This window comes from Hordeum vulgare, chromosome 6H (assembly GCF_904849725.1).
Source record: "Hordeum vulgare subsp. vulgare chromosome 6H, MorexV3_pseudomolecules_assembly, whole genome shotgun sequence".
In the NCBI taxonomy this organism is placed as follows: Eukaryota; Viridiplantae; Streptophyta; class Magnoliopsida; order Poales; family Poaceae; genus Hordeum; species Hordeum vulgare.
Window position 1 is genome coordinate 289,932,869 of NC_058523.1, and position 72,089 is coordinate 290,004,957.

The following is a 72,089-nucleotide window of genomic DNA, read 5'->3' on the forward strand; positions in this document are numbered from 1 at the left end:
CGGTGTTTTGTCTATGTATCCACACATGTAAATGAGTCTTCATTCAATACAATTATAGCATGGATAATAAACTATTATCTTGATACTGGAATTATAATAATAACCATATTTATTATTGCCTCTACGGCATAATTCGAACAGCCTTGGAGACCTGTGTGTGTCCTCGCCCCCTTTGCACTAAAGGGGGAATTGCACCATCCTGCCATCTGCTGCTCGCCTTTCCTTCCCCCGCTTCATCCTCGACTCCTGAGGCCGGGTCTCGCCTCAGAATATCCGCCGCACCGGAGGGGTCCTGAGGAGGCCCCCTGTGGGTCTTGATGCTCTTCCTCCTCGCGAGGCTTGGCCCCTTGCGAGGGCCTTCCCTTGAGTGGCGTCGGGCCTGTTGGTTTTTGGTCGATGAAGTGGGCCACCCTTGACCGCAGGCAGGCAGGTCTGGGTACCCCCATTACCAGAATGCCAACAATAGCCCCCGGGCCCAAGGCGCGCCAGGGCTGGCTTCTTGCCGAAGCCTTGAGGGTGGTCTGAAGCGTCAGAGACCCTAAAAATCTGCGAACAAGGCTTCACATGCGCCACGCAACCAAGTGGCACCACTCCCAATTCCCGAGGTGTTCGGAGACGCGCCTGGTCAAACTGACGCGACGCCCGGGCGCTGTGCCAGCCATCATCGCTCCTTGGGGACATCACCTCTACGCACGCCACGCGGGCGCGCTTCCTCATGAACCGCGTGGTCCCAGTAAAGTGGAGGGACATCAGTCTGCGTGGGCGATAAGGTCCACATTGCCCGCGTCTGCCCTCGACCATGTATTTGACCTAGTGAGGGCGATAAGGTCCACATTGCCTGCGTCTTCTTCATCTTCCACCTCGAGCCCTCAACCCCCTCGGCATGGTGCCGGTGAGGAAGTATTCTGCTGCCGAGAAGGGGAAGGATTCCGAGGAAGGTTTCGCCGCCCTGCCACCCAAGAGGGGCCGTGGTCGCCCTTAGAAGTACGCGGCGGTGTCGACAACGGTCTCCAGCGGTCGCGGCCCTTGTTCCGCCCTCCCTGGAATCACCATCAGCGGCGCTGGTGGGGCATCGATTGGCGCGAGTGTCCGCAGTGGCCGAGGTGGGAGGTCGGCGGTGTCCACCCGGCTGACACGCACGCGGCTTCATTCAGCTGACACGGCGATGGTGTTCGTGATGTGGGTGGATAGGCCGTAAATCGCATGGTTCCAGATACCAAACTTCTTCGCGACGGTGCTGCAAATTAGCTGTCTCCCAGGCCTCTGGTTGTAGGCCGACGACTATTGTGGTGGGGTGTCCTGGGTGGAGGTCGAGGTCACCCCCCAGCTACGTGTACCTGAACCGCAGGTTGCAGACGTTCGCCCGCGCTTGTGGCCTGAGGGGAGGCGCTACCTCAACTTCAAGTATGATGGGGAGGCGACGCTCTTCGTCAAGATCTTTGGGGACGAGGGCGAGCGTATAGGTTGCTGCCCGGAGGACGCCGGCCATGGTGATCTTGTAGATGAGCCCGCCTCCGGCTATGTGCGCCTCGCCTCCGGCTGTGGGTGCCTCCCCTGTGACAGTAGCGACACCCCCTCTGGAGGGAGCCAGAGCGATGACAGCTATCATGAGCCGCCACGCCGGGACCATGGCGGAGGCCCCCAAGCACTGTGACGCTCGTCTACTCCTTTGGCAACCCTCAAGGAGGAGGAGGGCACGGACTATCTGCCGGCACGCAGGTGTCGGACGCCTGCGGCGGCAGCCACCTTGGGACCTCCGTCACTAGATGTCTCCTCCTTAGTTCTGAGTCTGTGTCCATGAAAACAAGGAAGGGCCCTTCGGGCATGTAATGGATTTGGGCGACCGCCCCTTTTGTTAGTACTGTTGCGTTTGGTCGGTTTGGATACTTAGCTCGGTGTGCTTGTAGTGAACCTCTTTGGTTGAGAGGCGTGGTGATGGCATTTGAGGGGCTTGTTGGTCGGTTGGCTTCTCCTCGTCGCGGGTGAAGTTGGTCGATGATCTATGTCAGCATGCCCCAGACCCGTTACCAAGGCCGTTCCTCATAGGGCAGGGCCCTGACAACCCTGATACCGACAGAATGTGCCTGGACGGCACCAGGGTGGCCAAGTGGCTTTGCGACTGGTAAGGCTCCTAAGGCGTGATGCATAGGAGCCCCCTTAGACACTCAAGCAGCTCTACGTCAATAGGTCCCAGTCCTGCACATTTCCCTGCCATCGTGAGGCGCGACCCGTTACGAAGGTCGTTCCTCATGGGGCAAGGCCCTGACTCCCCTGATACCGACCGAATGTGCCTGCAGGGCACCAGGGCGATGCTCAGAAGCCCCCTTAGACGTTCAAGAGTCCCTCGGGATTATGCTTTCTCCTTTTGAAGGGTCTGGTTTCTGGAGATCGCTAGTCTGCATCTAGGAAGCTCTACGCCGGCAGGTCCCGGTCCCCCACATCTCCCTGCCGTCGTGAGGTGCGACCCGTTACCAAGGTCGTTCCTCACGGGGCAAGGCCCTAACACCCCCGACGCCGACGAATCTGCGTGGATGACACCAGGGTGGCCAGGTGGCGTTGTGACCGGTGAGGCTCCTGAGGCGCGATGCTCAGGAGCCCCCTTAGACGCTCAAGCTGTCCCAAGATAAACAGCTGTTGTAAGAGAAGACCAATTTTTGTTCCCTCTTGAGGATGACGCGCTGAGCAGTAAATGGGACTCTTGAGCGAGTATCAGATGGCATGAGTCTGCCATCTCGTCCGTGAGTGCCACGCAAGGGTCCAGGCGCCAAGTTCTTGGCGAGGTGTCGTCACCGTGCCCCCAGCCCCCGCTCGCGGGGTCCGAGCTGGGGTGTGCAGGAGAATGCTCGACTCAAAGGAAGAGAGTGCGCTACGAAGAACAGTCAAGAAAACAAGTTTTCATAAACACTTCATTTGGAAAAGGAAATAAAAGCCACGTCCGGAGCCTAATCTATTATTCGCCTCCGTCTCCCAAGCATGGAGCATAGGGGTTCCACTATGCGTAGGAGGGACCCTTGCGCGTCCTCACGGGGCCCCGAGCATATATAGTTGCAGCTCGTTATTATGTGAGAGTGTAACAGGGGGTGTATTTGGGAGGTCGCAAGGACGCTTTGGCCTCGCAAGTGTCCCTACCCCCGAGGCATAGGCGCTTGATTCCTTTTGGGTCATTGGTAAACCCTACTGACTTCTTCTTCTTCGGGGGTGAGGCAGAGTGTCACGATATTCCCCCCAGCACGGAGTGTAGGTATTCCACTAGGCGTGGGAAGGGACCCTCCGTGTCCTCGGGGGACCTCGGGCGTATAAAGCCGCAACTCGTTGTTACGTGAGAGTGTCACGGGATGAAGTAGGTTCTAGAAGAAATTAACGACGATGCAGAGGTGGTGTAGAGGCGTTATGGGTTGAACTTCCAGAGATGTTGGATGTTCCATGGGTTCTGTATGGGCACTCCGTCTTGAGTCTGCAGGCGCCCGGCGCCAGGCCTGGAGACATGGAAGACCTTGAACGGGCCCTCCCACATGGGCGAGAGAGTATGCAAACCGTCCCTGGATTGAACCCACCTCAGGACGAGGTCATCGACTTCAAGGGTCCGGGAGCAAATGTTGTGGCAGTGCTAGTGTCGTAAGGCCTGCCAGTACCTTGCGGCTCGGAGTGAGGCCCGGCGGCGCGCCTCCTTTCCAAGCACGAGGTTCGTCCCCCGCACAGCTTCTTGACACTCCTCATCAAACTCCTTGACCCGCAGGTATCGGCTTTCTGGGAATGGGGGTACCCAGACCTGCCTGCCTGGGGCCCAGGGCTGGCCCACTTCATCAACCCAACATCCACAGGCTCGGCGTCACTCAAGGCAAGGCCCTCGCGAGGAGGAACATTATCAATACCCACAGGGTGCCTCCTCAGGACCCCTCCGGAGCGGCGGATATTCCGAAGCAAGGCTCGGCCTCAGGAGTCAAGGACCACGTATGGGAAGGACACGCGAGCAGCAGACAACAGGGTGATGCAGTTTCCACTTTAGTGCAAAGGGGGGCAAGGACGCACCAAGGTCCCCAAGGCATCTTCCAAAGGTTTCATTTCTTATGCAACAAAGCGGTCGCCACCCGCGAGTAGGGCAGATGTCACCCCCGGGCCCGTACCTGCAGCGCGGGCAGCTACTTTGAAGTCAGAGACCACCTTTGGGTAGGGGAGCATCTTCCTTTGTCCCCCTTCGAAATTGGCCGTTGTGGGATCCCTTCCCGCCGAAACTATAAGGGGAGAGGACCGGGGCCGCCACTATAAATAGAGTATAGGTTGCTTCGTAGAGGGGGAGAACCATTTTCATCCTCCCACCGGCAGCACGCAAAGCCATCCAGCCTTCGGACGCTCCCAAGCATTGTACTAGTTCATCCACTAACCTCCCCGTGAGGCAATCCATCAAAGGAGGAGTAGGGTATTACGCTTCCCAGCGGACCGAACCTGGGTAAACTGTCATGCCCTTTGTCTTCCTCACCTTCGAGTGAGTTATTTGCGTTGTTCATCGAGTAGCGAGTCAGGTGAACCGAATCTGCTAAGTGGTCTCCGCGCGCTCCCCTAAGTTCGAATCCTCAGGGTTTTGCGGAGCCCGAAATTTGACATTTGGCATGCCAGGTAGGGGGCGTGTGTCGGAACCTCCATGCCGACAGCAAGAGCCAAATCTCGACTCGGTGACTCCATGGCAAGTGCAAGCATCAGCGGCCGCTGGACCATGGCGGTGGACGGCGTTCGAGCGAGCAGGGCCACCCCTGCGGTTGCCTGCATTCTCCGTGGATCACTAGCGTCACCTTCCGGTTGTCACGTCAAGCGTTTCCTGCAGCACGGAGGGCAGCTTACCGAAGGCCCGAGCCCCCGGAACACCGCGTGTGGCCAGAGGTCAACATTACCTTCGGCCCCGACGATCTCCCCAAGGCCACGACGGCCGCCCGGACGCTTCCCATGATCTGCACGCCGACCATATCCGGCGCGGCCGTCTCCAAAACCCTGATCAACGGAGGCGCGGGCCTCAACGTCATCTCAGTGGAGGCATTCGACACATTGCGGTTAACCCGAGAGCGGCTTGCACCTTCAAAGCCCTTCACTGGGTTGGTGGCAGGATCCGTCACCCCCGTGGGGCGGATTCGCCTCCCTGTCTCGTTCGGCACCCGCTCCAACTTCTGTACCGAGCAGATCCACTTCGACATCGCCCACATCCACCTACCGTACAACACAATACTCGGATACCCCGCCCTCGCGGAGTTCATGGAGGAGACGCACTCGGGCTACAACGTCGTCAAGATGCCCGGGAAGCGGCGGTGTGCTCACCATCGTGGGGGACATCAAGGATGCCTCACGGGTGCTCAAGCTCTCCCACAAGGCCTCGGAGGACCTAGGGAACATCCACGACATTGCGCCCGTGAAGAAGAAGCGGTTGTTCTCCCAGGACCGGTGAAACCCGCCCGGGAAGCGACGGTGTGCTCACCATCGTGGGGTCCCGAGGGACGTAATCGAGCACCATCTGATGGTGTACCCAAACGCACATCTGGTGAACTAGAAGGCAAGGAGGCAACCCCCGAAAAAGCAGGCATTCATCGCTCATGAAGTGCGCAAGATGAAGGAGACAGGGGTCATTCGAGAGGTGCGCTACCCAGAATGGTTGTCCAAGCCGCTGGTTGTCCCGAAGAAGTGCAGGAAGGAGCACGTATGCATCGACTTTGCGAACCTCAATAAGGCCTGCCCTCAGGACCCGTTCCCGCTACCACGCATCGACCAGATCATGGACTTCACTATGGAGTGCCATCTCTTGTGCTTTCTGGATGCATTCTCGGGTTACCACCACATCAAGATGGCGGTGGAGGACGTCGAGAAGACAACTTTCTTTTCTCGGTGTGGGGTATCCTGCTACGAGTGCATGTCTTTTGGGCTGCGGAACGCCGGGGCAACCATCCAGTGGTTGATGCATATCGCCCTGGGACCGCAGCTCTGGAGGAACGCAGAGGCCTACGTCGATGATACCATGGTCAATTCAAGAGAGGAAAAAACCCTGGTGGAGGACTTGGACGAGACCTTCGCCAGGCTTCGAGTTGCACCTGAAGCTCAACCCCGAGAAGTGTTTCTTTGGGGTCGCATCGGGTAAGCTGTTTGGTTTCCTGGTATCACACCGGGAGATCGAGGCAAACCCAATGAAGGTCAATGCCATAAACAAGATGAGCGCGCCCACAACCCTCAAGGAGATGCAGAAGTTGGCGAGGTGTGTTACCTCCTTGGGTCGTTTCATCTCCAAGCTTGGCGATCGGGCCCTGCCCTTCTTCAAGATCATGAAAAGAAAGGGCCCCTTCGAGTGGACCCCGAAGTCCGACGCCGCCTTCGATGAGCTCAAGCGTTACCTCACGAGCCCGCCGGTCATGGTGGCGCCTCGCCCTCGGGAACCTCTGCTTCTATACCTCGCTGCCACCCCCACTCTGCCAGCGCTGCATTGGTCGAAGTAAGGGAGTAGCGAACCAGCAAGGGCGCTACTTTGGGGATCCCTGTCGGGCCCCCACCCGCAACGCCTGGGGATTTGCACGACTCACGAGCTCTAATTCCCCCACAAGGAGAGGGACATGAGGCCCAAACTGCAGGATCGTGTCATGAGGAGCCCAACCCTCCTGAGGCCCATGTTCCTCCTTTGGACGATGAAGCACCCCAACCTCGTGAAGTCACCGAGGAGCATAACGCCCCGGGCAGGCGCACCCTCGTCGAGCACCCATTGTACTCCGTCAGCACGGTACTGCGATACACGCGCTCGCCCTACCCCATGCACCAGAAGCTCCTGCTAGCGCTCCTCGTCGCTTGCGCAAGTTGCATCACTACTTTCAGGGACACCCGATCAAGGTCGTCTCCGCCTACCCCTTAGAGAAGATCCTGCACAACCCAAACGCAGCGCGAAGGGTCGCCGAATGGAACATCGAGCTTCACGCCTTCAACATCGAATTCAGCATGAACAGGGTCATCAAGGGAGCATCCCTGGCTGACTTCGTGGTAGAGTGGACGGACGTACCGGACCGGGGGCTCGAAGGAAGCTAGTCCCTTGCCCCCAGTGTGGATGCACCCGAGGGATGGACCATGCACTTCGACGGAGCCTTAACACGAAAAGGAGTAGGGGCTGGTGTCGTGCTCACTTCCCCGATGGGAGACAAGCTTCGCTACTCCGTACAACTCTGCTTCCAGCATGGGGAGAAGGTCTCCAACAACATAGCGGAGTACGAGGGCCTCATCTCCGGCCTCAAGGCGGCGGCGGCCTTGGGGGTCCGGTGCCTCACCATGATGGGCGACTCTCACCTTCTCGTCAACTTCTCCAACAAAGAGTACACGCCGAAGGATGAACACATGGAGGCACATCTGCAGGTGGTACGTAAGATTGAGAAACATTTTCAGGGCCTGGAGCTGCAGCACTTCCCGCGAGGAGAAAACTAAGAGGCGGACGACATCGCTAAAAGAGCTTCGCATCGCGACGCTCAAGAGCCACGTGTGTTTGAGAAGCCACTCTTCAAGCCTTCCGCGACACAGTCACCTGAGGACTCGGCGCCACACGGAGAGGAACTCCCCCTAGCACCGTCCTCAGGGGCTACGAACTGCGGCCAGGCCTCGGGGGCTCGACAGCTCCTGGCCTTGGAGGCACAGGCCGACGATTGGATGCGGGAACTTGGTGCGTGCCTACTCCACGGCACATAACCGGAGTAGGAGGAAGACGCGAAGCGCATGGCACGACAAGCCTCGACCTATTGCCTATGGGACGGCGCTCTGTACGACAGGCCCCCGAACAACATCACGCTATGGTGCATGTCCAGGGAGCAGGGGTGCGAGCTACTGGCCGACATCCACGGAGGGGACTATGGGCATCACTCCTCTTCAGCACACTCGCAGGTAAGTCGTTTAGGTGAGGTTTCTACTAGCCTACATTGTTAGATGACGCCACCAAGCTGGTCCGGTCTTGCGAGGCCTGCCAGTTCCATGCCAAGCAGATCTACCAGCCTGCACAAGGCCTCTAGACCATCGAGCTCTCCTGGCCATTTGAGGTCTCGGGGATGGACATAGTGGGGCCCTTCCCGCGGGCGGTGGGGGGCTTCCGCTACCTCTACACCGCCATCGACAAATTCACCAAGTTGGCGGAAGTGGAGCCCATGCGCACCATCCCAGCCGGGTCAGCCGTCAAGTTCATCAAGGGCCTCGTGAGCCGCTTCGGCGTCCCCAACCGCATCACCACCAATAACGGTTCGCAGTTCACCAGTCAGCTCTTCAAGATATACTATGCTAACATTGGTAAGTAGATATGCTATGCATCGGTGGCCCATCCGCGGAGCAATGGCGAGGTGGAGCGCGCCAACGCGGAGGTCCTGCGGGGTCTCAAAGTGAGGAGATTCAAGAAGAAGCGCGAGGCTTGCGACCGGGGTTGGGTTGACGAGCTCCCGTCCTTGCTATGGTCCATCCGCACCACTGCGACTAAACCCACCGTTGAAACCCCGTTCTTCCTTGTCTATGGAGTCGAGGCGGTCCTTACCCACGAAATCAAGCAGCGGGTCATGGCATTCAGTGACGAGCGTCAGGTGGCTGCGTGGGGGATGAACCTTATGCTCAGAGAGGAGGCGCGCTACAGGACCTCCCTCTGAGCCGCGAGGTACCAGTAGGCCTTACGGTGCTACGAGTGCCGCGACATCCGCTCCAGTACCCTCGATGTCGGTGATCTCGTCCTAAGGCGGGTCTAATCCATGGAGGGGTTGCATAAGCTCTCACCCATGTGGGAGGGCCATTCAAGGTTGTCCACGTCTCCAGGCCAGGCTTCGTGCGTCTGGAGACTCAAGACGGAGTTCCCATCCACAACGGCTGGAACATCCAACACCTCCACAAGTTCTACCTGTAACGACTTTGCACCACCTCTGTGCCGCCCATGCATCGCCTCTGCATCGACCCTGCATCTTCCTTCAATTCTTCCGTAACCTACTTCATACCGTGATACTCTCACGTAATAAGGGGTCCACACCACACCTAGCGGAGAAGTCAAAGGAAATCAACACAGTCCACCAATGACTTCGGAAATCAGAAACCTAATGCCTCGGGGGTTGGGACACTCGCGAGGCCAAACTATCCTCGCGACCTCTTAGATACACCCCGACCGATACACTCTGACGTAATAACGAGCCGGGATTGTATACGCCCAGGCCCCTCCGAGGACGCGGAAGGGGTCCACCCCACGCCTAGTGGAAGCCCTATGTTCAGCGCGGGGGGGGGGGGAGTTGGAGGCGGTGAATAGATTAGGTGCCGGACGTGGCTTGTATTTGCTTTTTATTGCTTCGATTGCTTATATTTATGAAATCAAAACTAGGGGCTTTTCCAAATAAAGCCTTTGCAAAAAATTGTTTTCTTTGCCACTCTTTGTAGCACGCTATCTTCTTGTCGCTGGAGCATTCACCTATCCCCACCAGCTCGTACTCCGCAAGCGGGGGCTGGGGTGCACGATGCCGGCACCTTGCCAAGTCCATGGCGCCCGGACCCTCGCATGGTACTCATGGACGAGTCAGCACACTCATGCCATCTGATACTCGCTAAAGAGTCCCATTCACGGCTCGGCGCACCATCCTGGAGAGGGAACTAATTTGGTCTTTTTTTATAATAGTTGTTTCTCTTGGGACAACTTGAGCGCCTAAGGGAGCTCCTGAGCATCACGCCTGAGGAGGCTTACCCGTCAGAAATCCACTTCGCAGCCCGGTGCCAGGGCCTTGCCCCGTGAGGAACGACCTTGGTAACGGGTCGCGCCTCCCGACGGCAGGGAAATGTGCGGGACTGGGACCTGCTGATGCAGAGCTTCCTGAATGCAGACTAAGGATCTCTAGAAAGAAGAATCCACGAAGGCCTCTTAGGCATCTAAGGGGGCTCCTAGGCATTGCTCCTCAGGAGCCTTACCCGGGTGCTAGGGCCTTGTCCCGTGACAGGCGACCTTGATGGGTCGTGCCTCCAGACAGGGAAATCTGCGGGACTGGGACGTGTCAACGTAGAGCCGCATGAATGTCTAAGGGGCTCCTGAGCATCGCACCTCAGGAGCCTTACCGGTCACAAAGCCACTTGGCACCTTGGTGCCAGGGCCTTGCCCTCTGAGGAACGACCTTGGTAACGGGTCGCACCCCAAGGCGGCAGGGAATTGTGCGGGACTGGGGCCTGTTGACATAGAGCCTCGACCCACTTCACCCATGACGAGGAGAAACCAACAAGCCCCTCGAGCGCCATAGTCATGCGTCACAACAGAGAGGTCCACTTCAAGCATAACAAGCTAAGAATCTGAACAAGCCAAGAAGAAACAAGACTAATAAAAGGGGCGGCCGCCCAAGTCCATTACATGCGCGAAGGGCCTACGCTTGTTTTCTTGAACGCAAGATGAAAAGCAAGGAGAAGACATCTAGTGGTGGAGATCCTGGAGGAGGGCTGTCGCCGCAGGTGCCCTACACCCGTACGTCGATGCTCAGTCCGTGTCCTCCTACTCCTTCACAGGCGCCGTAGGAGCAAGCGGGCGGCGCCGTGCTTGGGGGCTTCTGCCCAAGGCTCGGGCACGGCGGTTGGGCGGCTCGTCGTAGCTACTGTTGCTGCTCTCGCTCGGGCTCCTTCCGGACGGGGTGTTGCTGTAGCTGGAGGCGCGACGCCCACAGCCGGAGACGGGGTCACTTATGGGATTGCCGCGACCGGCGTCCTTGGGGGCGCAACCCAGACACTCGCCGTCGACCTCGAAGATCTTGACGAAAAGCGTCGCCTCCCCGTCTTACTTGAAGTGGAGGTAGCGCCTCCCCTTGAGGCCCTGAGCGCGGGCGAACACCCCGGACGCCCCGTCGCAGCAGCCGTCAGCCTGCAACTAGTGGCCCGGGGGCCCGCCGGACGGCAGTACCTTCACGAAGAAGTTCGGAAGCTGGAACCAAGAAGTTTCCATCCTCTCCGTGCATGTCATGAACTTCATCGCAGAGTCAACCGAGTGAAGCCGCGGGCGTGGTGGCCGGATGGCCATTGTCGTTGATACGTCTCCAACGTATCTATAATTTTTGATGGTTTCACGATGTTATCTTGTCAACTTTGGATGTTTTGTTTACCTTTTATATCTTTTTTGGGACTAACTTATTAATTCAGTGCCAAGCGCGAGTTCCTGTTTTTTCTATGTTTTTGACTCTTTTCAGATCTGATTATGGAACGAAGTCCAAACGGAATAAAATTCCCGAAATATTTTTTTCCAGAACAGAAGAAGATCGGGAGGCTTGAGGGCCAGGCAAGTGGGCCCACAGGGAGCCCACATGCCCTGTTTCCATCGCTAGGTGGGGAGGCCGTGGCAACCAAGCTTGTGTCCCCCCTGGCGCTCCCCTTCCCTAGGTCTTTGGCCTATAAATTCCCTAAAAATCCAGAAAAAATCAAGGCATCCACGAAAACACTTTTCCGCCGCCGCAAGCTTCCGTTTCCGCGAGATCTCATCTGGAGACCCTTCCCGGTGCCCTGCCGGAGGGGACTTTGGAGTTGGAGGGCTTCTTCATCAACATCATCGCCCCTCCAATGACACGTGAGTAGTTCACTTCAGACCTACGGGTCCGTAGTTAGTAGCTAGATGGCTTATTCTCTCTCTTAGATCTTCAATACAAAGTTCTCCATGATCTTCATGGAGATCTATCCGATGTAATCCTCTTTGGCAGTGTGTTTGTCGAGATCCGATGAATTGTGGATTTGTGATCAGATTATCTATGATATATATTTGAGTCTTTGCTGATTTCTTACATGCATGATTTGGTATACTTCTAAGTCTCTCCGAGTCTTGGGTTTTGTTTGGCCAACTAGATCTATGATTCTCGCAATGGGAGAAGTGCTTGGTTTTGGGTTCATACCGTGTGGTGACCTTTCCCAGTGACAGAAGGAGCAGCAAAGCACGCATCATGTTGTTGCCATCAAGGGTAACAAGATGGGATTTTATCGTAGATATGAGATAGTCCATCTACATCATGTCATCTTGCTTAAGGCGTTACTCTGTTCTCATGAACTTAATACACTAGATGCATGCTGGATAGCGGTCGACGTGTGGAGTAATAGTAGTAGATGCAGAAAGTATCGGTCTACTTGTTTTGGACGTGATGCCTATAGATATAATCATTGTCGTAGATAAAGTCACGACTTTGCGCGGTTCTATCAATTGCTCGACAGTAATTAGTTCACCCACCGTCTACTTGCTTTCATGAGAGAAGCCACTAGTGAATACTGCGGCCCCCGAGACTATTCACACCTATCGTTTCCACTTTCGCTTTTTTACTTTGCTTTGTTTCTTTGTTGCTTTCAGTTCTCACTTGGCAAAGAATCTATGAGGGATTGACAACCCCTTCATAGCGTTGGGTGCATGGTCTTTGTGTTTGTGTAGGTACTTGTGACATTCCTTCACTGGATCGATACATTGGTTCTCAAAACTGAGGGAAATACTTACCACCGCTGTGCTACACCACCCTTTCTGCTTCGAGGGAACACCAACGCAAGGCTCCAAGGCCATGGGGGAATCCTTTGCATATTTGCCAAGGAAGTCCCTAAAGGTGTAGCCGTAGTAGAAGGATTCCTCGTGCCGTTGCTGAGGAGTACCAGGACAAGAATAGTCTCCCATCAACACACTTGTTTCTGGAGCCATTGGAAGGTCTTTTGTTGCAGTAGCAGAAGTATTTCTGGCGCCGTTGCCGGGGATGGAGAGATCTATCCAAGTAGGTCTCACAAACTCGTCTCTTGCATTTACTTTTTTTTGCCAGTTGCCTCTCGTTTTCCTCTCCCCCACTTCACATTTGACGTTTTCATTTGCCTTTCTCCTTTCCCATTTTCATTTGCCTTTTTGCCATTTTCCTCTACCTTTTTCGTTCGCCCTTTTCTCTCGTTTGCCTTTCCGTTGCTTGTGTGCTATGTGCCTTCGATATGCTTGCATCTTCGCTTGCTAAAAATCTAGTGATATGGATCCTCATCCACTTGCTAATCTCTTTAAGAGATCCACTTATGTGGAACCAAATGCTAGTGAACTGAATGCACTTGACTATCTTTATGCAGTTTTTCTCGGGATGCGTGAATCTGAAAATCGTGATGAAGAAATTCATGAAGTGATTCACGAGGGCTCCTTGAATGAAAAGCATGATTCAATGGTTTCACTATAAATTCTATTAGTCACAATCATGCTAAAAATATGCAAAATCCTAAGCTTGGGGATGCTAGTTTTGATTTGTCCACTACTTGTTGCAATAATCATGATTCGGGTGATGATCTTTCTTGTGATCTTGAAAATTTGTTCAAGCCTCAAGATGACTATGATATTTGCAATATTATTGAAAGTGGGTTTCGAGAAGTCATTACTTTAGTTAATGATAATCCCACTATTTTTGAAGAACGTCAACTTTGCATGCATGTGGATCATGAAAAGAATATCCTTTGTGATAGCTATTTTATTGAATTTGATTATGATCCCACATGTAATTGCTATAAGAGGGGAAAATATTGTGGTAGAAACTTTGATGTTACCAAATTACCTCTCGTTATGTGGAGATTGCTATTTTCCCTTTCTTCTTCCTTGCATATGGCAACTATTGGTTGTCTTGACAATCTGTTTTCCTATGAAATGCCTATGCATAGGAAGTATGTTAGACTTAGATGTGATTTTCACTTGCATTCCTAGCTAAGGGCGTTAAACAATAGCGCTTGTTGGGAGGCAACCCAACAAAAATCTATCCTTTTTCTTTAAGTTTTATGTTTTCCGCACTTTCATAATTCTGTTATCATTGTTTTTTTGTTTCTTTTGCATTTGCGCCAAGTCAAACCGTTATGTTTAGTCTTGGGGATGATCGTTTGGTCATGCTGGAAAAGACACAAACTTTCTGCTCACGAAAAGAATTCTATTTTTTTTATGTAAGACATTTTGAGTTGATTCTTTTTGTTGCTGATTGCTACGCAAATTCTTCAGACTGTCGTAATTGTTCAGAATTGTTGAAGTAACAGAAGTATACAAAGTATACAGATTCCTATAGACTGGTCTCCTGTTAGCAAATTCTGTTTTTGTTGAGTTGGTTGCTTATTTTGATGAAACTATGGATAGTATCGGGGGGTATTAGCCATGGAAGATTGAAAATACAGTAACCCAACATCAACATAAGTAGAATTTAAGTTTTCTATAGTACCTAAGGAAGTGGTGGTCTCCTTTCTTATACTAATGTCATCACGAGTTTCTGTTTAAGTTTCGTGTTGTGAAGTTTTCAAGTTTTGGGTGAAGTTCTTATGGACAAAAAGATAAAGAGTGGCAAGAGCTCAAGCTTGGGGATGCCCAAAGCACCCCTAGTTGATTCAAGGATGCCGTAAAAGCCTAAGCTTCGGGATGCCCCGGGAAGGCATCCCCTCTTTCGTCTTCAATCCATCGGTAACGTTACTTGGGGCTATATTTTTTATTCACCACATGTTATGTGTTTTGCTTGGAGTGTCTTGTCTCGTTGGAGTCTTCGATTTTTTTTGTGTCACAATCATCCTTGCTGCACAACAGAGAGAGATACATGCACTCACCGTGATTTTTTCGAGCTTCACTTATATCCTCTGGTAGACAATTCAGCTCACATGTGCTTCACTTATATCTTTTGAGCTAGTTGCTTTTCCTGTATGTGCTTCACTTATATCTTTTAGAGCACGGCGGTGCGTGGCTTGGTTGTTGATATATTCTATGATAGTAGTCTCAAAAGGGGTAGTTATCCAGAGGGATATGAAAACTTCCACCTTCATGTGCATTGAATAGTTAGAGAAGTTTGATTCATCTCAACTAGTTTTGAGTTGTGGTTGTGGTAATATTGAAGTTATATTAGTAAGGTGTTGTGGATCAAGAAATACTTGTGTCGAAGTTAGTGATTCCTGTAGCATGCACGTATGGTGAACCGCTATGTGATGAAGTCTGAGCATGATTGGTCTATTGATTCTCATCCTTTGTGTGGCGGTCGGGATCGCGCGATGGTTTATACCTACCAACCCTTCCCCTAGGAGTATGCGTTGAATGCTTTGTTTCGATTACTAATAAAACTTTCGCAACAAGTATATGAGTTCTTCATGACTAATGTTGAGTCCATGGTTTAGATGCACTTTCACCTTCCACCATCACTATCTTCTTTAGTGCCGTGCAACTTTCGCTGGTGCACAAAACCCACCATTAGCCTCCCTCAAAGCAGCCACCATACCTATCTACTATGGCTTTTTCAAAGTCATTCCGAGATATATTGCCATGCAACTACCACCATGACATGTGCCACCACATCTACATTGCCATTGCATGATCGTAAGATAGCTAGCATGATGTTTCCATTAATGTTCATACCATGCTATATCATTGTCACGGTACACTACCGAAGGCGTTCCATATAGAGTCATCATTGCTCTAAGTTTTGAGTTGTAAGTGTGATGATCATCATTGATGGAGCATTGTCCCATGTGAGGAAATAAAAGAGGCCAAAGATGCCCACCAAAAAAAAAGAGAGGCCAAAGATCCCACCAAAAAAAATGAGAGAAAAAGAGAGAAGGGACAATGCTACCACCTTTCCACACTTGTGCATATTAAGCACCATGATCTTCATGATTGAGAGTCTCCCATTTTGTCACCACCATATAGATAGTAGGAAATTCTCATTATATAACTTGGCTTGTATATTCCAATGATAGGCTTTCTCAAATTTGCCTTAGGTCTTCGTGAGCAAGCAAGTTGGATGCACACCCACTAGTTTTCTTTAATAGCTTTCACATACTCTTAGCTCTAGTGCATCATTTGTATGCCAATCCCTACTCATTCACATTGATATCTATTGATGAGCATCTCCACAGCTCATTGATATGCCTAGTTAATGTGACCATCTTCTCCTTGTTTGTATTGCAACCTCCACCATACTCCACACCACTTATAGTGCTAAAACCATGGCTCGCGCTCATGTATTGCGTGAGAGTTGAAAAAGTTTGAGAAAGTAAAGGTGTGAAAACAATTACTTGGCCAATACCGGGGTTGTGCGTGATTTAAATTCGTTGTGCAATGATGATAGAGCATAGCCAGACTATATGATTTTGTAGGGATAACTTTCTTTTGGCCTCGTGATTTTTAAAGTCCATGATTACCTTGCTAGTTTTCTTGAATTATTATTGTTTCCACGTCAATAGCAAACTGTTGTTTTGAATCTAATGGATCGGAACATTCACGTCACATAAGAGGAGTTATAAAGAACATCTATGTTAGATAGCATGAAAGCATCAAAAATTCATTCTTTATCACTTCCCTACTCAAGGACGAGCATGAGTTAAGCTTGGGGATGCTTGATACGTCTCCAACGTATCTATAATTTTTGATGGTTCCACGCTGTTATCTAGTCAACTTTGGATGTTTTTTTTACCTTTTATATCTTTTTTGGGACTAACTTATTAATTCAGTGCCAAGCGCCAGTTCCTGTTTTTTCTGTGTTTTTGACTCTTTTCAGATCTGATTTTGGAACGGAGTCCAAACGGAATAAAATCCCTGAAATAATTTTTTCCAGAACGGAAGAAGATCGGGAGGCTTGAGGGCCAAGCAAGTGGGCCCACAGGGAGCCCACAGGCCCTGTTGCCGCGGCCAGGGGGAGGCCGCGGCAACCAAGCTTGTGCCCCCCTGGTGCTCCCCTAGCCTAGGTCTTTGGCCTATAAATTCCCTAAAAATCCAGAAAAAATCTGGGCATCCACGAAAACACTTTTCCGCCGCCGCAATCTTCCGTTTCTGCGAGATCTCATCTGGAGACCCTTCCCGGTGCCCTGCCGGAGGGGACTTTGGAGTTGGAGGGTTTCTTCATCAACATCATCGCCCCTCCAATGACTCGTGAGTAGTTCACTTCAGACCTACAGGTCCGTAGTTAGTATCTAGATGGCTTCTCCTCTCTTTTGGATCTTCAATACAAAGTTCTCGATGATCTTCATGGAGATCAATCCGATGTAATCCTCTTTGGCGGTGTGTTTGTCAAGATCCAATGAATTCTGGATTTGTGATCAGATTATCTATGATATATATTTGAGTCTTTGTTGATTTCTTATATGCATGATTTGATATCCTTGTAAGTCTCTCCGAGTCTTGGGTTTTGTTTGGCCAACTAGATCTATAGTTCTTGCAATGGGAGAAGTGCTTGGTTTTGGGTTCATACCATGTGGTGACCTTTCCCAGTGACAGAAGGGGCAGCAAGGCACGCATCGTGTTGTTGCCATCAAGGGTAACAAGATGGGATTTTATCGTAGATATGAGATTGTCCATCTACATTATGTCATCTTGCTTAAGGCGTTACTGTGTTCTCATGAACTCAATACACTAGATGCATGCTGGATAGCGGTCGACGCGTGGAGTAATAGTAGTAGATGCAGAAAGTATCGGTCTACTTGTTTTGGATGTGATGCCTATAGATATAATCATTGCCGTAGATAACGTCACGACTTTGCGCGGTTCTATCAATTGCTCGACAGTAATTCGTTCACCCACTGTCTACTTGCTTTCATGAGAGAAGCCACTAGTGAATACTACGGCCCCTAGGTCTATTCACACCTATCGTTTCCACTTTTGCTTTTTCTTTGCTTTGTTTATTTGTTGCTTTCAGTTCTCACTTGGGAAACAATCTATAAGGGATTGACTACCCCTTCATAGCGTTGGGTGCAAGCTCTTCGAGTTTGTGGAGGTACTTGTGATATTCCTTCACTAGATCGATACATTGGTTCTCAAAACTGAGGGAAATACTTACCACCGTTGTGCTACATCACCCTTTCCGCTTCGAGGGAACACCAACGCAAGGCTCCAAGGCCACGGGGGAATCCTTTGCATATTTGCCAAGGAAGTCCCTAAAGGCATAGCCGTAGCAGAAGGATTCCTGGTGCCGTTGCTGAGGAGTATCAAGACAAGAATAGTCTCCCGTCAGCTCGCTTGTTTGTGGCGCCGTTGGAAGGTCTTTTGTTGCAGTAGCAGTCGTCGTCCCACCTCGGCCGCTGCGGACTCCCGCGCCAATCGACGCTCTACCATCACCACCGATGGTCATTCCTGGGCGGGCGAAACCAGGGTCACCCCCGCCGGAGGCCACTGTCAGCGTCATTGCGTACTTCCAGTGGCACCCTCGGCCCCTCTTGGTAGGTGGGGCAGCAAGACCTTCACCGGAAGCCTTCCCCTTCTCGGCGGTAGAGTTTCTCCTCGCCGGCGCCATGCTGAGGGAATGGAGGTATCAAGGTAGAAGATGAAGAAGACAGAGGCAATGTGAGCCTTATCGCCCTCGCCAGGTTAAATAGGCCGCCGAGAGCGGGCTGACGCCGCCTCGGGTTCTCGGGCCCACACAGTTCGTGAGGGGGCGCACCCGCGTGGAGTGTGCGCACGCGTCGACTCCAAGGAGCAATGATGGCTGGCCCAGCATCCACGCGTCGCATCAGTTTGACCAGGCACGTCTCCGGGCGCCTCCGGAACTGGGGGTGTTGCCACTTGGCTGCGCGGTGCATGAGAAGCTTGATCCGCAGAAATTTAGGGCCCGCGACGCTTCAGGCTACCCCTAAGGGTTCGCAAGGAAGCCAGCCCGGGCACGCCTTGGGCCCGGGGGCTACTGTCGGCGTTCTGAGAATGGGGGTACCCAGAACTGCGTGCCTGTGGCCCAGGGCTGGCGCACTTCAATAGCCCAACATATGCAGGCTCGGCGTCACTCAAGGCAAGGCCTCACGAGGGGCCAAGCTTCGCGAGGAAGAACGACATCAAGACCCGTAGGGGCCTCCTCAGGACCCCTCTGGAGCGGCGGATATTCGAGGCAAGGCTCGACCTCAAGTGTCAAGGATGACGTATGGGAAGGACAGGAGAGCACCAGAGAGCAGGGCGATGCAGTTTCCCCTTTAGTGCAGAGGGGGGAAGGACGCACCAGGGTCCCCAAGGCATCTTCCAAAGGTTTCCTTTCTGGTGCAAAAAAGCGGTCACCGCCCGCAAGTAGGGTAGACGTCATCCCCGGGCCCGTCCCTGCAGCACGGGCAACTACTTTACAGGCGAAGACCACCTTTAGGCAGGGGAGCATGTTCATTTGTCCCCCTTTGAAATTGGCCATTGTGGGATCCCTTCCCGCCGAAACTATGAGGGGAGAGGACCGGGTCCGCCACTATAAATAGAGTATAGGTTGTTTCATAGAGGGGGGACCATTTTCATCCTCCCACCAGCACCACGCAAAGCCATCCAGCCTTCGGAGGCTCCCAAGCACTCTACTAGTAAAGCAGGAATAGGGTATTACGCTTCCCAGCGGCCCGAACCTCGGTAAACTATCGTGTCGTTTGTCTTCCTCACCTTCGAGTGAGTTCTTTGCCTTGTTCATCGAGTAGCAAGTCAGGTGAAGCGAAGCTGCTAAGTGGTCTCCGCGTGCACCCTTGAGTTCGAATCCTTATTGTTTTGCGGAACCCGAAATCCGACAGCAGGGACCAGTGCTTGATCTCGTGGGGAAGAAAGCCTCGGCTCCGTAGACGAGGAAGACCGGGGTTCGCCGGTGCGCTTAGTCACGGTGGTGCGGATGGACCACAACACCGACAGCCCGACCGCAAGCTTCGAGCTTCTTCTTGAAGCTCCTCACCTTGAGGCCTCACAGGAACTCTGCGTTGGCGCGCTCCGCCTGCTCATTGCTCCGTGGGTGGGCCACCATGTGTAGCATGCCTGCGTTCCTAGGTTAGTACAATAAATCTTGAAGAGTTGACTGGTGAACTGCAGATCGTTATCAATGATGATGCCGTTGGGGACGACAAAGCGGATCACGAGGCCCTTGATGAATTTGACAGCCGACCCGGAAGGGATGGTGCGCACGGGCTGCACCTCCGCCCACTTGGTGAATTTGTTGATGGCGACATAGAGGTACCGGAAGCCGCCCACTGCCCACGGAGGGGCCCCAGTATGTCAATCCCCCAGACCACGAAGGGCCGGGAAAGCGGAATGGCCTCGATGCCCTGCGTAGGCTGGTGGATCTTCTTGGTGTGAAATTGGCAGGCCTCGCAAGACTGGACCAACTAGGTGGCGTCGTCCAATGTTGTAGGCTAGTAGAAACCTGACCTGGATGCCTTACCTCCCAGCGTGCATGAAGAGGAGTGATTGGATGTCGGCTAGTTCGCGCCCGTTCTCCGTGGAAATGCACCACAGCGCAATGTCGTTCGGGCGCCTGCAGTACAAGTCGCCGTCCCGTAAGCACTAGGTTGAGGCTTGTCATGCTACGCGCATCACGTCTTCCTCCCTCTCCGGCAATGTGCCGTGGAGCCGGTACGCCCCGAGTTCCTGCATCCAATCATCGGCCCGCACCTCCAGGGCCAGGAGCAGTCGAGCCCCCGAGGCCTGGCCGCAATTCGGAGCCCCCGAGGGCGGTGCTGGGGGAGCTCCTCTCCATGTGGCGCCAGGCCCTTGGGTTACGGCCTCGCGGAAGGCTTGAAGAGTCGCTCCTCGAAGACGCCTGGCTCTTGAGACTCACGACGCAAAGCTCTTTTGGTGATGTTGTTTGCCTCCTTGTTCTCGCAACACGGGACGTGTTGCAGCTTGAGGCCCTGAAAACGTTTCTCAATCATATGTACCTCTTGCAGGATATGATTCCATGTGCTCGTCCTTGGGCGTGTATCTTTGTTGGAGAAGTTTACGATAAGCTGGGAGCCGCCCATCACGGCGAGGCGCCGGACCCCCAAGGCTGCCGCCGCTTTGAGGACGGCGATGAGGCCCTCGTACTCCGCTATGTTATTGGAGACTTTCTTCCCACGCTGGAAGCAGGGCTGCACGGCGTAGCGGAGCCTGTCTCCCATCGGGGAAGTGAGCACGACTCCAACCCATCGAAGTGCATGGTCCATCCCTCGGGTGCCTCCACACTGGGGGCAAGGGATTGGCTCCCTTCCAGTCCCCAGTCCGTCCACTCCACCATGAAGTCAGCCAAGGGCAAGGCCTGAAGCTCGATGTTCCATTAGGCAACCCTTCCCGCCGCGTTTGGGTTATGCAAGATCTTCTCTAAGGGGTAGGTGGAGACGACCTTGATTGGGTGCCCCTGAAAGTAGTGGCGCAACTTGCGCGAAGCAACGAGGAGTGCTAGAAGGAGTTTCTGCTGCATAGGATAGCGCGAACCCCTTCCCGCAACACCGTGCTGACGAAGTACACCGGGTGCTTGACGAGGATGCGCCCCCCCCCCACCGGGCGTCATTCTCCTCGGTGAGCTCAGGAGGTTGGGGAGTCTCTCTATCTGGAGGAGGGGCCCGGGCCTCATGAGTGTTGAGCATCTCATGGCCCGACCCTACGGTCCGAGCCTCAGGCACCTTTGTCTGTGAGGGAATCGGAGCTCGTGAGTCGTGCGAGCACCCAGGTTCCGTGGATGGGGCCCCTCCGGGGTTCCCCGAAGTGGTGCCCTTGCTGGTTTGCTCCTCCCTTACTGCCCCTAACCCGGCGCTGCCGGAGTGGGGGTGGCAGCAAGGTACAGAAGCAGAGGCTCCCATGGGCGAGGCGCCACCATGACCGCCGGGCTCGTGAGGTATCGCTTGAGTTCATCGAATTTTGCGTCCGCCTCCGTGGTCCATTCGAAGGCCCCCTTTCTTTTCATGATCAAGAAGAAAGGCAGGGCCCGCTCGCCGAGCTTGGAGATGGAACGACCCTAGGAGATAACACACCCTGCTAACTTCTGCATCTCCTTGCGGGTTGTGGGTGCTCTCATCTTGTTTATGGCATTGACCTTCACCGGGTTTGTCTCGATCCTCCCGTGTGACACCACAAAACCGAGCAGTTTACCTGATGGGACGCTGACGACGCACTTCTCAGGGTTGAGCTTTAGGTTCACCTCTCTTAGGCTGGCGAAGGTCTCCTCCAGGTACTCCACCAGGGTTTTTGCCTGCCTTGACTTGACCACGATGTCATCGATTTAGGCCTTTGCGTTTCTCCTGAGTTGCAGTACCAGAGCGATATGCATCAACCACTGGAAGTTTGCCTCGGTGTTCTGCAGCCCGACGGGCATGCACTTGTAGCAGAATAACCCACACGGAGAGAGGAAGGTTGTCTTCTCGACGTCCTCCACAACCATCTTGGTCTGGTGGTAACCTGAGAATGCATCCAGGAAGCATAGGAGATTGCACTCTGTGGTGGAATCCTCGATCTGGTCGATGTGTGGTAGCAGGAACGGGTCCTGAGGGCAAGCCTTGTTGAGGCTCACGAAGTCGACGCACATGCGCTCCTTACCGCACTTCTTCGGGATGACCACCGGGTTGGCCACCCATTCCTGGTAGCCCACCACTCGAATGACCCCTGCCTCCTTCAGTTTGCGCACCTCCTCAGTGTTGAACGCCTGCTTCTCCGGGGCTTGCCTCCTTGCCTTCTGCTTCAACGTCGTGCGTTCGGGCACACCATGAGGTGGTGCTCAATGACATCCCTTGGGACCCCCACCAGGTCGGAGGCACTCCAGGCGAACGCGTCCTTGTTTGACCTGAGGAAACCCACCAATGCATTATCTTGGTCCTGGGGGAGGTTTGCACCGATGGTGAAGGTGGGAGCCCAGCTTCCTTCAACCACCGGTACTTGCTTTGTTTCTGCTCGGTCCTGGGAGAACAACTGATTCTTCTTCACGGGCGCAATGTCGGGGACGTCCCCAGGGTCCTCCGTGGTCTGTGTCGTGCCCCTGAGGTTGGTACGTGCCACGGCCGCGGCCTTGTGGGAGAGCTCGAGTACCCGAGATGCGTCCTTGACGTCCCCCACGACGGGGAGCATGCCGCCTCTCCCGGGCATCTTGACGACGTTGTAGCCTGGGTGCATTGCCGCCATGAACAGTGCGAGGGCGGCGTAGCCGAGTATTGCGTTGTACGGAAGGTGGATGTGGGCGACATCGAAGTCGATCTACTCAGTAAGGAAGTTGGAGCGGGTGCCAAAAGTGACGGGGAGGCGAATCCGTCCCACAGGGGTGACAGATCTTGCCACCACCCCGGAGAAGGGCTTTGAAGGCGCAAGACACTCTTGGGTCAACTGCATCACATCGAAGGCCTCTAGGGAGAAGACATTGACGCCCACTCCGTCGTTGATGAGGGTCTTGGCGACGGACACGCTGCATATGGTCGGCGTGCACAACATAGAAAGTGTCCTGGTGGCCATCATGGCCTTGGGGTGATTGTCGGGGCCAAAGGTGATGTTGACCTCCGACCATACGGGTGTTCCTCGGGCTCGGGCCTTGGGTGAACCGCCCCCTCATGTTGTAGGAAACGCTTGACATGATGGCCGGAAGGTGGCGCCTACGATTCACCGAGAATGCAGGCGACTGGAGGGGCAGCCCTGCTTGCCCGGACGCCGTCCACTGCTGGGGTCCGGCGGCTGTCGGTGGTCGCGCTTGCCATGGAGTCACCAAGTCGAGGTATGGCTCCTGATGTTGGCATGGAGACTCTGACACGCTCCCCTACCTGGCGCGCCAAATGTCGGATTTCAGGCTCCGCAAAACCCTAAAGATTTGAAATCAGGGGCGCGTGCGGAGGCCACTTGGAAGCTTTGGTTCGCCTGACTCGCTACTCGCTAGGGATGACAGAGAACTCACTCGATGGTGAAGAAGACACAAAACACGACAGGTTACCCAGGTACGGGACAATGACAAGCGTAATACTCAACTCCTGCTTTGGTGTATTCCCTCTTGTGGAGGTTGGTAAATGAACTAGTACAACGCTCGAGAGCCTCTACAGGCTTGGTGGCCTTTGTGTGGCAAAAATGGGTGAATGAATCCCCCCTCCTATATGAAGTAACCTACTCCCGATATATAGTGGCGGCCCCGGTCCTCTTCCTTTGTCGTTTCGGTGGGAAGGGATCCCACAAAGGCCAATTTTTAAGGGGGATAGGGGAACAGCTTCCCCTGTCCAAAAGTAGTCTTTGTAGGCAAAGTGGTTGTCAACGCAGCAGGGACGGGTCCAGGGATGACGTTCGTCCTATTGGCGGGCAATGTTGGTCTTGTTGCACCAGAATGGAAACCTTGGGGAGATGCCTTGGAGACCTGCGTGCGTCCTTGCCCCCTTTGCACTAAAGGGGGAACTGTACCGTCCTGCTGTCTGCTGCGCGCCTGTCCTTTCCTCGTGTCATCCTCGACTCCTGAGGCCGGGTCTCACCTCGGAATATCCGCCATTCCGAAGGGGTCATCAGGAGGCCCCCTTCGAGTCTTGATGTTGTTCCTCCTTGCAAGGTTGGCCCCTCACGAGGGCCTTGCCTTGAGTGGTGCCGGGCCTAACCTCTTATCCTTAAGCACATTCCTTAGATGCCAATAGCCTAACCTCTATATCTTCGGACAATATCACCCTATAATATTGAAAACACCATCTCACATAAGCTATCTCCGTATAACTCATGCTAGTCAACTCCGGGGTTTCAGGGAAGATCTTAACCCAATATCATAGGAATACTATAACTAAGTTACACATGCATCCCTATGTAAAAATCCTAGGTAGAGCGTACAAGATTCTAAGCTTAAATTAAGACACCACAAATCCAAGTGATCAGCTAGATCATCCAATGGGCAGGGCACTGCATTCCTACATTAAGGGAACACATAGCATACCACTTGAGGGTCTTGTTTCCTTCCTACGAACACAATCAAGGTGTCCATCAATCATATCGATCATCACTAGACTCATCGCTACTAGAAATCGAATATCGATGGGGTTCTTCCTGATCACCTAGAGTCCTCATAATTCACATATTACTGCAAGGATTATGTCATAATGTATCCACCAACTTTCAATTTATTACTTGTACTTGTCTCCATGGGGTTCTTCATGGCTAACTAATCTCCGACGCCGGCTTATACAGGTTCCTAAGTTAATTCTACAACCCCAATTACTTGTAGTTGTTATCCATCGAGGAACATGGTATCATGATCGATATCGCCGGGCTAAAACCAATTTATTCCGATCCATGTGGTGTTTCTCATCATTGATACTCTATTGAGATTACCTATTTAAATCCAAACTCATGTCCAATAAGAACTCTTACTCACTACTCCAAGTCATTATGGTAACATCATCAAACCATGTCTACTACCTGACAAGGTCAGTTTATTATTGTCGGCTTCTGGGAATGGGGTACCCAGACCTGCCTGCCTGCGGTCTAGGGCTGGCCCACTTCATCAAGCAAGCACAAGCAAGCGCGGCACCACTGAAGGTAATATCCTCTCGAGGGACCAAGCCTCGCGAGGAGGAACAACATCAAGACCCGCAGGGGGCCTCATCAGGATCTCTCCGGAGCGGCGGATATTCCGAGGCGAGACCCGGCCTCATAAGTCAAGGATGATGCGGAGGATGGACAGGCGAGCAGGAGACAGTAGGACGGTGCAGTTTCCCCTTTAGTGCCCAACTTAGTGGCAAAAATTCATGGATAAACCTGCCTGTGTGCGTGATGCTACTTCGAACCCCGTGTACTCCATTTGATGATAAGTCAATCCATATGGACCCTGAACTTATCCGGGTTAAAACATCGATTGGTCGTGAGTGTCGGCTTACAGAAAGCGAAGATACTCCATGTGCCATTAAGCCGCCTTCTTGGTCAAACCTGCATGTCTGCATTATGCTACTCCGAACCCCGTGTACTCTCCATATGTCAATCCAGTTGGACCCTGAACTATCCAGGTTAAAACAACGATTCTGCCGCCGTGGCAAGGGACCCCTCTGCCTCAGCGCGGGCATGCTCAGGCTGCAGACGGCCAAGGTTCATGGCAACTTCAAGCTGGCGCCACCCTGACGCAAGGTGACGGCGCTCACCTTCGAGGCGGGCTTCATTGCTGGCAAGCCCCACCGCCAGACGTTGAAGCACGTCCGTCGTGGTGCGGAGCAAGCCCCACAGCGTGGCATGCGAACCTTCAATAGGTTCCAGTGGCCAGCGAGAGATCTCGCCTTCCTCAAGGTGTACGGAGAAGGGCACGAGGGTCCCTGCAGCCCGGTCCTATGCTTGGGGGCTGGGGGCTCCTGTGCAGGCGCTATGTTGGAGGGAAGCGACCCCTGAGGCCCCACATCACCAGGTAGGAGGGGGCAGGAAGGGGGGCCCAACATGGCTCTAGGAGGGGTCGCAGGTGAGGGGAACGACCCCTTCCCTGGGAGCCTCAGGCCAGGGGCGAACAAGACCGTGACAGGCTCATGCGTCGGGGGCTTGGGAGGAAAGACTCCGTGGAGTAAGAAAGAAGAAACCACGGGACGCTCGACGGACATAGGGGCAGGCAGCGCTGACTCACCTCTCCTGTCGCCAGTAGGGAGCCTGCAGAACAAAGGCTCAGGAGGGAGGTGCTGGAAGATAGATGAAAAAAGGGCTCGAGGGCTTACTCGTCCATGACGATCCATTTCCTCTTCACCGGGGCCCATCGCGTCGACGGACGGCCGTCCTAGGGCGACCTCTTTCGGCCGACGTGGGGGACCTGGCGTGGAGGCCCAGCATCTCGCGACCAAAGCTTGGAGATGGGAACGACTCCTTCCGCCATCAGCCCATCACCACGGCAGGCCCCGGCTCGACCCGGAGCAAGAGCTGGGGAGGCAGGTGGCAAAACACCACTCGCCCTGGCCGTGGAAGGGGTAGCGTGACTGAAGCTCATGAAGGCTTCAACCCCCCAAAGGTTGGGCCCCTCGGGATCTTAAACTTGTACAAAGGACGACAGTTCAGGGGAAGTTTGTCGGGATCGCCGCCCATCAGCCGGTGGAGCAGCTCACGCAAGACGTCAGTAGGATGCACCAAAACCTGGATGCTCATTGGGTCCCGAGGCCTCCTGATGGTCCATATTGAGCAGGAGTGGTGCTGGAGGGGAGCAATCTGCTGATAGATGAACTCCCCACCACCATCGCGATCATCACCCCCGCCTGCTTCAGCTCCTCCAGCCGAGTCAGGACCAGCGCAAATCGAGAGTCGCTGAGATCCCAACACGTCCACCCCTAATTCGGTGTTTTGGTGGTCGACGGAGGTCGGAACAGGGCTCCCGCCTCGGCTGCTTCGACCACTATCCACTGCTGCTGGAACCCTTTTGCCTCGGGCAGGAGCACGACATCTAGAGCCCCTGGGGCTAATGTGTCGGCTGCCTTCAACGACACGCACCCGGAGCATTGCTGCTTAGAAACCAGTTCGAGAGAAAAGAAGTGGCGAAGCAATTCCACGGAAGGGGTAACGCCAACAAAAGCCTCACACAGAAAGACGAAGGCCAAGAGGAGAACAAAATATTTGGGGTCAAGGTGGAGCGCGTGGATCTGGAAATGCGAGAGCACTGCAATGAGGAAGCTCGAGAATGGTAGAAGTACCCTAGCGAGAAGAGCATGGATGTGAAGAGGAATCGTCGGGGCCGTCATCTCGCCTCGAGGCCATGAGCCTGGCCAGATTGTGGTAGCTCCCCACTCATTGAAGCTGACAGTGACTACCAGGCGAACCTTCTCCAACCCCTCGGAGTTCACTACCGTCGGCTGGCCCAGCGCGGGTTGAGGCACAGTTGGATTGATCGGATCCCGCGGACCCCCTTTTTCCCCCATTCGGAGGAATGGCGAGGAGGAGGAAGGGAAAAAATGACACGGCGCGAGACTTAGAGAGGGGAACCGGGACCGAACAGGAGGAAGAACCGGTGGAAAAATCGACAAAAGGTGGAGGCGGCTTGGACACGTGGGTCGGGAAGTTCTGCACGGAGAAGACGGGTCCGTCGTTTAAAAGGCCTCGCCTGCAGGCATTTTGCACCAACTACACTTTAGGCCGCCTTCTAGGCATTGCCGAGGAGCCAGCCCAGGCATGCCTTGGGCCCGGGGGCTACTGTCGGTGTTCTGGGAATGGGGGTACCCAGACCTTCCTGCCTGCGGCCCAGTGCTGGCCCACTTCTCAAGCAAGAACAATGAGGTGCGGCACCACTCAATGCAAGGACCTCATGAGGGGCCAAGCATCGTGAGGAGGAACAACATGAAGACCCATAGGGGGCCTCATCAGGATCCCTCCGGAGCGGTGGATATTCCGAGGCGAGACCCGGCCTCAAAAGTCAAGGATGACGGAGAGGAAGGATAGGCGAGTAGCAGACAACAGGACGGAGCAGTTTCCCCTTAATGCAAAGGGGGCAAGGATGAACTGGGGTTCCCAAGGTATCTTCCAAAGGTTTCCTTTCTGTTGAAACAAGGCCATCGCCGCCCTCCAGCAGGACAAACGTCATCCGTGGACCAGTCCCTGCAGCGCTGGCAGGCACTTTGCAGACGAAGACTACTTTTGGACAGGGGAAGCACGTTCCCCTGCCCCCTTCAAAATTGGTCGATGTGGGATCCCTGCCCGCCAAAACGATAAGGGAAGAGGACCGGGGCCGCCACTGTATATAGAGATAGTAGGTTACTTCATAGGGGAGTGGATCCATTCATTTCGCCCACCGGCACCACACAAAGCCCACCAACCTCTGGAGGCTCTCGGACACTGTACCGTCTCATCCACCAACCTCCACGAGAGGCGATCCACCAAAGCAGGAGTAGGGTATTACGCTTCTCAGTGGCCCGAACCTGGCTAAACTGCCGTGTTCTGTGTCTTCCTCATCATCGTGTGATTTCTCTATCATCCTCAATGAGTAGCGAGTTAGGTGACGCGAGCCCGCGAGATATCTTCGTACACGCCCCAGAGTTCAAATCTTTTATGTTTTGCTCAGCCCGAAATCCGACAATTATACCACGAAGAATTTGTATCTCAAAATCATAATTGTCCTACTAAATCCAAACTTACTCCAGGACCATGTAGGTTATGCTACTATATCAACTTGTTCCACCTAGTTCACCTATGTTTATAAGGGCCTTACGGTCCACCAAGACAGTCTAGCTATATGCCCGAGTCAGCTATTATCATCACAACACCTCATAGCCCACAAATCATTTATCCAGAACGATCCTTCCTATGGCACAAGGTTTTGGTGACAGCTTTAAGAATGAAGGATACTTGTTCACTATAATCACTTGTTCAATAAAGAACCCAGTGCTAAGCAGGGGTTACTGGTGCTCAACTGGTGCTCTGGAAAATCCATGTATTAGGAAGCTTGTGAAGGTTAGGTTGGTCTAGTGAGGGTTTTCCAATCTTGAGGGAATGCATCACTTATACACGTCACATCCGGTGGAGCACGTCAAAGTTAGTGTCTTCAGTGTTAGTTCGTCAAAGTGTATCTTTGGTGCATCTTGTCTTACTGGTCCGCAGTTGTCGAGAAAGGTGTGGGAGGGGAAGTAACATAGAGGGGAGTGCCTAAGGGGGTGCTATGCTGCAAGTGCAATCAAACAAGTGCCGAAAGGCCAACTCAACATCAAGATAAGACATTGAAATATTTGTGAACTCAATGTTTGAGGCAAAAGCGCGACTTATATCAAGGCACAAACAATGAAAACAAGCAACACACAACATGGTTCCATTCTACCCTAGGGGTTCTTGGCCTCAACGGTCGTGCTTGCTTCGTGTCTCGAGAGGGTCCGCACAGTCTTCTGGGTCTTCTCATGGTGTCACTGTGTCCCTTGTTGTCTGCCAAACTAATTCGGTTGAGCTGAAAGGAGTCCTTGATGGCATCTCATCTCGTGGGGTCCAGCGAAGGGGGTTCCTCATGGTCGTTATCGGCAGGGTCTTATGTTGCATTTGTGACCTTGTCATTGTCTTGTTGTCTTCCAAGGCATTCAGAGTTCCAGGTGGACAACCATTATGCAATGACATCAGAAAGGCATGAAAGAGTTCCGACATGTTAGTCACACTGATCACGATATCAACACCTAGAGCGGGGGATGAAGAGAACCGTTTTCCTGCACACTAAGGTGAGGCGGACCAAATGGCGAGGTTCTCATCCACCGGTAGTGATCGACACAACCTTGATATTGACAGGGTCTCTCTATTAGCGATGCAGTTCATGGTCTTGCACATATTATGTCCTGATCGTCATAGGTGAAGGTTGCATCACTCCGGAATAGTGTCGTGGGTGTCACCATCTTCTCGGTCTCGATGTCCTTGTCCCTCATGGAGGTACTTCTATTGGTGTTGTCTGGTCATAGCGTTCCATCCTTGTCTTCCAAGTACATGGGTGATTGCTCGGATAAGTCGCTTCCTTCCAAGTTACCCACGAGGATTTTAATTAACCCGGTGATCAAAGGACATAAGGGTGCTAGTGACCATTTTGTAGGTTTTCAAAAAGCAGATGAGGGAAGTCGAGAGAATAAGGGTGGAAGTGCTTAGGTAAAATCTTCGCTTTCTTTGAAGATTTAGGAGAGATGAGAAACATAGAGGTTTTTGCAAGTACTTTCGAAGGTTCTGGACACTAGTTTGTCCTAACTAATGTCAATGCTAACTAAGGGATTTCTACAATCAGGATGGCTCTGATACCAGCTCTGTGGGGACCCCAACTTACGAGTCTTGATCACCGAATGAACGTGCTTAGTGATCCAGAGATCAATGCTCACTAAACAAACATAAACTGACTAACAAGAATCTTACATCCATACATATCGTTTAATACAAATAATGACCATTGCCATCAAGTCTTACATATATAGGGCCTTGAAGGCCAACACACCAAGCTTGACAAGTAGTGGAATTACTGGTCGAAAGCGTGAACCCATGCCATCAGCCTTAACCTATAGGCGTTCTAACTAGGAAGCATCCTGGCTCACAGGAATTTTACCAAGATACTCTTCACCATCTCCTCCTCTCTCTTACCTGGTCAATGAAATAACTAGTGGCAAGCTAGTGAGTACTTTGAATGTGCTCGCAAACATCCCATCACCTGGAACAAGGTAATAAAGGAACATGAACTAGCATAAGAATGCAACCTTTGCAGAAAGCGGGTTTTTCTTTAATTGCAGTAACATGGCCCAAGTGTAGGTATAATCATGCATCATAAGGTAGATGTTAATCATAAGAATAGGTTACATATATCCACATATCTGCTGAGGGTTGGACACCTCAGGTTCACCCTATACGCCAAGTCACCGGACATGACAATATCATCGTTCTCAACCACACACACACTTGGTTTGTGCGGAAAGATTGGACGTAGTTTAAGCAAGATTACCCAAGTGTCCTTGACCGTGGACATGACTATTCGAATAGTTTGACACTCTGCAGAGGATGTACCCATGAGATCCGGGAAACTTCCACGTCATCCATGACTCGTTGTATATAACATACCCGAGGTAAGTACCCGGTCATTGCCTTTCCCCTGACGACACTAGACAAAGAGTTCACTCGATTGGTACCCAGCTCACATGATGTACGTCCTACGAACACCAACTCTAGACCGTATCATCCATGCGGGGACCAACGCTGTGCCCGGAACATGTAAAAACGACATAGTCGACCTACCTGGTACGACCCCGTCAGTGACCACATCACCCCCGCCACTAGTAAGCCAGAATCTTTGCTAGCACCGACCAAAGTAATCAACAAACACCTGTCCCATAAAGGGGTATCGTAATCGCACATTTAAGGTTGGGATGGTCGACACATCACCACTCACACAACACATATCCGGTACACCACTTCTTTCTCAAGCGTATACACAGCTCAACACCATCACCCTCGCACATTAGTGGCAACCGACGGGGTTTTCGAATAACCTTTGATTTCATCTTTGCTTTACCATCCTCATGCATATGGTCATCCTATGTGTAGCACTACTATCTACTTGTCACCATTTTATCAGCGTGACCTTCATAGATGGTAAGGTCTTGCTCAAATTCAAGTGCTTCGGAGGATCCATCGGTAACACCATGTCGGGGTGTACCAATTAATCTTGACAATATGCATCGGAATAAAATAATCAACATGTCATGCATAAAACATTTTCTCAAACATTGTCAAAGGGCTAATTGCCTTTGCTCACATAAGTCCTCGGGGTCTTCGAGGTCTTCCGGTCCAACTCTGTGTACTCCGTCAACTATCTCAGAAACAATCACAGTAAGACACACATCAAGCAGAAACAAAAGTGCTATATAAATAGGATTCTTATTTTTCTTGGACCTCTCTGGTCATAAGAAAAATACATGAAGCTTGATCTAGGAGATTTGGACCATCAGGGATTTTTGAATGGACGAAAGGAGGAATAGGTGATCCTTTAAGAAGCCTATAGAAAATATTCTTCTAAAAACGAGTGGAGGCACTCATTTAACACAGCCTGATTTTAGAAACATTTAGGAAGTGGTTACACCGGATTTGGAGTTGGTATGAATTTCCTATGGATTTTATAATATGGAATAAACATCAAAATGGGTTATTTATTTGATGCAACATAGATATTGCAGATAAAAATGTTCATTGATGCTAGGAAATTAGAGAATGATTTAATATTTCTCTGGAAATTGGAATCACTCCATTTGGAGCTGATTTGAATCCTCTAGGATTTTTGTAAGGTGGTGTTTAAAATATTCAAATGGGCATTTGAATATTAACCTCATAGAGAAGTCTTTTGGAAAAATGTGCAATTCTCATATCGAGATAGATCTTGAATTTAGGAAATTGTAGAAATTTGACCCAACAGATTTGGAATCCATAGGAATTGTATATGGACTTTTGAAGTTTCTTATAAAAGATAAAGAATGAAAAGATCTTTTCTCACAGGAGCTAACCTGCGCCCACTAGCGCTTGAGAGGAAGTGGGTCGTCCCTTTGACTCGGCCTAGCGAGCAAGGAGGCCACACAGGAGGCGTACTACTCAGAGTATGTATCCCACGCGGGAACACGCATAGCGCCGGGGCACGACCACTTAAATCTGTGTGTTGGGAAAACGAAACCTATGTGAAGCTCTAAGGGTCCCTTGATCATTCGTCAGAGAGAGACAGGTGGCGCCAAGAGCGGAACTAGCAATCAGAACCGACAAGGTTGTTTACCCAGGTTCGGGCCACTCGGCGCGTAAAACCCTACTCCTACTTTGTTTGTATTCGGTGCTTACTGTAGGGTTCTTTGCCATAGTACTTTACCGAGGGATTAGAGAGTCTAAAAACCCGAAAGGTCCAACCCCTAGAAATGAGCCTTGGGCCTCCTTTTATAGGCAAAGGGGTCACCAACAGTGTGCTCAAGGGCTGCATAGTGAACATGGTTGACCTCTTATCTTTCTATTGTGGTATCGAGGGCAGAAAATGCCTTGGCAGGGCCCCTGACCCACATCAAGAAGGCATCGACATGTACCCAGGTGTGTTGACACCTAGGTTTTGTGCTGGTGCATGAGTCATGCGCTGGAGCGGTGGCGGTCGGTGGCACTATGGCAGGAGGGACACATGGCGGGCGAAGATAGCGTGCCGGCCTGGCGTCCTTCCGTACAGCCTCGCCCATCTTCTTCGCAAGGATGCATGTCGGGGTCTTAGACATCTTCCCGACAAGGAGGGCTTACCGGTGCCTTGCAAGTATTCCTAGCAAGGAGGGCTTGCCGGGGCCTTGCAAGTCTTCCTAGCAAGGAGGGCTTGCCGGGCCCTTGTGAGTCTTCCCGGCGAGGAGGGCTCGCCGGGAGCTTTGGTGGGCTGTTGTCTTGGCAAGTATGGGGTTTATCTTCCTGTCGGTTGTCTTGGTTTGTCGACTCCAAGCGTGTTACTGGTGCCCGTGTACAAGTCTGGAGCACAAGAGACCCCAGTCTCTAGTGCACCGACAGGAGCCCCCGGGCCTGGGCCACACACCAAAGCGAGGCGTCGTTGGGCCACGCTGGAAGTGGTGCACGGGTTTCTGCTTGGTAGCTTGGAGCCGTTGCCAGTGCTCCTTCCCCATGTCGCGCATCGAGCACGCGAGGTGGAGAGGTGTGCGCACGGTGGCATCCCCACCTCCCGAAGCATTATTGCCACATCTGAGGCATGCGCGGTAATGATCAGGAAAGTGGCGTTCGTGGCCTTAAAGGTCGCAGTCGTGGCTGGGCCCAGCCCCGCATGCATTGATGCAGCAGGGCAGTTCCCTGTTCGCCTGTTATCAGGAGTGATTGGGCGAGAGGGGCGGCCGTTTTTGGAGTGAGGAGAGCTAGCCCCCACGCCTAGCCCTATAAATTAGGAGGTTTGCTGTAACGCCCAAGATGCGACCCTATCCTTAATTTGGCACGAGGGCCTCGTCAGGGATAGAAGCGCATCTCGTTGTTTCGCAAGAATGGATATAGGAATTGGCTTACACTCGTCACATGCTACATCACAGTCACATCAGTACAATACATAAATATCATGAAGAAGAGCAGGGTCCGACTACGAACGAAAACAAACGAGAAACGAAAACGATGTCCATCCTTGCTATACCAGGCTGCCGGCCTGGAACCCATCCTAGATCGATGATGATGAAGAAGAAGAAGAAGCAACTCTGAATGATCAATCAACGCGCTCACGTCAAATGATCCTTTACCTGTACCTGCAACTGGTGTTGTAGTAATCTGTGAGCCACAGTGGACTCACCAATCTCATTTCCAAAGGTATCAAGACTAGGAAAGCTTAATGGGTGAGTTATGGTTAAATGGTGAGGCTGCAGCAAGAAACTAAGCATTTATTTGGTGGCTAACTTACGAGTACAAGAATAAAGAGGGAGATGGTCTACGAATAACGAACGTGAACTACTGATGATCAAATGAATGATCCTGAACACCTACTTACGTCAAACATAACCCCACCGTGTCCTCGATCGGAGAAGGAACTCACGAAAGAGACAGTCATGGTTACATACTCAGTTGGCATATTTTAATTAAGTTAACTTCAAGTTATCTAGAACCAGTGTTAAACAAAGTTTCCACGTTGCCACATAACCGCGGGCACGGCTTTCCGAAAGATTTAACCCTGCAGGGGTGCTCCAACTAGTCCATCACAAATTACCACAAGCCGCATAAAAATCCTTGATCACGAAGCTCGCAATCTCGTCGGACTCCTTAGTGGAAAACCTCAACTCCGAGATTACCCAAAGCATCACCGGAATCCCGAAGCACAAGATATCTTGTAAAAGGTAAAACTAATCCAGCACGGCCGCCAGACGTGTCGACGATCCCGATAGGAGCCACATATCTCGTTCTCAGGACACGACGGATGAGCTAGACGTCAGGATTGCTAAACCCTGGGTGACCAGGGGGCGCCGGACATCGCTCAGGTGGGACCAACACTCATGAGGAGCACTTGCCCGGGGGTTGATTAAATTACTCCGCGAGTGCCGACGGGTTCCTATGCATTATTATTAGGTTATTAGGAAAATGTGGTACCAAAGATGGGACTTTCCAGTCCAGCTTTAATCTATGACGAATTATCAAGGGGGTCCCCATAACAACCCCGATCGTGTTAGGAGTGCTCAATTATGGAACATAACACCGGTAGCCGAAACTAAGGGGGCAAAGGTGGAACAAAACACCAGGATAGAAAGGCCGAGCCTTCCACCTTTAACCAAGTCTATAGGTGCATTAAATTAAATAGCATTAATATGGTGATATAACAAAGAACCCATGTTATCACATGGAAGCAACTGCACCTGCAACTAGCAACGCTAACACATGGTTAAGCAAGCAGTAACATAGCCAATCAGTGGTTTGCTAGGTTGTGAAGAGGTTAAAGGTTTTCATGGCAATGTTGAGAGGCTGATATTTAACATGTGATAGGCAACGAGACATAGCGACAGACACGATAATACTAGCATGGCAATGATAGTAATGGTATCTGGGGAAATGGTCATCTTGCCTAAGATCCCGCTTGGAAGAAGAACGACTCCGTGAAGCAGACGAACCGACGTAGTCGAACGGGTCCTCACATTTCGACATGCTTGTGGAACTCTGTCGAAACGAAGGAAACCGAAAACAAGCTTCAACACACGATATTCACCACACAATGCACAACACATATGATGCATGAACGTTTGGATTTATGGAAGACATAGCATGTCAATTCACAACAATCAACTACTACACATTAAGTGAGGTTCAATATGCAACGAGTTGCACATTGACGAAACTCCACATACGGATTATTTAGTTCACTCTCGATTAGGTACAAGGCAATATTAAATGTGGTTAAACATGCCAATAGGTGAAGCATAATTAAACTACCTGTCTAGGCACTTTAAATGAGGTCGGAAACGACATATAGCATCTCTGAGACGACCCCATGCGTTAATTTATAATTCTGTCCAGATCTGAACTAACACTAATAAATGTTTGTTAAACATCAAAATAAATAGGTTCACGTGATTCTACGTGTCGTTACAAGCAATTTACACATAGAGAACATCTCCAACAGAGCTATGGTTCAAAAGATACGAACACCGCAAGATATGATGGCATGAATGCAAAATGTGTGCAACGACAGTCACAAGCATTCCAAAACACACAACCAGCAAGATAATATTAAACTACACGAGGTTCTAAGCAAGTTTCATGTAGGACACGATCAAAACGGAGCAACGGTTCAACAACTACGAACTAAACAAGAAATCACTAAAATCTGCCAAAATCAGCCACATAGCATTTTCTACACCCTCGAACAACTAGCTAGACAAACCCAAAATGCACAACCAAGGCATGAAGCAATAGAGGGCAAGATTCACTACCACATACAACTAATAACACCTAGCATGGAAGCATGGATCACTAGGAAAAGAACTCACAAAATGGCATCCCACACACAGTTTCAGACTTAGTGAAAGCCATAGTTTATGAAAGTGCAGTTTTCGATTTGAAGGCATATTTACAGAACCAAGACCATAAGCTACAGGACTCCAAATGGCATGAAAATTGACAGCATGCTAGAGAATCCTAAAGTCTACAACTAACTCCATTGCACCAACCTCAAAAGAGCTACAGAACACCAGATAAACTCATGCAAAGGCATCAACAAAAAATAACAGATTTCAGACTTAGAAACATTTCAGCATCTCCAAATCAGCACTATTTCCTAGCAAGTTGAGAACAAGCAAACCACACCTAAACATGGATTTCTATTGCGACCAAAGTTACCAGGGGCTAGCCTACACGTCCAAGGGCAAATCTCTAGTTGACAACTCCTTCATATCAAGCACGGATTAAATCCCACAAAATAAACAAAAGGGCAACATGGAATAATATCACGCGAACTAACATGCTCAAAATCTAAAACTAAATGCACAATTAAATTCTATGGATTTTTCTACCGTGAAAACATATATAACATGCGGGGTTGCAACACAAAAATATCGCCACACGTATATGCGAGATTATGTCCTAAACGCGGTATACAAACTAGCCACGAAATCCTACATGCAAAAATACCAATAACTACTATAAAATACATGGCAAAAGGTCCCTAAAAACATGAGCATTTCATCTACGGAGTTTGAGCAATCCGGACACGCACGAAAATAAACACGGGATAAACTCCTATTAGGATATCATGCAAAACTAGGCATTCGGTGGGACAAACTAATTCAAACATGCATGCAAGTTACAAAATATTAATCTACGCGGAAAACTACACTAGTTACATACATAATACATCGCGATCCAACACACGGATAAAAAGATACGGACGTTCTAATATCCAATATTCCTTAAAAAAAATAATTCACAGGAAAATTCCTAAAATCTATTCGGCCGCAACTAGCCTATCAGGCCTAACATAGATATGGGCGCAACTTAACTACACATCGCACATGCGCGATTTAGACCGGCTGGCAGGAGGGCTCACCATGGGCCATCAGGCCGGATCTGGAGAGGAGGCTTGGCGTGGGCCTTGTGCGCGGGGGAGCATGCCGGTTGCTGGGGTTAGCCTCGTCATTCTCCTCCCGCTGGAGCGAGGCTAGTAGGCCACAGCGGCGTGGTCGGCGGCGGCCTGGGGCTCCGGCGAGCGGGCGAGGGGCGGGGCCGCTCGAGATGCTCCCCCCCCCCCCCCGACCGGATCCGGTCGGCAGGGGTGCGGTGGACCTATGGCGAGGGGAGGCAGGAAGGCACTGCTCGGGAGACAGAACTCCATGGCGGCGGCGGGTGAGGCGGTAGTAGGGCTCCCGCGGCATGAGATCCGGCAGCTCCGTGATACGGCGTGGAGGCGCATGGCGGCGGGGGACAACTCCATGGCGGCGCGATACGGCGGTGGGGAGGAGCTTGGGCTGCTGGACCTGGTGAGCGGGGCTCTGTTTGCATGGTGGTCGCCCGAACATGTCCGGGTTGGCCGCGGACATGTCCGGGTTGGCCGCGGACATGTCCGTTAGGTGGGGAATTAGGGCAATCTGAGCCCCAGATCTCAGATCTGATGGCTGAAAAAGGCTGGGGAGGCTAGGCTGTGGGATTTGGAGGGTTGGGCCTGGAGGTGGGATTTTCTTGAGGGGTGTGGCTGCAAAAATGGCTAGGGGGAAACCCTAGTAGAGTGAGAGAGGTCTCTCCATGGGGTGGAGCTTATATAGGGTTGGGTATGGTGGGGTGGACCTCGTCCGTCCGATCGCGATCCGACGACCACGAACGGAGGAAGTGGCTAGATGGGTTTAATGAGCTGTGTAGCTGGGCTATGACGAGAGGGAAACGGGCACCCGGCAACGTAACTTAAAACACCGATAAAACGTACGATGAAAGACCGAAGTCGATGCCGCTACGGATGACCGTTCGGGTACCAGACGAACTCCGATTGCGACAAAATTTGACAGCCGACCTACCTATATCTCAATAAGACCGCACGCCCTGTTTCAACCCGATCAGACAAAGTTTTATACAAACTTTTGAAAACAAGATTTGAACGATGCCGCGGGCGCGTGCGAGTGTGATCGGGCTCAGAACGGGCAACGACAAACACGGAGAGAACCGACAACTAATAACGGATGCAAATTTTAAAACTCGCGGCAACAGAGATGTCGATGCAATGCAGATGATGCGAATGATGTGATGGTGATGCGACAATTAAAAATAATCACACGACGGAAACGAAATAAAGGGGAATCTTCTAGGGCGTCGGTCTCGGGTTGTCACAACTCTCCTACACTACAAGAGGATCTCGACCCGAGATCCAAGAATGAAATGGGGGGGAGGATGAGAAAGCAAGAGGTAAAACTTAGTCCCTTCTTTGACATACGAGTGAGACAAACAATCCTTGAAGGCTGCAAAGAGATGAGGAATGATATCAGAAACAAGGAAGAATTCACAGAAAATTTCGGCAGCACTTCGGTAGGAAACTGAGGACAAAAAAATCGATAAGATAGGAGAACTAGACAAAATGCACAACAAACAACTAAATAGAACAAGGGAACACCATGATCTTGATAGAACAACATGATTGACCCAAAAGAGCAACATCACAATGCCTCCGGAACAAGAGAATAAAACTAGATCATTGGGATCAAAGAATGAATAAGAGAATGACAACTACTATCACAAGAATCTTGAAGAACACATTGAGACAAAGAATTCATACCATGAGCCACTCCGGAAGAAGAATTCAAAATACTACGAACAAGAATAAGAATTTTGTTAAGCATATCCTTCATCAAGTTTAATTGATGACAAGCAATGGATTTAGTGTACGACTTATTCTTCTTGAAAGAAACTTGAACAGAGAGATATATATGCACCACATGAAGCAGAATTGAAGGAAGCACTGGCAAGAATTCACAATTGAATGGAAATACCAAGAGTTAATGAAGATACATGAGAATGAATAGATCATGAGCCACCTGAGAGAAAACTTGAACAAGGCGCCGGAATAACCGAGAGATGAACAAATAGGCAACAATTGAGAAGATTTTGAGAACGAAAGTTGAAAGCTTAGAACGAAGAAGTCTTTTGAAATGATGGCCTTCGGAGGATCGAGAATGAAAACAATTCAAAATGCACCGAATAAATATGGAAGGAATACTCATGATTGACAACAATCCAAGATGATGCCACAAAGCTGAAATGATGACTCTTGAAGAGAATGGATCAAGATTTGAGAGAAACACTCCTTCGGTCTTCCAAGCTGAAAATGATGACGAGAAACCACACCAAGGATACTGAGACACTCCGGAATAAAGAAGAATGAAAGGTTGAGCCAAATATGAGAATTAATTCAAATTGATCTTGGACAAGGGATACGATTGATGGAAATCATTCTTACATCGCACTGAAAGGAATTAAAGATCTTCGGAAAGATTACAAGAGCCAGACAAGATCCTGGGAAAACCTGGGGGTTATGGGCCCACTCAATGAAACCACCGTTGAAAAGATTGCTTAGAAAGCGAGATATTGCACCGATACAAATGAAAACTTGATGTGGTGAGGCCCTCGAAATAAATAAAAGAATTGAAACCAAGAAAGGCTGAGATAACTTCAACGCTCCGGATAGAATAGAGAGAAATGACAACAAGAAGACTTGATAAGAATTTTCAACACGGGAAAGAATTTAAAGGATGAAAGGATATGAGGAACACAGATAGCTAAATTGAATTGACTTCACCGAAAAAGACAACAATATTGAATAAACAAGAACACGAAGCTCGTGAGAATCTTCACAGTGAATCACCAGATACGAGAGAAAAGAAAAGATAATGGAAGCACAATGAAAAGAAAACTCTTGGATGAAAATTGAATCACATGAGAAAAGGGTGGCAGGGTGGAAAAAAAACAAAAAGAACTTGGGACAAATGAGATGAACTCCGGAAAGAAATGATAGATTGATCTTGCAAAAATTGGAGAGGATAGAATAACTTGAAGAGAAGCACACCGGTTGGAAAAGAATTGATATGACGATTCCGTTGACAAGAATTGATGAGACAACTTGATTGAGCAAAAGAATTAGCGCTCACATAAAAATATAAGAACACCTCTTGGAAGGATACGAATTCACCACTTGACATCGAAGCAACTCGAATTACCATATACCAACAAAACAAGGATACGGCTTATAAAACAAGCAAGAACAAACTCATGAGAGAGATTTCATCCGATATTTTCATGGACAGGATCGCACGGGCTCGATACTTATAGTAGCCATCATGTACAAGGCAGTGCACGTGAAATACGAAGCGTCCCCGAGTCATAGCAAGCTACAAGGACTCTTTAAGGCACAACGAGAACCGCTGTAAGTAGACCGTGAACAAACGAATCCACTAAATGTCGAACCCCAACCTAACATCATGCATTTGTTGGAAGATTGTCATATAAGTAACTACTTGAATTCCCACCTAAGAACTCCCGAAATTTCTGGTCATGCAATCTGGTCCACGGATACAAGGAGTAATATATCACCCAACTCCTATAATAACCCGTCCAGTGTATCACATCCTTCAACACATAACCAGAATCTTGGAACCTCATCTATCTTAGACACTCGTAATCACAACGATACAAAGTATGGCGATACATCTGTAACTCTCTGCACCAGTACTGGGGAAGCTACTCCTCTCGCCACTACTAGTATTGAAGCACTTTCGAACATCCTTCGTCTTGAGATACTAAAAAATCTGAATGATAGCGATGTGCTCAAGAATCCCGTGGAGCTCAACTCCCTGGAAGAAATCAAGTCAGACAGGAGGCACCAAGACAGAAATCTGTCACATCGACATCATATAGATTCCAAGAATGTCCGCGTGATCCTAAAAAATTTGAGTGAGAAGAGGAGTAAAATTAGAATCTTACGTCGAGATTGCTCACCAGAGCATAGAAGAGGAGAAAAAAGAATCCTACTCTCCGATATATAACTAGACTCAAAGCAATTTTTCACTAGACTCGACTCGGCCAAGTTCGATCAATCAAGGGGGCTCCTAGGTTGCTACTGCTCTGATACCAACTTGTAACGCCCGAGATGCGACCCTATCCTTAATTTGGCATGAGGGCCTCGTCACGGATAGAAGCGCATCTCGTCGTTTCGCAAGAATGGATACCGTTACAACTACATGTACCGAAGACAAGAGTATACAGAATTGGCTTACAATCGCCACATGCTACATCAAAGTCACATCAGTACAATATATAAATATCATGAAGAAGAGTAGAGTCCGACAACGGACGAAAAAAAATGAGAACAGAAAACGACGTCCATCCTTCCTATCCCAGGCTACCGGCCTGGAACCCATCCTAGATCGATGAAGAAGAAGAAGAAGAAGAAGCAACTCCAAATGATCAATCAACGCGCTCACGTCAAATGATCCTTTACCTGTACCTGCAACTGGTGTTGTAGTAATTTGTGAGCCACAGGGGACTTAACAATCTCATTTCCAAAGGTATCAAGACTAGCAAAGCTTAATGGGTGAGGTATGGTTAAGTGGTGAGGCTGCAGCAAGCGACTATGCATTTATTTGGTAGCTAACTTACGAGTGCAAGAATAAAGTGGGGGATGATCTACGCATAACGAACATGAACTACTGATGATCAAATGAATCATCCTGAACACCTACTTACGTCAAACATAACCCCACCGTGTCCTCGATCGGAGAAGGAACTCATGAAAGAGACAGTCACGGTTACGCACTCAGTTGGCATATTTTAATTTAGTTAACTTCTAGTTATCTAGAACCAGTGTTAAACAAATTTTCCACGTTGCCACATAACTGCGGGAACAGCTTTCCGAAAGATTTAACCCTCCAGGGGTCCTCCAACTAGTCCATCACAAATTACCACAAGCCGCATAGAAATCATCGATCACGAAGATCGCAATCTTGTTGGACTCCTTAGTGGAAAACCTCAACTCTGAGATTACCCAAAGCATCACCAGAATCCCGATGCACAAGATATCTCGTAAAAGGTAAAACTAATACCCCCTCTGGCAAGGCACCAGAACGTGCCCCAGATGGGATCTTGCAGAGACAGAAGCTTGCGACGGCGGAAAAGTACTTTCGATGATCTCCTGATTATTTATGGGATTTTAGGGAATATATAGGCGCAAAACCTAGGGCAGAGGTGGCCGAGGGAGCGCACAAGACAGGGAGGCGTGGGCCCCCCTGGCCACGGCTAGGGGCTTGTGGGGTCCCTGCAGGACCCCTGCCATAATTCTCCGGCTTCCCGATCTTTTTCTGTTTCGGTAAAAATCTTTTTTGGCAGTTTCATTCTGTTTGGACTCCGTTCAAAATCCTCCTCTGAAAGATGTCAAAAACATGGAAAAAACTGGAACTGGCGCTTCGCACTGAGTTAATAAGTTAGTCCCAAAAAATATATAAAAGGCATGCAAAACATCCAAAGTTTGACAAGATAATAGTATGAAACCATCAAAAATTATAGATACGTTGGAGACGTATCAAGCATCCCCAAGCTTAACTCCTGCTCATCCTCGAGTAGGGAAGTGAGAAAGACTGAATTTTTGATGTGGAATGCTACGTAGCATAATTTTCCTTTGCAATTACTGTCACGTGACATGAATTCTCTTTTTTTATTTGGGCTCCTAGGCCTCTTTTTTGTCTTCTTTATTATTTGGGCTCTCTGGCCTCTCTTTTTTTCCTCACACGGGACAATGCTCTAATAATGATGATCATCACACTTCTATTTACTCACAGCTCAAGATGATGATGACTCTATAGGAAATGCCTCCGGTAGTGTACCGGGATGTGCAATGATCTAGCTTGGCGTATGACGTTGAAACATCTCGCTAGCTATCTTACGATCATGCAATGGCAATATGAGAGTGACGGCACAAGTCATGAGACGGAACGGTGGGAGTTGCATGGCAATATATCTCGGAATGGCTATGCAAATGCCATAGTAGGTAAGTATGGTGGCTGTTTTGAGGAAGGCATATGGTGGGTTTGTGTACCGGCGAAAGTTGCGCGGCACTAGAGAGGCTAGCAAAGGTGGAAGGTGAAAGTGCATCTATACCATGGACTCACATTAGTCATGAAGAACTCACATAATTGTTGCGAAAGTTTTTATTAGTAATCAAAAAAAAGTGCTAAACACATACTCCTAGGGGAAGGGTTGGTAGGTGTTAACCATCGACCGATCCCGACATCAACACAAAGGATGACAATCAATAGATCAATTATGCTCCGACTTCCTAACAAAGAGGTTCACCATACGTGCATACTACGGGAATCACTAACTTCAACACAAGTATTTCTAGATTCACAACACCCTACTAACATAACTCTTAATATTACCAAATCCACCTCTCAGAACTAATTGAGAGGAATCAAGACTTCTCTTTCTACTCAATGCACATGAAGATGGACGTTTTTGTATCCTCTTTGGGTACCTATAACCTTTGGGACTACTTTCATAGCATAAGCCAACTACCAAGTCACGCACCGCCGTGCTCTAAAAGATATAAGTGAAGCACATAGAGAAAAATTATCTAGCTCAAAAGATATAAGTGAAGCACTATGAGCATTCTAGCAAAATCACGATGAGTGCATGTCTCTCTCTCTCAAAAAGATGTGTAGTAAGGATGATTGTGACACAACAAAAAGAAAAGACTCCTATAATACAAGACGCTCCAAGCAAATCACATATCATGTGGTGAATAAAACTATAGCTCCGAGTAATGTTACCAATGGATTGAAGACGAAAGAGGGGATGCCTTCCCTGGGCGTCCCCAAGCTTAGGATTTTTGGTGTCCTTGAATTTGGCTTGGGATGCCTTGGGAATACCCAAGCTTGAGCTCTTTCCACTCCTTATCTCTTTGTCCATGAGAACATCACCCAAAACTTGAAAACTTCCCAACACAAAACTTAAACAGAAACTCGTGATAACATTAGCACAAGAAAACAAACTACCACCTCTTTAGGTACTATAGCAATCTTGATTTCTATTTGTATTGGTGTTGGGCTACTGTATTCTCACTTTCCCATGGCTAGTACCCCCCCCCCCCCCCGATACTATCCATAGTTTCATCCAAACAAGCAACCAACTCAACAAAAATAGAATCTGTCAAAAACAGACCAGTCCGTAGCAATATGTATACTTACCTCCAAAATTCTGAAAAATTACGACTGCCTGGGCAAAAGGCATATCAACCAGCAGCAAAAAGAATCTACTCAAATCATCTCGTGAGCAAAAAGTTTCTCTCTTTTTCTAGCAGGATCAAACAACCATCACCAAGACTAGTCATAAAGGTTTTGCTTGGCTCAAACACAAAAAAAAACACAAAAAACACAATGATAACAGAATTATGATGGTGTGGACGCAACAAAACAGAAAGAAAAAGAAATAAATCCATGGGGTTGCCTCCCAACAAGCGCTATTGTTTAACGCCCTTAGCTAGGCATTGATATATCAATGATGCTCACACAAAATACAAGAATTGAAGTACAACGAGAGCATCATAAAGCATGTGAAAATGACATCTAAGTCTAACATACTTCCTATGCATAGGCATTTTATAGGAAAACGGATTGTCAAGACAACCAATAATTGCCATATTCAAGGAAGAAGAAAGAGACAATAGCAATCTCCACATAACGAGAGGTAATTTGGTAACATGAAAGTTTCTACCACAACATTTTCCTCTCTCATAGCAATTACATGTGGGATCATAATCAAATTCAACAAAATAGCAATCACAAAGGATATTCTTTTCATGATCCACATGCATGCAAAGTTGACGCTCTTCAAAAATAGTGGGATTATCATCAATTAAAGTCATGACTTCTCCAATCCCACTTTCAATATTATTGCACATATCATGATCATCATGAGGCTTAAACAAAATTTCAAGATCATAAGAAATTTTTTCACCCCAATCACGATCATTGCAACAAGTAGTGGACATAGCAAAACTAGCATCCCAAGCTTAGGGTTTTGCATATTTTTAGCTTGATTGTCAAAAATAGAATTTATAATGAAATCATTGCAATCATGCTTTTCATTCAAGGAGCCCTCGTGAATTACTTCATAAATTTCTTCCTCACAATTTTCAGATTCACGCATCTCAAGCAAAACTCCATAAAGATAGTCAAGTGCACTCAACTCACTAGCAATTGGATCAACATAATTGGATCTCTTAAAGAGATTAGCAAGTGGATGAGGATCCATATCACTAGATTTTAAGCAAGAGAAGATGCAAGTATATTGAAGGCACATGGGACACAAGCGAACAGAAAGAAAGCGAGAGAAAAGGGCGAACGAAAAAGGCAAACAAAAAAAGGCAAATATTTTTTTGTAATTTTTGTTTTTCAGAAGTGGGGGAGAGGAAAACGAGTGGCAAAAAAGCAAATGCAAGAGATGAGTTTGTGACACTTACTTGGATGAGTTCTTGACTTGATCCTCCCTAGAAACGGCGCTAGAAATCCTTCTGCTATGGCAACAAAAGTTCTTCCCTAGCAATGGTGCCAGAGATCCTTCTGTCGTTTCTTGAGCTTGCGTTGGTTTTTCCCTTGAAGAGGAAAGGGTGATGCAGCACAGGAGCAGTAAGTATTTCCCTCAGTTTGAGAACCAAGGTAACAATCCAGTAGGAGAATCTCGTCAAGTCCAGAGTACCTGCGCAAACACAAAAGAGCTTGCACCCAACGCTTTAAAGGGGTTGTCAATCCCTTCAAGATTGATTGCAAAGTGAGATATGAAGGCGGAATTGCAACGAAGAAAAAAGAGTAAGGCTGAAAATATGGTGTGGAGTAGACCCGGGGGCCATAGTGTTCACTAGAGGCTTCTCACAAAATAGCAATTATTACGATGGGTGAACAAATTACTGTCGAGCAATTGATAGAACCGCGAAAAGTCATGACGATATCTAAGGCAATGATCATACATATAGGCATCACGTCCGAGACAAGTAGACCGATACTTTCCGCATCTACTACTATTACTCCACACATCGACCGCTATCCAGCATGCATCTAGTGTTTTGAGTTCATGACGAACAGAGTAATGCCTTAAGCAAGATGACATGATGTAGAGGGATAATATCAAACCAATGATGAAAACCCCATCTTTTTACCCTTGATGGCAACAACACGATGCATGCCTCGCTACCCCGTCTGTCACTGGGTGAGGTCACCACACAGTATGATCCAAAAACCAAGCACTTCTCCCATTGCAAGAATCATAGATCTAGTTGGCCAAACAAAACCCACAACTCGAAGAGAATTACAAGGATATGAAATCATGCATAAGAGATATCAGAAGAAACTCAAATAAGATTCATAGATAATCTTATCATAAATCCACAATTCATCGGATCTCGACAAACACACCGCAAAAGAAGATTACATCGGATAGATCTCCATGAAGAACTTTGTATTGAAGATCCAAGAGAGAGAAGAAGCCATCTAGTTACTAGCTATGGACCCGTAGGTCTATGGTGAACTACTCATGCATCATCGGAGAGGTCATGGTGTTGATGAAGAAGCCCTCCGTATCCGAATCCCCCCTCCGTCAAGGCACCAGAACGTGCCCCAGATGGGATCTTGCGGAGACAGAAGCTTGCGGCGCCGAAAAAGTACTTTCAATGATCTCCTCATTTTTTCTGGGATTTTAGGGAATATATAGGAGCAAAACTTAGGGCAGAGGTGGCACAGGGAGCCCACAAGCCAGGGAGGCGCGACCCCCCTGGCCGCGGCTAGGGGGCTTGTGGGGTCCCTGCAGTCCCCTTGCCCTGATTCTCCGGCTTCCCGATCTTTTTCTATTTCGGAAAAAATCTTTTTGGCAGTTTCATTCCATTTGGAATCCGTTCAAAATCCTCCTCTAAAAGGGGTCAAAAACATGGAAAAAACACAAACTGGCGCTTGGCACTGAGTTAATAAGTTAGTACCAAAAAATATATAAAAGGCATGCAAAACATCCAAAGTTTGACAAGATAATAGCATGAAACCATCAAAAATTATAGATACGTTGGAGACGTATCAGGACCCCGATCCTAAGCCATATGAATCCATCGTGTAAGACAATGCATCCCTTTGCGGTCTCATCCACGGTTGACCCCATGGCTCCCACCTTACCTTAGACGGACCGTTTGCGCCTTTTGACTCACGTATGGATTAGTGTCGCTAGCATTCCAATGTCAAAGAACCCGGGTTGACATATCTAGTCATAAACTCAAGTGGCTCGATTGTACAGAGACAGGCATACATAACCCAGCAAAGCAAGTGTTGATGAGTCGTAGAAAGCTACAAGGACTCGATTACACTGCGTGACATTTCCCCGTAGGGATAGACACAACAGCTAAGAAGGATACATGCAGGTCAACCAATGTGTCCGGTGGAGTAGCGAACTACCAAGGCTCGGTGGAATCACAAAGGGGCATTTCTCTGCATAGAGAGCTACTAAGGGCATACGACAAGGTGTCAAACACCATACATATCATAGTGCATCACACGTACGCATGACATACTCGATATGCATAGATACAACAATGGCATCATAACATAACCATACAAGAACACAACATTTATTTAGAAGACTTGGAAGAGTCTTGCATAATATGTTCATACAGGCAGGGGTCACATGACCCGACACTCAAGTTATACAAGCAGAGTTATACAAACCAAGCGGAAGCATAAAAGCTCTCTGAGTACAGACAGATGAAAGGGAAAAGGCATAAAGCCTGACTATCTACAAACCCCTTCGAAAAGGGGCCAGGTCGTAGCTGGGACACTAGCTACTCGTCATCATCGATGTCTAGAAAGAACCCACCTGTTGGCTCTTGGGTATCCTCTGCAAGAATTATTAATCGAACATGAGTAGAAGAGTACTCAGCAAGACTTTAGAACAGATCTATCTAATCATGCTCGTATCAATAAAGGGGGTTGTGGTGTTTCATGCAGCAAGCCAGCTTTGACTCTTGGCTAGGCTAAACTACAATTTTTAAATAGTTTTAACAACTTCGATAAGTCGTACACGAGTCCAGTACCACCACAACAATACACTATCATGGACTCCTTTCCGTCTCCCTATGGAAATGCCATACATGATACTCACGCTTACCTTGATACTTTTATGAGTAGCCATTAAAGTTATCTATGAACAACATATGTCTCCAAGTTGTCCATATCCGCGGAGGCGGCTATTCGAATAGATCATAACCCTATAGGGGTATACTTCTTCACACACGCTCTCTCCACTTATCGCCATGTGCACGTCATGCACCTCGGTAACCATCAAGCGGAAGCCCAGCGAGGGAGTCGGCCACGACCATTAACCACACTAATACCTAGTCTAGTTTTATCGCCTATTTGAGAGTGAACCCGCACGGAAGTCCGGCCGAGGTTTCCGCCACGGCCCCAAACGATGTGTGCAGGGTTCCCAAGCCCACCATCTGGGTGCCACTTGGTACACCGTGCCACTGCCTACTGCATCATAGCCCACCTCTAAGGTCAACACTATGCACGACCTCCAACATGACTATAAACACCAGAAACTACTTGCAGCTCCTGGACTGAGTACTATGCGATTAATAAGCCGAGAGGATCAATTAAGTATCCCAACGTGTGGTAGTATCTAGTCTTGGATTACATACATAGCCTTCCATCGGTACCTTTACCAAATCAGGTTCCACACTTATTCTTTGTCACTAGAACACATTCATCCATTCCTGTTCATCACCCAGATGAAATAGAACTGACACTACTCTAGGCATAGAAAGCATAGGACGAAATAGCACATCATAGCTCAAGCATCTACTAGGTATGCTAGGTTGCAAGGTTTGGCTATTTACTGTGACAATGACAGGTCATGCAAAGTAAAAGGTTCAGCTACCAAAGTAAAGCATTTGAAATATTTTGTCCTAATGCAATAAGTGGGAGCAGGAGCAAGAACATGGGATTATATCGGAATGATCAAAAGGGTGCTTGCCTTGTTGCTCAGAAGAGGGATTAAATCTGTCAGTCGGATATTCGGACGTATCCGGAAGGGCAGAGCCTACCGAAATCATAACAATCAATCAATAACAATCATATACAGCAACATGATGCATGATCATGGCATGAAATGGAATGTAGCATGAGCTAATGTGGTTATGAAACTTTTAGGATGATGCTGATTTGAATTCAAATTCAAATATTAGTTGAAATAATATATTTATCATATTCGTTTAATTGATTTGACCTGATGTTGTTTCATAACTTTGTTTGTCATGCATGAAAATAGCACCATTGTGTTCATTGGATTTTTCTGATCAATTTGCATATATTATTCGTCAAATTTGAAGTTATATTTAATTTTCTATGGATTTCCAATGTTTTAGCATTTTTTGTAATTATATTAAATCAGAATTATAGTTACTGCATCAGTATGACATCAGCAGGTCCAACTGGCCACTGAAAGTCAAACCTGACTAGTGCGACCCACTGGTCAGTGACCAGATTTTAGTTGAACTTTAATTTAATTAGTCATTTAACAGGGGCTGGCCCACATATCAGTGTCTGTATAGGGTTTTAATTAGCTAATTATTTTTATTAGTTTAAACTTAACTAGCCAGGGGGCTGGCCCCACCTGTCATAGACCCAAGGGGGTCAAACCCACCGGCGATGGGGTCAAACCCACCGGCGGCGAGCCTCCGGTGGCTCCAGAGACGGCAGAGGGCTTCGAGATTGCTCCTTTGGCGACCAAAAGGACGGTGGAGGGCACCAGGGGAACGGCCACTCGATGGCGCATCCATTTTTCCAAGTTTGAGGGGCTGAAAAGGCCGCAGCTAATGCCGGCGATGAGCTTGGCGGCTGCCAGAGCTCGGATGATGTCGAGGTCATCGATCCAGTGGTCAAAAGGGATGGGGCTTGGCTCCTATAGCATCTACATGTCGAGCTGGAGCTGATGGTAGCCTCAGATCGACCAGCCGATCACCGGAGCGTCACCGGCAACAAGGTCCTGCGTCGGATCTCATCGGGCTCAAGTGGAATCGAGGCCTAGAGCAAGGGAACGAGGGGGAAAACAAGGGGAAAGCAACCTGGGCTCATGGGGATTGCAGAGGCGTCGAGAGCGTGCTCGGGGACGGTCTGGAGAGGGAGAACGACGGCGGCGATCAACGGAGACCCAAGGAATAAGACGACGACTATCTGGCGATGCAGGGCTCGGGGGCTCTTCTCCTTTGGCAGGGACGACAAGCTCGATGAGGCGAGCGAAGGGCATGCTCAGAGATGCTTGGGGAGGCCAGAGATGACGGAGAGCTCAAGCTCGAGCTTGCTCAAATGGCGGACGAGAGAGAGAGGCGCAGGGGGGCGAGTGAGGAGGGGGAGAGGATGGGAACGGGTGCGGGAGGCTTATCCCTCCATGCCAGCGTGACGGGAGGGTCCAGGAAGGCACAGAGGTGCGTGGACTCACCAGAGGAGGCGGCGGTCACCTCCTGCTGCTGACTGGCAAGAGGAAGACGACAGCGAGGGGATGAGCTTGGGCCAGGTAAGCGTTAGATAGGATTTTTCTTATTTACTTTCTTTTCTGTTTGTGTTTTATTCCTTTTGACATTTGTTTTATTTGGCTCCAAACTATTTCTAAAATAGTATAAATAATGAAGGGTTGTTATTTGGAATATTTCCTAACCCACATAAAAGATTCAACATTTTATGAAACTCTATAATATTTGAAATCAAATATATAGTTGATTTCAGTGGCTTTTGTGTTTAAACTAAAATGCTAAAAGTATTTTTTAAAAGAAATCCACCCCTGAATTGTGGTTTCCAATATTTATCGAAAATGATGGACTTTTATAAAGGACATTTTGGGTTCATTGATTTGACACCACTTTGAATTGTTTTGAATATAGTGTTGCTAGGGATTTCCTCTTTGATTTCCATTTCCATTTTTAATGCAAGAATGAAAATATGAGAACAATCTTGCTAATCATCAAAGGGGTAGCTAGGGATGTGACATTGTGCTGCCGGAAGTGGGCAGGGGGTCGACGGTGGCGCTGCTGTCAGAGGCAAATACAGAAGGCAGCTCGGGCCAAATTGGGCGATGGGGAGGGGGGCTGCTGGTCCTGGGAGGGTGCTGAGGATCTTGGAGGCCTCGGGGGGGGGGGTCCTTGATAATCTAGCTTGATTCGGTTCAGCGGCGGCCTTCAAAAAAGAAGGGGCAGCGAGCAGCAGCAGGGGGAAGCGAGGGAGGGGAGGGACCGCGACTAGCTGGTGATAGGAGGGAGCTTGGGCGGCGCGGTCCACTGCAGTGGCATTGAAGAAGCCACGGCCTTCGTGCTGTCGCCGCACTGCTCCTGCACAAGGCGATGACCAATGGTCGGGGAGGACGTTGACGCGGCTCTGCAACACACTAAAAGGGCGAGGGCACGGGGACACGGCGGCTCGGACACACGCGTGCAAAACGTGCACTCTCGTGCACCCAGAGCATGCACGCAGGGTGCTCGGCACTATGCCAGTGCACACACCAGAGCTCAAGGGCCTATGAAACTACACAGGACCATGCTATGGATCAAAGCCATCCTCCTAGACATCCTGGTTGAGTTGGATCATCAACTCCACAATGTAAACTTAAACTCATGCCAAATCTGTACATGCATCAAATGTCTTTGATGAAATGCCATAGGCTCCTAAAGAGATTTTATCCCAACCGAAATCTCCAGATCCTACTCCCTCTAGTTGCTAGCAATGGTGGTAGGTTCAGTTTGGCAATAACAAAAACTAGCTAATGCAAACTTTTGAAAAACACAATTCTAGACAAAAACTTGGAGCTATTATCACATGCATTTACTCTCATCCAATGGGTCTCAACTCCTGGGATTAAGATTTTGGTACGGTGCCATACAAGCATGCAAAATATCAAAGCAATTGGAGCAAGAAAAACTATGGTTGTAGTAAAAAGCATCAATCTGGACCAGAATAGAAAGATGGTGGTTTTGCGAAAATTTGACAAAGCACACAGTGGGGTTTTTGGATAAAAGTGAATATCATGCTATACTTGACATCCCCTAATTTTTATGGAATTTCTCGAAGATTATTTCTAGGGGTTGTAGTTCAAACTCAAATCTGGACCAGATTAGAAAAGCAGTTAATATGCCCAAAATATTCAAAACACTTGAGTAGCTTTTTGCATAAATGTAATCCAGGGACATCCAAGATCATCTCCAAATTTTTATAAAATTTTTAGAAGAAGTGATCACAAGGTTGCAGTGCAAAAAAGCCCTATAAAGAAAATATAATCCTATTTTGAATGAAGGAAAACTTGGTAAAAATATTCAAATAAGATATCCCAAGAATTTAACAGAAGAAAAGAAATGTTTTTATGCAAGTACTCAGGGTCCAACATAAATTATCAAAAATATCTACCTAGGGAAAATACCTTTATAAAGGAAAAAGGAGTGTTTCAAAGATTAATTAAAAATATAGCAATTCAGATATTAAATAGACACAGCCAAAATAATATTCCCATCTAAGCAAAAAAATAATTCAAATGGTCTCAAGTAAGGGCTCAAGCATAAAAATATCATTCAAAAGCCACTTGAAATGAAAGTTAGAAAAGGGGCTTTGAAAAGAGTCATGAAGCAATTCATTTTCTCAAAAACAATTATGCTAGGCATTATTTTATTTCAGAAAAATATTGTTAAAACTTTGGGGTGTGACAAGCTGGTATGGCGTAGCGTGACTCGCGTGTTCCAACGCTGCGTCGAGTTAGAAAAGGGGCAGGAAATCCTAAGAGACATACATCAGGGTGAGTGTGGGCATCATGCCGCCTCTATACGCAAGGTGGCCAAGGCATTCCGCCATGGATTTTACTGGCCCACGACCCTTGAGGAGGCTGTGGATAGGGTCAACAATTGCAAAGGTTGCCAACGCTTCAGCACGCAGAGCCACATGCCGACTTCAGCCATCAAAACCATCCCCTTGTCATGGCCGTTTGGCGTCTGGGGGTTGGATATGGTGGGGCCATTCAAGACTTCTCGAGGCGGCATGACGCATCTCCTCGTCGCTGTTGATAAATTTACCAAGTGGATTGAGGCCAGGCCCATCAAGAAACTTGATGGTCCCACGGCCACCAAGTTCGTCAAGGACATTGTTTTCCGCTACGGCGTCCCCCACAACATCATCACCAACAACGGGACCAATTTCGCCAAGGGTGGTTTGGAGGTCTTCTTCTCTAATGAGGGCATCAGGCTCGACTTGGCGTCGGTGGTGCACCCACAATCCAATGGCCAGGTGGAAAGGGCAAATGGCCCGATCCTGGATGGCATCAAGCCAAGACTGGTGGCACCACTAGTCAGGTCACCCCGATGCTGGATCGAAGAGCTATCGGTTGTGCTATGGAGCCTCCACAGCACAACGAACCAGTCAACCGGCTTCACACCATTCTTTCTGGTATACGGGTCCGAGGCAATCATCCCCATGGATGTTGAGTTCGACACTCCTCGGGTCGCCCTGTACATAGAGAGAGAAGCGAAGGAGCAAGAGAAGACGGCGTCGATCTTCTCGAAGAGGCACGGGAGCTGGCTTTGAGCCGGACGGCTATATATCAACAGAAGCTGAGGTACTACCACAACAAGAAGGTCAAGTCCCTCTGGTGTCGGCGATGCTAGGTCGACACCTATGGGGATCAACGTGATACTCTTGTGATCGTATGGTGGGGAAACCAACGTCAAGAGCAGACCTAACGACCAACACCCGGCAAGCCTTTTTACCCAGGTTCGGGCCGCTTACGCGTAAAACCCTACGTCCTGCTCGTGTGATCATATTAAGCGTTTTTTTGTTGTTCGTTTACAGCGATGATAATCGTCTTCTTGGCCAATCCCCAAGGAGTCTAACCTCTTGTGAATGAGCTAAGGGCCACCTACAGTCCTCGATGGTAGGTTCACGAGATGTTAAAGTGAACCTAGAGCAGCTCTTATCCATCTAACGCTGTGAGGTGCATTAAATTTACGTTTTGTCCATGTCAGCTAAGTGCTGGTGAAGACATGTGTCCAGGTGTTTCGACACCTGGACGCCCCGCTGGCGCATGCGGAATGCGCTGGAACTCGGGGGGCGGTGGCACTGTGGCAAGGGCGGTCGCCCTCAAGTGTCTTGCCACGTCATCCCGGCAAGTGTGCTTGCCGGGGCCTTGGTGCTTCGTCCTGGCAAGGAAGCTTGCCGGGACTTCGGCTATCATCCCGACGAGGGAGGCTCGCCGGGGTCTTGTGCTAGGTGCGGTCATCACGTCCATTAAACGGACGTGGCCTTCGGTGTCTTCCTCACTAGGCAGGTTTGCAGGGGCCTTGGATACCTTTAGAGTGCGTCTTGTCTGGACTCTGCCATGCCCTACCGTCAGGGGCTCTAAGCGCCCGTGCACAAGTCTGGGGAACTAGAGACCCCAATCTTTTGTGCACCTATAGGAGTCCCTGGGCCTGGGCCACACACGCGCGCGGAGCGTTGTTGGGTCAGGCCCAAAGAGGTGTACGGGCCGTCGTGGCTGGATCTGCAGGCGCTTACCTTTCTGCACGCCGCACATCAGATGCGCGAAGTGGGAAGTCGTGCACACGGTGGCCTCTCCGCCTCCTGAAACGCCTCTGCCATGGGCCTAGCATGCACAGTCATTGATGGACAGGTGGCAGTCGATGCCTTGAAAGGTGCAGTAGTGGTTGGGCCCGCCCGTGCATGCATTAGCACATTAGGGCGGTTCTTTGTTCGCCCGTGAGCTCGAGCGATTGGTCATAGAGGGTGGTGGCTTCTAGAGTAAGGGAGGCTAGCCCCCGCACCCAGTCCTATAAATTGGGAGGGTTTGCGAGGGGTTTTGCTCACTCAACTCCCTCTGAATCAACCAACTCCCCGATCCTGGCTTTCGGAATCTTCTTCTTATTGTTGGTGGCGCTTGCCCCTAACCATGGGTAGGGGACGGGGTCGGCCACCGCCGGCCGTGAGGGCGGCGAGGAGATCCCGTTCGGATCATGCCACAGCTTCTCAGGGTGCCGCTAAGGAAGGCGGCCCGAACGCCCGTGGTGGAGGAAGGGCGAGGGGCTGAGGTCGCCGCGGAGGTCGAGGCCGGGGGAGGAGGAGCGCTACTCCAACGCCTCCGCCTTCCTCGGGGCTTTCTCCTGTGGCGGCCCTCCATGTTGCTTTAGGGGGCCCACGTGTTATTCTCGACTGCTCCGAAGGTCGCTCGAGCGGCACTCGGAGCTCCGCTTCGAGCGGTGGTGGCGAGTGGGACGGAGGTGGCGGGTGCGCTCTTCGCAGGTCGGGAGCCCGTGAAGTCAAGTCGGAGTACGATCCCCCGAGCTCCGTCTGATCGGTGGCCTGGCTGCCGACGCCTGTTCACGCCTCTCCCCATCCCGATCGGGGCCTGCATCGACGCCTTTTCTTTGGGGCGGCGCGATCATTGCACCTGGCCCTTCACCTCCTCTTGCGGCCCTGTCCCCCAGCTCAATTCTCGACTATGCAATGTTGGTCCACGAGGGACCAGCCTGGGTTGCGCCGGGGGGTGGCCTGCCTTTTTTTCTTCTTCAACTTCACTCCTCCGTGCGGGTCGGCCCTTGACAAAAGACAAAGTCTTTAGGTTAGGACCACCACGCTTTGTAAGTGAAGCTGAATGTATTTATTCAAATGAATGAAAAAGACTGTTTTCCCTTTTTTCAATTCCGTTCTTTGTACGATTTGTTCTTGCATATCTCGGAGCGTGCCGGCGACTACCAGCAAGGCTCCTTGCTGCGTTCGGTGCAACCTTGGAAACCGGTAAATGCAGCTTCAGACAAAATTGGGTGCTACATAGCCGCTTGCGCTGTTGATCAGGTTCGGAACTGTTTGAAGGCGCTATGTGGCCATTCAGTCGTTTGAACGAGTTCGAAACAAAGACAAGGTGCAACTAACATTGAGAAGGTTCCACTACGCGCAAACTCCTCACACAAAGATTGCAAACTTTGGAATGGAAAAAGCAAAGGATCTATCTACTTCATATCTGAGTCTCCGGCAAGGACTTCTTGCCGACGGTCCGTGACCGTCGCTTGGAGAAAGAGCCAGCCAGGGTGTAACCCCTTTTCATTTCTCTTGCTAGGTTGTGCTTGCGGAGCCCCCAAGCGCGTCTTCGGGCGACGATGCGACGCCTTCAGGGGCGTAACATCTGCCCTGGAGCGCGCGCCGGGGCTTCAAGACTGTGTGGCGCATCCTCAACGACTATGCATCGCTCTTCGGAGGTGCGTCCGCCAGAGTTTGCGCCGGGGCCTCCGTGAAGCACCCAGGCACGCCCTCGGCAGCTACGCGTTGGCCCCCGCGATGCATCAGCCTGACGATGTCGCACTTGGAGCCTCTGCCTCCCTGCCCCGCTCGCGCATGTTGCAACGCGCTCACTCAGGCCTTGGGAAGCCGTAGCACAACAAGGCGCCCGTCGCGGTACTCCATTTCCGTAGGAACGCAACATAGCGCCCAAACCTCGATGGAGCCGGCGTTGAGCCTGCTTCGATTCACGCTCCCTACCAGGCGCGTCAAAGATGTCGGCGATGCTATGTCAACACATATGGGGATCAACGTGATACCCTTGTGATCGTAGGGTGGGCAAAAACAACGTCAAGAGAAGACCTAACAATCAACACCCGGCAAGCCTTTTTACCCAGGTTCGGGCCGCTTACGCTTAAAACACTACGTCCTCCTCGTCTGATCGTATTAAGAGTTCTTTTGTTATTTGTTTATGGCGATGATAACCTTCTTCTTGGCCAATCTCCAAGGAGTATGACCTCTTGTGAATGAGCTAAGGGCCTCCTTTTATAGGCAAAGGGATCACCTACAATTCTCGATGGTAGGTTGACGAGATGTTACAGTGAACCTAGAGCGTCGCATATCCATCTACTGCCGTCATGTGCATTAAATGCACGTCTTGTCCATGTCAGCTAAGTGCTCGTGAAGACATGTGTCCAGGTGTTTTGACACCTGGACTCCCCACTGGCGCATGCGGAATGCGCAGGAACTCGGGGGGCGGTGGCACTATGGAAAGGGCAGTCGCGCTCTAGTGTCTTGCCACGTCATCTCGGCAAGGGTGTTTGTCGGGGCCTTGGTGCTTCGTCCTGGCAAGGAAACTTGCCGGGGGCTTCGGCTGTCTTCCCGGGAAGGGAGGCTTGCCGGGGTCTTGTGCTTGGTGTGGTCATCACGTCCATTAAACGGACGTGGCCTCGGGTGTCTTACCAGCAAGGCAGGCTTACCGGGGCCTTGGATACCTTGGGGGTGCGTCTTGTCTGGATTCTGTCGCGCCCTACCGTCAGGGGCTCTTCGCACCCATGCACAAGTATGTGACACTAGAGACCCCAGTCTTTAGTGCACCGACACTTGGTGATCAAAAGAATCCAGCGAACAGCCAGCCAGCACAAGCTCTCTTCGCCATGGGAGGGGCCTTTCATCGTCAGCAGGGCGATGCATAACAATGCATACTACCTAATTGATGCCCAAAAGCCAAGGAAGCACAAGAGAGATGACTCCGGCCAGGAAACGAAGCGTCCATGGAACGTGGCATTACTTCACTCATTCTATTGCTAGAATGCAAGAGAAAGAAAAAAGCATGTCCGTATGTATCTTCTTCCCTTTTCGGGACTTCTAATGAATGCAATGGGTGTCTCAAGCCGGTGCTTGAGGCACACCTCTTTCCGATTCATGACAAGAGTTATTCACTCGTTTTTGAGTCCCCTGGTCCAGCTCTATGGGCTTGGGGGCTCTCTAGCCGACTCAAACGGTTCCCTTAGTTGTAGGTGAGCGTATAGTGTATGCCAGGTCGAGCCTTTGTTGTCTCGCACAAGCTACAGACCGGCTCCCGGCTGTCCGGCTAACGAGATGGTGGCAAGGAAGACAGGCTACATGAAAAGCTCAACTACAAAGAAGGTGGCCGTCTCGGGTCGGTTTTATCGCTTTCGATATTTCTTTCTAGCCGTCCTTTGCTGGCTCGCTTTTGAGTCTAAGAGTCTCGATGGCTTCAAAAAATCTAGGCCTAATGTTTTAAAGACAGAAGCCCCGTCCCAGTCACAGAACGGCTCCCGGCTGTCGGGTTGGCGGGGCGAATGCTAGAGAGAACAATGGAGCTGGATGAAAAGGAGTCAAAAGGGAATCAAAAGATAAAAATGCGAGTCAACAAGTACAGTCCTTACGAATACAATGCAGAGTACGATAGCATACATCACATTCAAAAATTCGGAGGCCCACGGCCAAAGTTCATTACAATAAAACACCCCAGTGGGTGGAACTATTGGACTGACAACAAAATGCAGAGAAAAAACAAAAAGGGCAAGCTAGTGGGCGACGGCTCCGTCTGTGGCCCCCGTAGCAGCTCCTGAAGTGGTGGCTTCACCATTGCCGGCTACGCCTGAGGTGGATGCGCCTTCTCCACCTCGACCACATCCGGCACCGTCCTTCACGATCGAGTCCGCGTATGCCTCGCTGCTGGAGTTGGCGGCTTCCTCCTCCAAGCCCGCCTCGACAGAACTGCCTTCGGCGTCATAAGGCTGTAGATGGAACATGTCCTCAGGGACCACGTTGCCGTCGGCGTCATGCTCCAAGCCGAATTCGTCCCAACCTGCAAAGGAGGCGATGCTTCTGGCTCTCACCTGTAGCTGGTCCTCTAGAGCCACCAGCTCCCCCTCCGAGCCGGCGCGCTGTGCTGCGAGCTTGCCCAAGTCCAGGTTTCGGTAGGAGGACTTGGCCAGGCGGAGTGCCATGTATGCACCAGTGCGCGCAACTGATGCGTGCCAGGCGTTGACGCGGGAGCTGCCGGCCTCAAGCGAGCGGGACAGCCGACTCATGGATGCCGGCTCCACTGCATGAGGCCACAACACCTTCACCATCTCTAGTCCCACGTTCTGGAGCCGCTCCAGGGAACATGCCAGTTCATGCAAGCGGGCCTTGGCGCCAGTGGCAATCTCCTCCACGGACCGGCCGACGTTGGCATCTACTTCTTCGCCAGCGGCTCGACGCTCTTCGTGGCTGGTCTCCACAGCCGCTTCTGCTGCCTCCTGTGTCCCAAGGAGGAACCCTGGGGAATGGGGGTGGTATGAAGGAGATGGAGGGGAACGCCAGCAAAAAGTAAGATCAAATCAAGACAAAGGAGACATACGGTCGAAGTGGATACCGGTCTCACGGGCCTCCTCCAGGGCCTCGCGATACTGTGCCATGTCTCCTGAGCCACTCCGGCGAGCTCGCCTCGGAGGGCCTGGGCGGCCTCGGTCTCCTTCACGAGCTGCGCCCGCACTTGGATCAAGGCGGCCTCCTTCTCCTTCAGGGCGGCGTCCTGACGCTCCGTCTCTTCAAGATGGACCGTCTTCAGACGCTCCATGTCGGCAGTGTGGGAGAAGTCATTTTCTTGAAGGGTGGCGCGCAGTTTCTCCAGCTCCGCCTGGTGGGCCGCCTCGCGGTTCTTCTTCTCTGTCTGGAAAAGATCCAGCTGCAGGTGGAGCTGCTTGTCCACCTCGCGCAGGGTGTCTCGCTCCGAGACGGCCGCGTCGAACTGGCTCTGAAGGTCGCCGGTTCGGCCTTCGGCTACCTAGATCTAGGCCAGCAGTGCGTTATACGCTTGCACTTGGGCGTCGTGGAGTTCCTACGAGCAATGCAAACAAAGCAAAGAATAAGATTCGGCCTGGCTAACTCTCAGTCAGCCCAAATCTCGAGGGCTACATCCAGTGGGTGCGCTAGCGCGCCCCCACTAAAAAAGAAACTACGAGCGGAATACAATGAGATTCGGGCCGGCCAATTCTTGGTCGGCCCGATTCTCGGGGGCTACACCCAGTGGGTGTGCTGGTGCGCCCCGACTGGTGCAAGAACAAGGAAGAAAAACCAAATCAAAGCAAATGAAAAGCAAAGGCCTGAGGACTTACGGAGGCTCGGTCTTCAAGGCGATCCAGGTCGCATTTGGTCATCAGGGCCGCATGCGATACCTTCTCACGGCTGCGAGAGAATTCTGCCACCAGCGCCGGGATATCGCTGAGTTCGGCGCTTGGGGGCAGCAATGCGCGTTTGGCCTTGGCCGCGCGCCAGGTCTTCATTGGCCGCCTCCCAAAAATGGGGCCGGCTCGTGGCGCGTTCGGTCCGCAATTAACCATGATAATGGTGTCGTCTCCGGGTGGTGGGCCAGCGGCCGACTCCCTCGACGTTCCGGCCGGCGCCGTCTCCACAGCTGTAGATGGATTTTACGTCTCTGGCGCCTTCATCATCATCTCCGGTGCCTCCACCGTAGTCTTTGGCGCCTCCATTTAGATCTCCGGCGCGTCGTCTACGTCATCTTTAGGCGCGCTACTTCTCAAACAACAGCGCCAGAAATTGACACGTTGACGGAGACTGGGCTTGCGTTGGTTTTTCCCGTGAAGAGGAAAGGGTGATGCAGCATAGGAGTAGTAATTATTTCCCTTAGTTTGAGAACCAAGGTATCGATCCAGAAGGAGGGTCTCGTCAAGTCCAGAGTACCTGCGCAGACACAAACAAGCTTGCACCCAACGCTTCAAAGGGGTTGTCAATCCCTTCAAGATTGCTTGCAAAGTGAGATCTGAAGGCGGAAAGTGCAACAAAGTAAAAAAGTGTAAGGCTGAAAATATGGTGTGGAGTGGACCCAGGGGCCATAGTGTTCACTAGAGGCTTATCTCAAAATAGAAAATATCACGGTGGGTAAACAAATTACTGTCGAGCAATTGATAGAACCGCGCAAAGTCATGACGATATCTAAGGCAATGATCATACATATAGGCATCACGTCCGAGACAAGTAGACCGATACTTTCCGCATCTACTACTATTACTCCACACATCAACCGCTATCCAGCATGCATCTAGTGTACTGAGTTCATGATGAACAGAGTAACGCCTTAAGAAAGATAACATGATGTAGAGGGATATTCTCAAACCAATGATGAAAACCCCATCTTTTTACCCTTGATGGCAACAACACGATGCGTGCCTCGCTACCCCTTCTGTCACTGGGTGAGGTCACCGCACGGTATGAACCCAAAACCAAGAACATCTCCCATTGCAAGAATCATAGATCTAGTTGGCCAAACAAACACACAACTCGAAGAGAATTACAAGGATATGAAATCATGCATAAGAGAGATCAGAAGAAACTCAAATAAGATTCATAAATAATCTGATCATAAATCCACACCGCAAAAGGAGATTACATCGGATAGATCTCCATGAAGATCATGGAGAACTTTGTATTGAAGATCCAAGAGAGAGAAGAAGACATCTAGATACTAACTATAGACCCATTGGTCCATGGTGAACTAGTCATGCATCATCGGAGAGGTCATGGTATTGATGAAGAAGCCCTCCGTGTCCGAATCCCCCTCCAGCAGGGCACCAGAACATGCCCCAGATGGGATCTTGCGGAGACAGAAGCTTGCGGCGGCGGAAAAGTGATTTCGATGATCTCCTGATTTTTTTTGGGATTTTCAGGGAATATATAGGCGCAACTCCTAGGGCAGAGGGCGCCCAGGGGGCCCACAAGCCTGTGGGTCAAGGCCTCCCCCTGGCCGCGGGGTGGGGGTTTGTGGGGCCCCTGAGGCTCCCCTGCCTTGGCTCTCAAGCTTCCCGATCTTCTTCCGTTACGGAAAAAATCTTTTCGGGGATTTTCTTCCGTTTGGACTCCGTTTCAAAATCTCCTCTGAAAGGGGTCAAAAACATGGAAAAAACAGGAACTGGCACTTGGCACTAAGTTAATAAGTTAGTCCCAACAAATATATAAAAGGCATGCAAAACATCCAAAGTTTGACAAGATAAAAGCATGAAACCATCAAAAATTATAGATACGTTGGAGACGTATCAAGCATCCCCAAGCTTAACTCCTACTCGTCCTCGAGTAGGGAAGTGAAAAAGAATGAATTTTTGATGTGGAATGCTACCTAACATAGTTGTCCTTTGCAACTTCTGTCATGTGACATGAATGTTCAGATCCGTAAGATTCAAAACAATAGTTTGCTATTGACATGGAAACAATAATACTTCGAGCAAACTAGCAAGGTAATCATGAACTTTCAAAATATCAAGGCCAATGAAAGTTATCCCTACAAAATCATATAGTCTGGCTATGCTCCATCATCCTCACACAACTAATGTAAATCATGCACAACCCCGGTATTGGCCATGTAATTGTGTTCTCACACTTACTTTCTCAAACTTTTTATAACTATCACGCAATACATGAGCATGAGCCATGGATATAGCACTATAAGTGGAATGGAGTGTGGTGGTGGTTGTGATACAAAAAGGAGGAGATGGTCACATTGACTCGGCATATCAAAGGGCTATGGAAATGCCCATTAACAGATATCAATGTGAATGAGTAGGGGTTGCCATACAAGAGATGCAATAGAGCTATAAGTATGTGAACGCTCAAAACGAAAACTAGTGGGTGTGCATCCAACTTGCTTGCTCACGAAGACCTAGGGCAATTTTAAGGAAGCCCATCATTGGAATATACAAGCCAAGTTTTATAATGAAGATTCCCACTAGCATATGGTAGTGACAAAACAATAAGCTCTCAATCATGAAGAACATTGTGCTATTATGAAGCACAAGTGTGGAAAAAGATAGTAGCATTGTCCCTTCTCTCTATTTCTCTGTTTTCTTTTTTTCATTTGGGCTCTTAGGCCTCTTTTTTTTCTTTTTTTTCTTTTTGTCTTTTTTTATATTTTTGGGCTATTTGGCCTCTTTTTTTTATTTCCTCACAGGGAAAATGCTCTCATAATGATGATCATCACACTTTTATTTACTCACAGCTCAAAGCTTAGAACGATGATGACTCCATAGGAAATGCTTTCGACAGTGTACCGGGATGTGCAACGATCTAGCATGGCGTATGACGTTGAAAACATCTCGCTAGCTATCTTACGATCATGCAATGGCAATATGAGAGTGACGGCACAAGTCATGAGATGGAACGGTGGGAGTTCCATGGCCATATATCTCGGAATGGCTATGAAAATCCCATAGTAGGTAGGTATGGTGGCTGTTTTCAGGGAGGCATATGGTGGATTTGTGCACCGCGCGAGAATTGCGCGGCAGTAGAGAGGCTAGCAATGGTGGAAGGTGAAAGTGCATCTATACCATGGAGTCACATACTCATATACTTGTTGCGAAAGATTTTATTAGTCACCAAAACAAAGTGCTAAATGTTTACTCCGAGGGGAAGGGTTGGTAGGTGTTAACCATCACGCGATCCCGACCTCAACACAAAGGATGACAATCAATAGATCAATTATGCTCCGACTTCCTAACATAGCGGTTCACCATACGTGCATGCTACGGGAATCACTAACTTCAACGCAAGTATTTCTAGATTCACAACACCCTACTAACATAGCTCTTAATATTACCAAATCCACGTCTCAAAACAAATTGAGAGGAACCAAAACTTCTCTTTCTACTCAATGCACATGAAGACGGAGGTTTTTGCATCCTCTTTGGGTACCTATAACCTTTGGGACTACTTTCATAGCATAAACCAACTACCAAATCACGCACCGCCGTGCTCTAAAAGATATAAGTGAAACACTAGAGCAAAATTATCTAGCTCAAAAGATATAAGTGAAGCACTATGAGCATTCTACCAAAATCATGATGAGTGCATGTCTCTCTCTCTCAAAAGGATGTGCCGCAAGGATGATTGTGGCTCAACAAAAAGAAAAGACTCCTACGATACAAGATGCTCCAAGCAAAACACATATCGTGTCGTGAATAAAAATATAGCTCCAAGTAATGTTACCCATGGATTGAAGACGAAAGAGGGGATGCCTTCCCGGGGCATCCCCAAGCTTAGGCTTTTTGGTGTCCTTGAATTTGTCTTGGTATATCTTGGGCATCCCCAATCTTGAGCTCTTTCCGCTCCTTATCTCATCGTCCATGAGAACATCACCCAAAACTTGAAAACTTCACAACACAAAACTTAAACAGAAACTCGTGATACCATTAGTACAAGAAAACAAACTACCACTTCTTTTGGTACTGTAGCAAACTTGAATTCCATCTATATTGGTGTTGGGCTACTGTATTGTCACTTTTCCATGGCTAGTACCCCCCGATTCTAACCATAATTTCATCAAAACAAGCAACCAACTCAACAAAAACAGAATCTGTCAAAAACAGACCAGTCTGTAGCAATATTTATACTTCTGGTACCTCAAAAAATCTGAAACATTACCACGGCCTGGGAAAAAAGCATATAAACCATCAGCAAAAAGAATCAACTCAAAATCTCTTTCTGAATAAAAATGAAAAATCATCTCGTGAGCTAAAAGTTTTTGTCTTTTTCCAGCAGGATCAAACAAGCATTACCAAGACTAGTCATAAAGGTTTTGCTTGGCTCAAACACAAAAAAGAAACACAAAAAACACAATCACAACAGAATTGTGATGGTGTGGATGCAACAAAACAGAAAGAAAAGGATAAATTCATTGGGTTGCCTCCCAACAACCGCTATTGTTTAACGCCCTTAGCTAAGCATAAAAGCGATAGAATCACGTATCGTCGTCTTTGGTGCTCAAACCATAAGTGGCGTGATCGCTTATCATCTTAAGGTTTTCATCTTTCTTGCTAGATGATTCACCACTATTTTTGGGAACAAAAACAGACTTGGTGACCTTATTGTGGGCAAAGTTTGGAGTATTCTGCACAGCGGCAAAAGCGGAACCAAAGTTGGTTATAACATCCTCTAGCTTGTCAATCCTAGCGGAATCATGACCTAGTTTTTTTGTTAACTTTGGGTTCCTTCTCCTTTAAATTTTTCAAAACCATTCCCACCTTGGATCTGTATTGAGTGATTTGATTGTGGATCTTTTTATCCAAATTCTCAATGAGTTCGGTCGTAGTAACTTTATTTTCAATGACGTCCAGCCTACGCATCACATGTTCCAGAGTTAAGGTAGTTCCATTAACCATGAGTGGGGGTGGGCCTACCAAATTTATTACAGCTCCGTAAGAATCAACGGTATAGCTACCCAAGAAGTTTCAACCTACGACGGTGTCAAGAATATACCTATTCCAAGGAGAAACACCCACATAAAAACTGGGAAGCAGGACGGTAGTGGATTGCTTATGAGTGGATCTACTCTGAGCATTGCAAATCCTACACCAAGCGTCCTTTAAGTTTTCTTCCTCATTTTGTTTGAAATTGAGGACTTCACTCTCGGGAGTATCATTCGAAGTGTTGGATCTAGCCATCAGCATAGACTATCCCACACAGACGAACAGAAAGTAAGCGAGAGAAAAGGCCGAAAGAAAAGGCGAACAAAAAAGGCAATCGAAAAAGGCAAATTGGTGAAGTGGGGGAGAGGAAAATGAGAGGCAACTGGCAAACAAAGTAAATGCAAGAGATGAGTTTGCGACACCTTCTTGGATGAGTTCTTGACTTGATCTTCCTCCCCGGCAACGGTGCCAGAAATCCTTCTGCTAGTTCTCAAACAAAAGTGCCAGAAATTGACACATTGACGAAGACTGGGCTTGCGTTGGTTTTTCCCTTGAAGGGGAAAGAGTGATGCAACCTAAGAGCAGTAAGTATTTCCCTCAGTTTGAGAACCAAGGTATCGATCCAGAAGGAGGGTCTCGTCAAGTCCAGAGTACCTGCGCAAACACAAACAAGCTTGCACCCAACGCTTCAAAGGGGTTGTCAATCCCTTCAAGATTGCTTGCAAAGTGAGATCTGAAGGCGGAAAGTGCAACAAAGTAGAAAGTGTAAGGCTGAAAATATGGTGCGGAGTAGACCCGGGGGCCATAGTGTTCACTAGAGGCTTCTCTCAAAATAGAAAATACCACGGTGGGTAAATAAATTACTGTCGAGCAATTGATAGAACCGCGCAAAGTCATGACGATATCTAAGGCAATGATCATACATATAGGCATCACGTCCGAGACAAGTAGACTGATATTTTCTGCATCTACTACTATTACTCCACACATCGACCGCTATCCAGCATGCATCTAGTGTATGGAGTTCATGACGAACAGAGTAACGCCTTAAGCAAGATGACATGATGTAGAGAGGATAATCTCAAACCAATGATGAAAACCCCATGTTTTTACCCTTGATGGCAACAACAGGATGCGTGCCTCGCTAACCCTTCTGTCACTGGGTGAGGTCACCGCACGGTATGAACCCAAAACCAAGTACTTCAACCATTGCAACAATCATAGATCTAGTTGGCCAAACAAAACCTACAACTCAAAGAGAATTACAAGGATATGAAATCATGCATAAGAGATATCAAAAGAAACTCAAATAAGATTCATAGATAATCTGATCATAAATCCACAATTCATCGGATCTCGACAAACACACCACAAAAGAAGATTACATCGGATAGATCTCCATGAAGATCATGGAGAACTTTGTATTGAAGATCCAAGAGAGAGAAGAAGCCATCTAGATACTAACTATGGACCCGTAGGTCTATGGTGAACTACTCACGCATCATCGGAGAGGTCATGGTGTTGATGAAGAAGACCTCCGTGTCCGAATCCCCCTCCAACAGGGAACCAGAACATGCCCCAGATGGGATCTTGCGGAGACAGAAGCTTGCGGCGGCGGAAAAGTGATTTCGATGATCTCCTGATTTTTTTGGGATTTTAGGGAATATATAGGCGCAACCCCTACGGCAGAGGGCGCTCAGGGGGCCCACAAGCCTGTGGGCCATGGCCTCCCCCCTGGCCGCAGGGTGGGGGCTTGTGGGGCCCCTGAGGCTCCCCTGCCTTGGCTCTCAAGCTTCTCGATCTTCTTCCGTTACGGAAAATATATTTTCGGGGATTTTCTTCCGTTTGGACTCCGTTTCAAAATCTTCTCTGAAAGGGGTCAAAAACATGGGAAAAACAAGAACTGGCACTTGGCACTGAGTTAATAAGTTAGTCCCAAAAAAATATAAAAGGCATGCAAAACATCCAAAGTTTGACAAGATAAAAGCATGAAACCATCAAAAATTATAGATACGTTGGAGACGTATTAAGGAGCGTAGGATCACATCGAGGTCCACCAGCGTGGAGGGTGCCTGCTCGGCGGACTTGGCTGTCCCGCCTCCCTTGGTGCGGTTTGGGGCCGGCTCGCTAGCCGGATTCTCCACACACGGCCGCGAGGTGGGGTTGTGCATTGCCTTCGATCTCTTCACCTTGGAGGGCTTCTCGGCCCGGCTGGGTTGAGGCTGGCCTTTGGCCACCTTTTGAGCCTCTTTCTCCTAGTGGAGGGTGGACTCCTCATCCAGCACCTTCTTGGCAGCATCGGCAGCTTCGCAGGCGGCTCGCTCGGCGGCGGAGGCTGTTTCCTCCTCCACCTCTTTGGCATCCCTACCAAATGCAAGCCAATAAGGAATCGATGTTCACACAAGAATCGAAAAAATGATATTGATGATCTCTTACCTAGAAACGACGGGCACTCGCCTCCCGCCGGTGGTGGCTCGTAGCTTCTTAGCACCGCCGCCTCGACCTCTGGCTGGAGGTCCTGTTGCGACGGGCTTGGGAGCCGGCTTGGCAGCGGCGAACCCTTGCCCTTCTGTCGGGCCGCCTCACCATCTGCCACGGTCTTGCCAGCATTTCGGCGAGCTCGCGTCAGGGGAGGGCTGGAGACCTCTTCCAGCTCCTCTTGAACCTCCCCGAAGGTTGTACCGTGCAGAGGAGGCGGCGTCTCATCATCATCCGTCCATTCAAGAAGAGAGGGCTTAAGGTTCTCACCAGGCGGCTCGGAGCGATATCTGCGGAGGCAAAGACCCTCGGCTCCATCACCCCTTCGACCTCTATCTCCGATGGGTCCGACGCCTCCAGGTCGTCAGCCGGTGGCTGAAGCTGTTGCACGCGCTTGAACATCTAGAGGGCGGAGTCGGCATCCGGCTCAGAAAGGGAACAACACGTCCAAATAAGAAGAGAGGATTTAGGGAAGCACATTTGGTAATTCAGTGCCAAGTGCCACTTCCTGTTCTTTCGTGTTTTTGACCCTTTTCCACGCGGAGTCCAAAAGGAATAATTCTTTCGCGATGATTTTTTATGGAAAATATCAAAAATACCGGAAGAAAAAGATACCGGAGAGGGGTCCTGAGGAAGCCACAAGCCCTGTAGGCGCGGCCACCCCCCCAGGCCGCACCTACCAAACTTGTGGGCTCCTCAGGGACCCACTTGATGCAACTCCACCGCCATCTGGTCCTATAATCCAGAATCCTCCAGAAAGAAACCTAGATCGGGGGTTCCGCCGCCGCAAGCCTCTGTAGCCACCAAAAACCAATCTGGAGCCCGTTCCGGCACCCTGTCGTAGGGGGAATCCATCTCCGGTGGCCATCTTCATCATCTCGGCGATCTCCATGACGAGGAGGGAGTAGTTCACCCTCGGGGCTGAGGGTATGTACCAGTAGCTATGTGTTTGATCTCTCTCTCTCTCGTGTTCTTGAGATGTCTTGATCTCGATGTACCGCGGGATTTGCTACTATAGTTGGATCTTATCATGTTCTTCCCCCTCTCCCTTCTTGTAATGAATTGAGTTTCCCCTTTGAAGTTACCTTATCGGATTGAGTCTTTGAGAACAGTTGATGTAGGTCTTGCACGTGTCTATCTCTGGTGATCAACTTGCGGGTTTGTGACATTGGGAACCTATGCATATGGGTTGGCACACGTTTGGATATTAATGTGAGTACTCGATGTATGTTTTGGTGATCAACTTGCGGGTTTCGTGACACTAGGAACTTATGCATATGGGTTGGCACATGTTTTGACTCTCCGGTAGAAACTTCGGGGCACTCTTTGAAGTTCTATGTGTTGGTTGAATAGATGATTCTGAGATTGTGTGGTGCATATTGTATAATCATGCCCACGGATACTTGAGGTGACAATGGAGTATCTAGGTGACATTAGGGTCTTGGTTGATATGTATCTTAAGGTGTTATTCTAGTACGAACTCTATGATGGATCGAACGGAAAGAATAGCTTCGTGTTATTTTACTACGGACTCTTGAATAGATCGATCAGAAATAATAACTTTGTGGTGGTTTCGTACCCAAAAATAATCTCTTTGTTTGTTCTCCGCTATTGGTGACTTTGGAATGACTCTTTGTTGCATCTTGAGGGCTATTTATATGATCCAATTATGTTATCATTGTTGAGAGAACTTCACTAGTGAAAGTATGAACCCTAGGCCTTGTTTCCACGCATTGCAATACCGTTCGTGCTCACTTTTGTTACTAGTTACCTTGCTGTTTTTGTAATTTCAGCTTACAAAAACCTATATCTACCATCCATATTGCACTTGTATCACCATCTCTTCGCATAACTAGTGCACCTATACAATTTACCATTGTATTGGGTGTGTTGAGGACACAAGAGACTCTTTGTTATTTGGTTGCAGGGTTGCTTGAGAGAGACCATCTTCATCCTACGCCTCCCACGGATTGATAAACCTTAGGGCACTCACTTGAGGGAAAATTGCTACTGTCCTACAAACCTCTGCACTTGGAGGCCCAACAACGTCCACAAGGAGAAGGTTGCATAGCAGACATCATGCTCTTTTCTGGCGCCGTTGCCGGGGAGGTTAGCGCTTGAAGGTATATCTTTAGATCTTGCAATCGAATCTTTTTTTTTCTTGTTCTTTCGCTGAAAATTAAAAAAATATGGACTTGAGGATGCCTCATATGCTCCATCTTTTCAATGTCTTTCGTGAGCATGATGGGAAGGAAAATTGTGCTCAAGTGCTGAAAGAAGAATTACATAGAATGCTTGGCATAGAATATGTGAAAGATGAGCATGATTGCAATGTACTTAGCATGAATACTTTGAATATCCATGATGCTAATTGCGATTTCACTATGCAGGATGAAAATGTCTCCTATAAGCATGTTGATTTATGTGGTATACATAGAGTTTGCAAATATATACCAAAAAGAGAAGATAGATTTTGCAAGACGCATAAGTATTTAGAAACTAAGTCGTGGCATGTGAGGCTAGATGATTGTGCTGAAATATTTAATATTGATAGCCATCCTTGTGAACTTTGCAATGAACATGGTCATTTAAATCTGCAATGCAAATTGTTGCATGATAAAATCGTGTCCAAAAATTGTGATGACTTGATTTCCCTTGCGTTTCACAATGAACTTAGTTTGCTTCCGAGATATTAAGAAATGAAACGTATAAGTAATTACCTTCCAGATTGGGCTGTCATGAAAATGCTTGATTATGATCTAGAACAAATTTATTTATATTGTGCGGTGAATTGCATTGAGAATCCTTATATTGCCAATTACTTAAAGGCAAGAAAACAGATGGAAGATAAAGATAATACTAACGAAGGGGAAGAGGTTTCCCAATACCCTCCTATTATTTCTTATGATGAATTAGGTAACGAGGAGGAGCTCTCCATTCAACCAGCCTCTCCAATAGGAAGCTTGGAAGAATTAAGTAAATCTTCACATGGGGTGAAGAAGAAGAAAAGAAGAAAAAGTAAAGGTAAATAGGTATCTCTCCCAAATGGTATAAATGTGGAGGATGATAATAATTGCTATATTCTTGGTGCTATTCATGCTATTAATAATGAGAGTGATTATGTCTATGTTTTGCAAAAGCACAAGCTTGGGGATGCCATGTTTGAGAATATATTTGCTACAATTAAAATGTGTCCCAAGCTTGGGGATGCTTCGTTATGTGAAGATGATCCTTTTAGTCCCCCCACTTTGAGTGATCAAATTTACTATGTCTATTGCATGCCTCCTATATATGATGATTATTGTGAGGATACTTATGCTAAAACTTGTCATACTCTTGAGTACCCCTTTGCTAAACCTTGCTTTTTCAATGTGGAAACTATTTGTAGCATTCAAGTCCTTTACAATACTCCCACTACTATTCTTGAGAATAGATTTCCTTATGTGGAGAGAGGATCATATGCTTCTACTTATTGCAATAGTATTAAGCTTCCTCTCCATATGTTGAAATTTTTGAAGCTATGCTTGTTTTGCCTTCCTATGCTAGTTCATTCTTGCTCCAATAAATTGTTTGATCAAAAAATCCCTATGCATAGGAAGTGGGTTAGACTTAAATGTGCTAGACATTTGCTCTATGATGCTCCCGTTGTGTTTCAATCCTTACCTTTTATGTGAGCATCATTGAAATCAATGCCTAGCTAAGGGCGTTAAACGATAGCGCTTGTTGGGAGGCAACCCAATGAATAAATTTTACTTTGCTTTTTTCTTCCTGTTTTGTTTTCTCCACACCATCATAATTATGTTATGATTGTGTCTTTTGTGTTTATTTTTGTGTTTGTGCCAAGCAAAACCGTTATGATTAGTCTTGGTGATGATTGTTTGATCATGCTAGAAAATGACAGAAAATTTCTGCTCACGAAAAGAATTTTTATTTTTATTCTGTAAGATGTTTTCAGTTGATTCTTTTTTCTGCTGATTTATATGCAATTTCTTCAGACTGTCGTAATGTTTCAGATTTTCTGAAGTACTAGAAGTATACGAAGTATACAGATTTCTCCAGACTGGTCTGCTGTTA